This window comes from Schistocerca piceifrons, chromosome 10 (genome assembly GCF_021461385.2).
Source record: "Schistocerca piceifrons isolate TAMUIC-IGC-003096 chromosome 10, iqSchPice1.1, whole genome shotgun sequence".
Taxonomy (NCBI): domain Eukaryota; kingdom Metazoa; phylum Arthropoda; class Insecta; order Orthoptera; family Acrididae; genus Schistocerca; species Schistocerca piceifrons.
The window spans coordinates 45,808,871-45,880,665 of NC_060147.1; the positions used below are offsets into that span (position 1 = coordinate 45,808,871).

The 71,795-nt window shown below is 41.5% G+C and overlaps 2 protein-coding genes and 1 non-coding gene across 3 annotated transcripts in view; all 3 read right to left on the reverse strand.

Annotated features, from left to right (window-relative positions):
* Positions 1-19,228, reverse strand: part of LOC124718678 (zinc finger protein 665-like) — a 66,158-nt gene extending 46,930 nt beyond the window's left edge. Inside the window, exons 1-4 of the mRNA XM_047244303.1 lie at positions 19,069-19,228; positions 11,465-11,548; positions 5,460-5,630; positions 272-439 (exon numbers count right to left, since the gene is read on the reverse strand). Of these exons, the coding sequence (XP_047100259.1) occupies positions 272-439; positions 5,460-5,630; positions 11,465-11,548; positions 19,069-19,228 (583 nt within the window). The remainder of the gene's footprint in view (positions 1-271; positions 440-5,459; positions 5,631-11,464; positions 11,549-19,068) is intronic.
* Trnat-ugu lies at positions 13,614-13,688 on the reverse strand. Its single transcript has one exon. It is a non-coding gene; the product is annotated as a tRNA-Thr (tRNA).
* A 10,733-nt stretch (positions 19,229-29,961) lies between the features above and the next one.
* Positions 29,962-59,416, reverse strand: LOC124719107. The gene is made up of 4 exons (XM_047244799.1): positions 59,332-59,416; positions 48,125-48,392; positions 41,313-41,413; positions 29,962-30,383 (listed from the first exon to the last, which is right to left on the reverse strand). The coding sequence occupies exons 2-4, from the start codon at positions 48,390-48,392 to the stop codon at positions 30,060-30,062; spliced, it is 693 nt and encodes a 230-aa protein (XP_047100755.1). The 5' UTR covers positions 59,332-59,416; the 3' UTR covers positions 29,962-30,059.
* Positions 59,417-71,795: the final 12,379 nt, after the last annotated feature.

Consider the following 71,795-nt stretch of genomic DNA (forward strand, 5'->3'; position numbering starts at 1 on the left):
CTTGAATAAATTACATGTTGAACAACTGAGATGTTTTGGAGCACTTTTTTTTCCATACTAAGAAAATGAACGAAATAAAATAAACTGTGAAGGAGGATTTTCTTACATAGTCAGTACAAACTGTTAATGTTCCCTTATTTAAACTACTGGCAAGTAAAATGTGACAATTTCTCAGACATCAACTGAGATAGCATTAAATTAATGAATCTATAATGGAATAACAGGTTATGCTGCAAATCTTACGATGGGTTGTAAGGCTTTAAATACTCACGATCATGTATAGGCATATGCCTCGTCATGTCCTTCTTGTACGAAAACGTCAGACTGCAGACCGGGCATTCGTACGGGCGGATTCCCTTGTGTCGCCGCAGGTGGACTTTCAGGTTTTCTGACCGGGCAAAACACTTGCCACACATTTCACATGCGTATGGACGCTCATCTGTGTAAAAGGAAAATATGACAGGAATGACCAGTGATAGTTTTAAAATTAGCTTATGTTAACAATCAACAACAAATTCTAAACTACATATTTGAAGTATAAGAAGGAAATAAGAGAAGGCATTTAAGGACATGTCTGTAACCTCAATGAATGAGTTGAAGTTACGAATGGACTCTTACTGCAAATGGCAGGTAAGCAAGCTGGGTGCAAAAATTACATAGTTGTTGAGAGGTATCACTGATTCATGAAAACTGAGATACCCACATGAATACATGTAATGAACTCTATATCGCAAGTTGCAATGGTTATTGCTGAACTAAAGTCTACAATTTATTTTCACGGAAACTATAACAGATATGTAAAGCACATTTTTTTAATATATATAGTGTCTGTATATGTGCAGAGGGATATGTGTGTGTGTGTGTGTGTGTGTGTGTGTGTGTGTGTGTGTGTGTGTGTGCACGCGTGCGCGAGTATATATCTGTCCTTTTTTCCCCCTAAAGTAAGTCTTTCCGCTCCCGGCATTGGAATGACTCCTTACCCTCTCCCTTAAAAGCCACATCCTTTCGTCTTTCCCTCTCCTTCCCTCTTTCCTGATGAAGCAACCGTTGGTTGCGAAAGGTTGAATTTTGTGTGTGTATTTGTGTTTGTTTGTGTGTCTATCAAATGCCAACGCTTTCGATTGGTAAGTTACATCATCTTTGTTTTTAGATATATTTTTCCCACGTGGAATGTTTCCCTCTATTTTTTATATATATAGCTAAAAATAAAGATGATGTAACTTATCAAACGAAAGTGTTGGTATGTTGATAGAGACACTAACAAACACATATGTGTGCTTGTGTCTGTATATGTGCGGATGGATATGTGTGTGTGTGTGTGTGTGTGTGTGTGTGTGTGTGTGTGTGTGTGTGTGTGTGTGTGTGTGTGTGTGTGTGTGGGCGCGTGCGCGAGTGTATACCTCTCCCTTTTTCCCCCTAAGGTAAGTCTTTCTGCTCCCGGGATTGGAATGACTCCTTATCCTCTCCATTAAAAGCCACATCCTTTCGTCTTTCCCTCTCCTTCCCTCTTTGCTGATGAAGCAAACGTGGGTTGCGAAAGCTTGAATTTTGTGTGTGTGTTTGTGTTTGTTAGTGTCTCTATCAACATACCAACGCTTTAATTTGGTAAGTTACATCATCTTTGTTTTTAGCTATATTTTTCCCACCTGGAATGTTTCCCTCTATTTTTTTCTTTATATCACCGTCAGAGCCCACCATGGGCTCCAGTCTATTTTAAGGCTAAACAAGCTATGCCTGGCCTGTTCTTTATGTATATTGCTACAACTCTTCTGAATGTTACTTAAATATGTGTTCAATTTGTTAATGCTTCAGTGGAATAAAGTTGTGTTCAGTCTACTGGTCATGTTGTACTTATACCTAATTACAACACATTAACACAGTTAAATGCAATAAAATTTCAACTACATGCCACCATTTTTCCACATATTCACACCCTTTAACTATGCATTTTCTGCAATGACAAACCGGAGCCTGTGCTCTGCATTGAAAAACACTGAATCACCTGAGACTAACAAGTTATACAGATTTGAAAGTGGCTTCAAACGATTGTGGAAAATTGCTCAAGGAGCTGGAAATCTGAAGGTGCTAAAGTGGATGTCATACGTGATGTCAGACAAATTTGGCAACAAGTTCACCAGTTACAAAACTGTTGTGGGGCCTGCTGGAAGTACAAGTTTTTCTTCTACTCACACCAGGCTCCGGAAATATAGGCTTTAAGCCTTGTCAGTGTCATCTCACAGCATTCCGAATTAGCAATTTCTCGAGTCTCCGTGAGATACTATGAAGTGCACCCCAGCTGTCTCACAAGACTGTAGTCGTCAGTTTGCTCTCTTACGAACTGCCGCTCTGTGCACTGTCAATCAGATTCTGCCTCATCATGGTAACACCGAATCTCATTCACAGTGATAATGATGTTAGTAAAATTGTCACCTTCATCCTCGTATCAGTCCAGCATGTACCAACAATTTTGCACTACGGCAGGATTTTTGCGTCCTGTAAAAATCTGCAGGACCCATCACACACGACCTTTGTGGTAATGATGTAGTCCAATGCCGCAGTCAGGAACGCAATCCTTCCTCAGTCGTAACCTGCCAGTTGTAACTGAAGAGTCGATCAGAACACTGTCCGTTACGAGAGATTCCAGTGTTGAGCAGGGTATTGCCTGCTGTGCACTCTCTTTCCAGCCCTGCTGAAACGCAACTGCTCACAGCCTAACATTACTCACAACTACTGTACCGTCTCTGTACACTTTAGTAAGTGTAACAGGTTTCAATTAGCACAATTTGTTCAGCAGTTAGGATTTCAATTACACATCTCCGTTTTACTGGCATGTAGGTGTTGGACGCTACCGTGGAACGCTCCCCTGCTGCCGCTAAGTGCTGCGGGACTACGAAACCGCCAAAACATTAGTTGGAAGATTCAAAATTAACACTAAACCCACATAATTGTGTTTTAATACTCAAAGTCAACATAAGAAACAGGTGGCACTGGTTTTGGAATGACCCTCACAGCCCATAGGCGATTAGGATCATGTCATTCTAATCAACTTCAGACTTTAGTAGTTCAGAATGGTGTGAAGCTCTACAATTGGCAAATGATACGTCTACATCTATACTCTGCAAGCTGCCTTACAGTGTGTGGCTGAGGGTACTTGTGTACCAGTGTCACATTTCCTGTTCCAGTCACGAATTGTCTACAGGAAAAATGATTATTTGTACGACTCGGTGTAAATTCAAATCTTTCCAATTTTATCTCTGCAGTCTTTTTGTGAGGTCTACATAGCAGGAATTAATATATTGGTCGACTGTTCTATGAACGTATGAACTTTAAAAGCAAACCACATAGTGATGCACAAAGCCTCTCTCATACTGTCTGCCAATGGAGACAGCTGAGTACCACCATGAAGCATTCACATTTAGTCAAAGAGCCTGTGACAAAACACTGCTCTTCTCTGGATCTTCTCTGACTCAAATCACTCATTCCTACCTGATGCATATCCCAGACTGAAAACCAATGTTTAAATATTGGTCAAAAGGAAGCTTCTCAGTCCACCTCATTTGTCAGTATACTGCACTTCCTAAGAATTCCTGTAATGGATGAAGTCCAACACCTACCTTATCCCCAATTACTTTCACGTGACCGTTCCATACGGATACGCCCAGATTTTTGATGGATGTCGCTCCTTCCAGTGATTGTTCTGCATTCCTGTAATTGCATAGTAATTGAGCTTTTTGATAATTTATGTGAACCTGATCCCTCAAACCTCTCTAGTTTCCAAATCTGTCCCAGCACGTCCCAACTCACACCTGTAATATAGAGTCTTAAATTTCCTTTCCAAACCCACTGGCAGTTTAGTTTTGAAAACCCCATTTAATTCACTGAAAACCTTCCAAGTCATTTTGACTCATATGTCTATATGTTTCCAATCATTGTTTTTTCAGTACAGTGGTTATACACTATTTTCGTTTATTATAATTTATTTTCAGGTCTATTTTCAAATTTGCTCTTTTAAGTTCTTCCATCTGTCACTTTATCAGCACTAGAGGCAGACAGTACAATCGCACACATGGTGTCAGCTTTCAGTGTGATAATGTTCTTTACGTTTGTGAGAGCATTGTTGTCTCAAACTTCTTCTCCAAATTTGTCGTAATTCCCTTAAAATCCAAAGCTGCTATAGCAAATTTCAACAAATAACTCACAATTCTACCTTCAACTTAACAAATGGTATATTATTTGCATTGTCACACATGTGTTTTGTGTTCGTGACAACTTTAGGTGTTCCCTATACTGAATAATAGTAAATTTTCAAAGTTCATCTTCTGTCTCAGACAACACAGGTTCACTGTTAATATAACAGCTGTCATGCAATATCAAGATTTCTGGGGCAATCTGGTGTGACGGTAGCCCAATACCGGCCTGCCCGTAATGTGGCAGTAGGCATACTCATCGTCAAGGTTCCGGTGAGCCACACGCGACCGGCACAAGGAAGGATCACTGTGCCGTCCACCAGACATATCGTAATCACTTCACTAGAACAGTAATCTTGCTATTTATGTTAAATCAAAAACATTGAGCAATGGAATGAAGTAAACTTAACCGATCTTTGCAATATTATACATTAGGGTACTATATGTTAATATATGTTAACAATGTTAACTGATATTTTCCAACATCTGTAACACTGCGTACCATCAGATCAGATGGAATAAATAAATAAATAAATGCATATCCTCCAACATTCTGGGCCATCCTGCCTAAGCGATCAGAAACTAGAACCAGTCAGTCATTGGACTGCAATGGCGTTCCACACATAGCTAAACCATATCTGCAATCCGTTTACATTCCAAAATGGTTATTAGTAGCCTGAAAACAGTAGTCTGCAGCTGTGGTCTAATGCATGTGTGACTAGTGACGGTTTAACGAACATGTGCACTCACAGATTATGTTGTTTTACGATGTTTGAATATGTGTGCTCGCACTCTGTAACAACGTCACGAGTGTATTTAGCAGTATTGACAACGACATACAAATGTGTCCGCTTACATTACGTCGACATGGCTTCAAGCCATGATATGAAAGTAACATGGCTACGTAGTTAAAATGTCTTGTATAATCGGCAAAATGACGAGATACATAATGAAACTGTAAAATAATTTTTTTAAACATTCTGTACTTTTTCAGCAGCACTTGATAATGACCTGAGGCCAAAATTGCAATAGGGTAGTAAAAAATTATAACAGTCACTGGGGTGAAGATGATGTCCTTCAAAAAATTTTTTATGACTGTGAATCCCTGCTACAACAAGATATCACAGTACCTCAGTAACTTTCATTTGGGCTCAGTCTGTAGGATACAATACATGTACAGCAGCCAAAATTACTATAAAAAGAAGTGCATTTGTAGTATCTGACTAGAACATTTGACTGTGCTCACTGCGGCAGGCAGACGTTGGTACATACTTGTATGAATGCTGCGGACATGCTTGTTGTAGTTGGCTCTCTCGTTGAAGCTCCGTCCGCACTGGTCACACTTGTACGGCCTCTCACCCGTGTGCAATCTCGAGTGAACCTTCAGGTTCGAAGCTTCGGCAAAATGTTTCCCACACGTAGAGCACTTGAACTTACGATCGTCTGTCGACAGAAACAGTGCCAAAGATATTACACTCACTGGAAATGGAACATAATCTTACACAAACAGTGTACCAGTTTGAAGTATTATCCCGGGAGGAAGATCATCCCATCGACAGCTCAGTTATTAGAGATGGATTGCGAGCTCACATTACGAAAGGATGGGAAAGGAAATTGGCTGTGCCTTTTTCAAAAGGACACAGCAGTTTAAGGAAATTTGGGAAAACTATTCAGGATGGTGGGACATTATTCGAACTGTTGTCCTCTCAAATGTGTGTCCAATGTGCTGACCAATCCAATGCCTCACTCAGTCAATGTATTATGCTGCGAGAAGCTACAAAAGTCATTAGATACATATACAATGTTTTTCTTAACTTTTTGTCAGTTTCGACTGGGCTACAGAGCTTAAGCCTCTGAATTGATCAAGAATAAAAAAAAAAAAACAGGAAGTGGAAAGTTATTTAGAACCTGAACAGAAACCAGACTACAAATTGTAATATAACAGACTGGCTTGCAACACAATTCATGTAACTAGTGCAGTACTCAATGGAAAGTCACGACTACTGCAAAGTCTCTTCATATTTTGCCAGGCATCATTTACATGTACAAACTTACAAATGTTGTTGAACTTAACAGTTTATCGTTTCCATGTGATTGTTTTATGTAGACTTACGACAAAATAGCATTAGATCAGTTTAAATAATGTAATGTAATGTAATGAAAAAGCTAAGTGAACTAAAATACTGAACTTCTGAAGAGGCCATGTAAAAATAATAGCAGTGTAACTATGAAGTAATTTATCGTTATCTACAGCTATAGGGTTATTAGATTAAATTGTGTAAAATTTTGCACAGAAAAGAAATCATTTTATGGAAAACATCTTCCTGTTTATTGTACACTTGAAGCCTTTTTTTACATGTTTCTGAACTTGCAATTTTCCACTACAAGTTTATTAAGGTACATGGTTAAATAATGGAAGGGTAAAATTGCATTGTTACAATTTTACGTATAGAGGAGCAGCTGCACCTGCCAATTAGCCATTGTTTAGTTCCAATTCTGTTGCCGAAAGTTCAAAATCATATTAATACTTGTCAGTACATGGCACTTATGATGATGTTTGGATTGTGGGGCACTCAACTGTGCGGTTATCAGTGCCCATACAAATTCCCAACCTTTGCTCAGTCCAATCTCACCACTTTCATGAATGATGATGAAATGATGAGGACAACACAAACACCCAGTCATCTCGAGGCAGGTGGTACATGGCAATTATTTGTCACTAATATGTGTTGTCTTAGATGTGAGAGTGAAATGCAGTTCTGAGTGTAGCTGTTAACAGGTACTACCTGAAGTATTGAAAAGATCAAAGTCAAAAAGTTGTCACGTTATTTACATGTATGATCCCAGGACATAATAATTCTACATCCAATGATAAGTACATTAAAAATCAGTTATTTTCTTTGTATTATCCAATGAAGTTCCACGTCCTGGAGACATCTGCTGGTTTGCTGTTCCAATTAAATCCCTTGCATATCTCAACCTTATTTTTTGATAATGTCAACCGATGATTTTTATCACATAAGACAGGATTGTAGCCTATCCCCCACATTATTCAAAATGTAAACTGAGCAAGCAGTCCAGGAAAAAATAATTTGGAGAAGAAATTCAAGTTCAGGGATAAGAAATCAAAATGTCAAGGTTTGATGATGAGACTGTAAGACACCAACCACTTCCTGCACCATTTCTCCACCATACCCACCCCTCTACCTCTTGGATCCCTACTCCTGGATCCCACCTCCCTATACACCAACACCCCTCATGCCCTTGCCTTACCAGTATTGAACACCACCTTTCCCAACATCCTTCAGACTCCAAACCCACTACCTCATTCCTCATATACCTTACTAACTTTATGCTAATCCATAACTACTTCTCATTTGAAGGGAAATTATATAAACAAACCCGCAGCACAGCCATGGTCACCTGCATGGCATCCTGCTACGCCAACTTTTTATGAGCCATCGAGAGGAGACCTTCCTAGCCTCCCAAAACACCAAACCCCTAGTCTGGTTCAGGTTCATTGATATCTTCATGATCTGGACCCAGGGCCAAGACACCCTATCTTTGTTCCTTAACCTCAACACCTTCTCCCCCTTCCCCTTTACATTGTCCTCTTCAACCCAGCATACCACCTTCCTAGATGTTGACCACCTCCTCTCTGATAGCTCCATCCACACCTCTGTCCACATTAAACTCACCAACCACCAACAGCACCTGCATTTTGACAGCTTTCATCCCTTTCACACCAAAAAACCCCTCCCATATAGCCTGGCTACCTGGGAATGGCATATCTGCAGTGAAAGAAACACTGCTGCTCAGCATTGCTAAGTCTCTCACCAAAGCCTTCACAGACAGGCACTATCCCCCAGACCTAGTCCGCAAACAGATCTTCCTTGCCATTTCCCCTCACAACCCCAATCCTCCCACCACCCCCCCAATAACCAGCCACAAAGGAGTGTCTCCTTTGTCACCCAGTACTACCCCAGACTGGAACACTGAACTGCATCCTTCACCAGGGCTTTGATTATCTATCGTCGTGCCCTGAAATGAGGGACATCCTACCTGAGATATTTCCCACTCCTCCTAAAGTGGTGTTCCATTGCCCGCCCAACTTCCACCACATCCTATCCATCCCTATGCCACTCCCAATTCCAACCGCTTGCCACAAGGATCAGACCCCTGTGGAAGACCCAGGTACAAAACCTGACCAATCCACCCACACAGCTCTTCCTATTCCAATCCTGTCACAGGTTTATCCAACCCCACCAGGGGCGGACCACGTGTGAAAGCAACCATGTCATTTACCAGCTCTGTTGCAATCATTGCACAGCTTTTTATATTGGTATGACTACCAACCAGCTGTCCACCAGGATGAAAGGCCACCAGCAAACTGTGGCCGAGAGCAAAGTAGACCACCTTGTGTAACAACATGCAGCCGAACATAACACACTTGCTTCACTACCCGAGCCGTCTGGATTCTTCCCTCCACCACCAGACTTTCTGAACTTCGCAGATGGGAGTTACCCTTACAACACGTCCTCCACTCCCACAATTACCCTGGCCTCAACCTACAATAACATACAGCCCCCACACCCTCCACCCAACGGTTTTCACCCCCTATGTCCTACCATCTCCTCCCTGTCCTCATCTCCCATCCTGTTTATTTGCTGCCCTCCGCCAAAACATCGACCCATCTTTCCCTGATCCTCTCCTTTTTTTCTGCCACCTCCCTGCCCCACAACCTCCTGATGCTGCACCGGTTGGAGTCCAGTTGCTGCACACTCCACCAGACAGCGTTTGTCTCTCTCCCCACCCATAAACTACTATCCCATTCCCTTCTCCATCCCTCTGCTTGTGTCCCACATGATGATGTATTCCAGCCTGAGATGCTGGGGTTGGTGGTAGTGTGTGCATGAGGTGTGGTTTTGTGTGTGCATGAGGCATGAGGTGTGCTTCTGTTTGTGTGTTTGTGTGTGTGTTTTTTTAACTTACGGAGCTATGTGTGAGAGTCTTTTAATCATTCCTGTCTGCAACTTTACAGTAAGTAGCAATCTATCTTTTCCTACATTGTAATTCTGTCAGAGACAGAGACAAAGGAATTGGAAGAGCAGTTGAATGGAATAGACAGCATCTTCAAAGAAAGATATAAGATGAACATCAACAAAATTGAAGCAAGAGTAAAAGAAAGTAGTCTGATTAAATCCAGCAATTGCTATCAGAGAAGCAAAATAACTGACAATGTTCAGTGTAGAGAGTATGCAAAATGCAGGCTGGCTACAGCAAGAAAGCATGAGAGTTAAACCGTCGAAATGCGCTACGAATACTGAAGATTAGACGAGTAGATCATATAACTAATAAGAAAGTACTGAACTGAATTGGAGAAAAAGGAAAATTATGGTGCAACTTGGCTAAAAGATGGGATTGGTCCATACGACATGTCCTGAAGGAATGGCCAGTTTGGTGATGGAGGGACATTAACAGCAGCTATCTTTTCTACAACAGCATACTTTCATTACTGCTGGCTATGAGCTTCTTCTTTTTCACACCATATCTTCCAGTCCTGCATGTTCCACATCCACATCTCAAAATAGTTAGTTAAGTTATAATTACTTATTGAATAAAATATGAAAACTAATCTGTTTTTAATTAGGCTAACTTTATTAAACAGTAGAGTTATACATATTAATTTTAAACCACATCCTTACATAATTACGTAGTAACGTAATTTCATGCATTAATCTGTCTTATGAAGGCTATGTCCTGCAGCAGCTTGACAATAGCATACCACCTCACACTTCATTAAAACGCGAGCATGAGTTGCATGGTGCGCAGTGCCTGAGGCGTGACCAAGAGTGGTGACACGAATGGGCAGTTGTGTGAGGGTAAGCATCATTGAGGGTTGTGTCTACATTGCAAATTTTTTGGAGCAGGTATGTACCTACACTGCCTAGGTAGCTTAATTTTATTTAAATTTCATACTTTTTTCATTTTCACGTATTTTTATTTTATTTACTTAGCAGTCACCTGATGCGACAATGCTTAATAAATAAAGGGGCAATAAATATTTTTTTTCCTTTTTAGCAATTTTTTTGTATCTTTTTTATTTTTAATTTAAGTTTTATCTAATGCATTTTAAACTTAATATTTTACTAGTAGACATGATACAATCAACATTTATTTTACTTGTAGACACAATATGATCGATATACTACCCCCACTTTCAGACAAATACTATTAGTAATAAAGTGCTTTTAACACTATAATTCTATTTTACCATTGTTTTGTTTTTGTTGTAGTCTGTACTGTAGAACACCATCCATACCATACCGTATCACAATCCATACCATACTGTATTCATTATTTAAAAATATTTTTACATTTAGAATATTTTGCACGTATCAGTTGTAGCTACTACTAGTAATTAAAATGTATTAAACACTATCCTTGTATTTCACCATTTTTCATTAGCGCATATACTCAGTAACCAATGTGTAGTATTACTGAGCTACCGTAAGTAACATAAGCAATAAGCAGTGACAATCGTTCTAATTCTAAATCAGGTCTGAAGAAAGTGGACTGCCATTGTGCTCTCTTGCAATAGACTGCCTAAGCTATTAAGGTAAAATTATTTGATTTAGTGCTGAATTGTAGACCTCAAAAACAACTACAAAAAAGTGTGCAAGAACAAACTTCTATTCAGACCTTTTTGAGTTCAACAATTTGGTATTGTGTAACTTGGTATAGCTCTTATGTATTATGTAGTGTATATCAAGAGAGCATGCCGGTGGAAAACATTTCAATTTTGTAGAACATAGCTAAGAACAATCCTGATTAAACCAGCTTTCAAATAAAAAATACCGTATTAAAATCAGACCTTCAATTTGGGAACAACGATGCCTCAAACAGATTCAAAAGTTAAACTTATAAGACCACCTTTTCGCATCAGGGATTAAAAAAAGAAATTATTTTTGGCACAACCTAGTTAGAAGAAAGGTCTGGTTAATAGGACACCTCCTGAAGCATGAAGAAATCGTCAGTTAAGTATTGGAGGGAAATGTGTGAAGTGAAAATTGTCAAGAGAGACCAAGTGAAGACACTGAAGTGGATGTAGGTTTCAGATATGAAGAACCTGGCACAGGACACAGTAGTATGAAGAGGTGTGTCAAACAGCAACAACAAGAACAACAACAACAACAACAACATGCACTGTATGCAGAAGATCAGACTCAGCAGCAGCCAGCTGTGACAGGGAGCATACGTTACCGAACTTCCCTTACCTGTGTGTACGATTGTATGCCGTGTAAGCTTTGTCTTCTGCTTGAATCCTTTCCCGCAGACGTCACACTTGAACGGCAAGTCTCCTGCAAGAAAATGATGCTGGGCGTCACTGAACTGTGACAAAAAAACAACACTTGAAGGATAATGTAAAGAATGAAACACACTAATGATAAAACAAGAATATAAAGGACGTACTTCACAAAAGCACAAACAGCAACTTCCTTTAGCATATCACAATGGGAAGCTGATAAACAGAAGCATACAAAGAGTATTTTTCCTTTTTCTACATTCTACTTGTGAATCTCATTAAGGAGTTTTATTGAGCATTATCCTCTAATTTTTTGCTCATTGTTCTACCTTTCAGACTGTACTTTCATCGGTATTTCCACTGATAAAAACAAGTTTTTGAGCATCACTGAGCGGTATGTTATCTCTCGCCACTTTCTGTGGTCCCAACTGCAAATTTTGTTGACAGATGTTACGACTGATAACTACTGCATGTTACAAGCCAACCAAGACTCACTATGAGGTCCTCTTTGCCTCTGTTCGTCACCGTGTCGTGAGCATTCACATTTCGCAATTTGCCGGAATGATCGAAGTGTCTTTTACATTTCAGGTAGAACATTGTATTTTGGTTGGAAATACAGGTTTAATTGGAATAAAGTTTGTTTCTCAGGAAGTGCCAACTTGTATGTTCCTTCTACGGAGGGATTTCTGACACCTGTCACACACAAAGTTCTCCGAGTCCTCGGTGGAAGTTGCACCTTAAGGAAACAGCATAAACAGGACCGGGAAATGACTGACGGAAATGCGTGCATTCTGCCTCTCATTCTTACTGGCTGAAGGGCCCAAATGTTAAATAATTTTTGGAGCAGTACAGAGCCTGTGAAATCAAGAGTCAGTTGACAGCCATTGCAGGTAGGTGCTGGTTTTCTGAAATTGGAAGTTAGTGACGCAGGGTGGCCAACCAAGTTTTTCCTTGCACTGTGGAAAGCTAAGAAAATCCAAAATGGTGTTCCTGTGCACAGGTGTCAAGCCAGTCCTGTTTTATTAGGCAAGTTTTGCTGCCGAGTGAGTGTTCGGACACTCGATAGATGGTGACCTAATATTTGTCTGTGGAGCCAGTAGCTAGCCAGACAATTGTGCTTTCTCTTGCACTCCTTTTAAAGGTACACTATCATTTTGATCCTGCAACAACTACGAATTAAGATACAAAGGAATTAATGGTATTAGCTGCCAGCGGCTCAGTGGTCAAACCATCTGCCTAGTAAGCAGATCTGGGTTCGAATAATGCTCCAGCACAAATTTTCGACTATCCCCATTGATTTAATCAATGCCCACTGGCAGCTAAATTTGTGTCTTTTCTAATTATTTATGGAAAACAGAAGGAATACCAGGTGTTTATGCCCCATCAACAGTGAGGTCACTAGAGAGAGAGCACAAGCTCGGAGAGGGAAGTTGCTGGTCGTGCACTTTCGAGGGAACTGTCCTGACACTCACCTTATGAGACTTAGGGAAATCATGGAAAACCTAAATCTGGATGGCCGGATAGAGATTGGAAACCCCATTCTCCTGAATACATGTTCAGGATCTTACCTCTGTGCCACCTCACTCAGTATATTTACTTGTGTATTTTTGCCATTTTTTATTGCAAATAACATCACATGCATAATATGGCTACTGAGTTTAATGTATTAGGTGTTGCAGTGCAGAAAACATGGCGGTGAAGTAGGATTCTATCTTGACTTTGTATGGGAAAACCAAGGTTCCATAACCTACTAATTGTGTAACAACTGTCGTCTTATCTCCATATATAATTGAAGCATCTAAACAGCACGAACTGTCACCATTAGCATCTCATTGACTTACAGACAAATAATTAAGCCATTTATAAAAAGTATCCTAGCTTTCAGAACTATTAGTTTCTTTGAGGAAGAAAGAGGAACAGTTTGGGAAAGGTTAGAGAGAAAAAGGACATATCACTCAGACTCCAGGATGAGGCACACTGCCTGTCATAAGGACGAGGAGAGACAGAGAGAAGAGGAGGTCAAAGATAGTACATCACTAATCACTATAATTACAATGAAATGAACATCCTTAGCTGCTTACAGGCATTGACATATGTCAACGGGGACAGGTGAAAATGTGTGCCCCGACCGGGACTCGAACCCGGGATCTCCTGCTTACATGGCAGACGCTCTATCCATCTGAGCCACCGAGGGCACAGAGGATAGCGCGACTGCAGGGATTTATCTCTGGCACGCCTCCCGCGAAACCCACATTCTCAACGTATTGTCCCGCACTACATTCGTAGTGCCTCCGCCCATTATACTCATTACTTGCGGCGTGTTTCCGATTCCCGTAAGAGTTCGGGCACTGTTTGTGCATTCGCACAGAAGAAGAAGATGGTCAAGTGGCCGGTGAGCCTTAACCATATATATACTAAGATGGTATCTGTTCTTTCAGACATATCCAAAAGAACAGATACCATCTTAGTATATACATAACTAATCACTGTGCCAGCTGCAGTCTTGAGTCAATTTCAACAGGCTAAGAAGTAAAGATAGGTTAAGAGAAGAGTTCAGAATATGGATTCAAAGTAAAATGAAGAAGGATGAAAGTAATGAGTTGCAGCACACACGAGAATAGCGGTAAACTCAAAATCAGAATTTTGAGTCACGAGGTTGGCGAAGTGAAGGAATTCTGCTACCTCAGAGGAAAAAATAATGTACCATCAACAAAGTGAGGAGTGCATAAAAGCAGACTAGGACAGCTAAAAATGCTACCACTGGCTGCTTAGGCATGTGTGGCTCTTTGCATTAATTGAAGATGACTACAGCAGAATGAAATGCTGAACAATAGATTGTATGAGAAAAAGAGAAGTTTGTGAACAACCTGCATAAGCAGAAACATTTCACGAACAATAAGAGTTGTAGCTAAGAGCTAGGAGGGAAAAAAAGAGAGAGAGAAAACGATAAAGCAACAGGGTGATGGATAGTAGAAATTACGAAAAAGATAGATTTTTTATTACATTTTTATTTTAAATACATTCTTCGTCGATTTTTGGTTTTTTTTGTTAACTCCCCTCCCCCCCTCCCTTTTTTATTTTTCTCCCAATTGCTTTTTCTTCTACTTCTTGACTGCACTATTCATTTCAGTTCTCTATCTTTTAATGCGCATTTAGTTCTTGCTCAGAATAGGGCCAACCTGTGTACTCTCTACAACCACCTACTCATTCTGATAGCCGCTCCCCCCCCCCCCCCCCCCCCCCAATCTTCATGTCCGTCCCATCCCACACTCAATAACAGGTGGGTCCTTCTCATCCTGGTGTTCGAATGACCTGCTCTTTCTTTTCAATCTTGTCCAACATCTCTCTCTTTCCTCATCAGGGATGGTACTAACAATTCTAAAGGCTATTATACTTTATAATACTGTCCCCACACCACACATACGGCTAGTCCTGTCCACTATTGTGCTCATGAGGACCAGTTCCCAGTTGCAGCGGCACGATTTTTTGTTCAGCCTGGAAATGAAGAGCCAATCTTTCCCCAATCCCTCTTAATGGGTGGTGGTTGGAGTCGACTAGGTCAATTTCGATGGTGAGTAGTTTTCCTACAATGGAAGGCATTTTATGATGACCATTGCAGAGAAACAGAGTCCTGACAACATTAGTGGGGAAAGAGCCAATGGAAATCCCTGAATTCCTTTGGTAAGGAGAGGACTGGAGTAGGTGGTAATGGGAGGATGTATAGGGCAGATCTTGCATCTAGGTGTATTAAAGGGATATGAGCCGTGAGGCAAGGGGTTGGGAGCAGGGTTGTCCAGGGATGGACGAGGATATTTATAGGTTCGGTGGGCAGCAGAATACCCCTGTATGAGCTGTGAGGCAAGGAGCTGAGAGCAGGAGTGTGCAAGGATGGACAAGGATATTGTGTATGTGTCATGGGTGGCAGAAAACCACTGTGGGAGGGGTAGGAAGGATAGTGGGTAGGACATTTCTCATTTCAAGGTACAACGAGCTGTAGTTGGAACCATGATAGAGAATGTTATTCAGTCACTCCAATCCTGTGTGGTACTGAAAAGCGAGGGGAAGACTCCACTACAGCCAGATGGTGGTACTTTGGGAGGTGGTGGATGACTGGAAAGATAAGGCACAGGAGATCTGTTTTTTTTACAGTCTATGAAGGTCTCAGTGAGACCCTCCATGTATTCTGAGAGAGACTGCTCGCACTACAGATGTGATGGTCATGTGTGGCTAGACTGTACGGATGGGACTTCTTGGTGTGGAATGGGGTGCAGCAGTCAAAGTGTAGGTATTGCTGGTGGTTAGTATGTTCAATATGGACAGAGGTACTGATGCATTCATCTTTGAGGTGGAGGACAACATTGAGGAAGGTGGGTTGTCTGGTTGAGTAGCACCAAGCGAAGAGAATGGAGGAGAAGGTGTTCAGGTTTTGGAGGAATGTGGATAGGGTCTCCTACCCTCGATTCAGATCATGAAGATGTCATCAATGAATCTGAACTGTGAGTTTAGGAAGAATTTGTATAGACGGCCCACGAATACGTTAGCATAGGACGGTGCCATGCTAGTGCCTATAGCTGTACCCCAGATTTCTTTGTATGTAATGCCTTCAAAGGAGAAACAATATGGGTAAGGATATAGTTGGTCATGGTGATTAGGAAGGATGTGGTTGGGAAAGGTAGTGTTCAGATTCGTGATCTGGATCGTGGATGAGGACACCCTATCCACATTCCTCCCGAAACACCTTCTCCCCCATTTGTTTCACCTGGTCCTAATCAAACCCTACAAGCTGCCTTCCTTGACGTTGACCTCCACCTCACAGGTCTCTCTTTCCATATCAAACCTATCAACCACCAGCAATACCTACACTTCGACAGCTGCCATCGATTCCATACAAAGAAGTCTCTTCCGTACAGCCCAGCCACCCATGACTGTCACACCTGTAGTTGCAAGCAGTCCCCTCTCCTAATATACTGAGGGTCTCACTGAGGCCTTCACAGACCGCAATTACCCAACCTCGTACAAAAACAGGTCTCCCGTGCCTTATCTTTCCAGTCACCCAACATCTCCCTAAGTCTCACTGTCTGGCCACAGAGAAGCATTCCCCTCATGACTCAGTACCACCCAGGATTGGAGCAACTGAATAACATTCTCCACCAGGGTTCTCCGTCAGAGTTTAGACTACCTCTCATTGTGCCCTGAAATGAGAATTGCCCAACCACTGTCCTTCCCACCCCTTCCACAGTGGTCTTCCACCGCCCACCAAACCTACACAATATCCTCATTCATTCTTACAAAACCCCCGCTCCCAATCCCTTACCTCTTGGCTCATACCCCTGCAATAGACCTAGTTGCAAGATCTGTCCCGTACATCCTCCCATCACCACCTACTCCAGTCCGGTCACAAATATCACCTACCCCATCAATTGCAGGGCAACCCGTGAAATCAGTTATGTGGTCCACAAGCTAAGCTGCAACCACTGTGCTGCATTCTATGTGGGAATGACAACCAACAAGCAGTCGGTCCGTACGAATGGCCACCGACAAACTGTGGCCGAGAAACAAGTGGACCACCCTGTTGCTGAGCACGCTGCCAAACATGGCATCGTTCATCTCAATGACTGCTTCACAGCCTGTGCCATATGGATCCATCCCATCAACACCAGCTTTTCTGAATTGCACAGATGTGAACTTTTCTTACAATATATCCAATGTTCCTGTAACCCTCCTGCCCTCAAACTTTCGTTAGTCATTGTCCTCTCCCATCCAGCCCCTTCTCTGTTCCCATTCCAGCACTACACAGCCCTCATTCCACCATCACGCCCGCTCTTTTCACTTCTCTCCTTTCCCGCTATCCCACCCCTTCCCTGTCCTCCTTCTGATCCCCCGACTGCACCTAACTGCCCTACCCTCTCTCCACCTCGTCCCTGCATCCTGCATGACCCCTGCCTCCCCCCCCCCCCCCCCAGCAGCACTTCAATGTAGGCCACCCCTAACCTACTATACCTGCCCGTCTCCACTCCCTCCTCCTACTTACCCCCACCAGCTAGTTGTCTCTCCCATCATGCACTGCTGTATGCACCCTCACTTCAGCTACCAGAGATTGTGATTATGTGCATGTCAGTGGCATTTGCATTTGGATGTGTGTGTGTGTGTGTGTGTGTGTGTGTGTGTGTGTGTGTGTGTGTGTGTGTGTGTGTTTTGATCAGAAGCTCACTTTCCCCAGAAGCTCACTTTCCGATAGTCTTTCTGTTGTGCCTATCTGCAACTCAACATCTCCGGTATATGGTGAATAGCAAATATTCTTTTTATAATATTGTTATTTTTACAAAAATATATAGCCTATATCTGTCGTAACATTTGTTAGAGTATCATATACAAATTTGTAGTAAATCGGCAAAGAACTTGTTGAGATTTCCAGTAACAACATTTCCCATTTATATATTACTTACGTATTGATATATGGTAGCTATGTATACAAATGGCAGACTAAATATTTGTTATGAAAACATGTAACAGCAGAACTGTCAACTGAACACAATTTTTTTTATTTTCTTTTTCGTAACAAAAATGCCATTACCAACCACCATTAAGAACACAACACAAAAAAATCAACCAAATCAGTCACGTCATTCTCAAGTGATGATCTACCAGAATTGATTTTAATTTTTGACTTCTCCGATGGAATTTCCAAGACTTTTTATTCACATAAACCTTATCCAGACAATTACTAACACAAAAACGACAAAAATCTACCATATCTGTCAAAGCATTCTTAACTGATGATATTTCATACATGTGGCAATTTTTAATTTTCAACCTTTTGGTTGGATTTTCCAAAACTTTTCTTTTATAGAAACCTTGTAATTACAAGAATAACTAACATGCACACTAACACACACACACACACAAAAAAAAGAAGGTTAGGCTGTTCTCAGGTGATGATCTATCATACATGCTGGAACTGATTTTTATTTGTACAGATAAGACAAACAGTTCACAGGAGATATGATGTCATAGATATTTAAATACGTGAGAACCTTGCATCTGGTTAAAATGGTGTGCAGTAGCACTTGACCAATAAGCTTTACACTGTAATTTGTTACTTCTTTACAACTAACTATATTCGCAACACACTTTGCAGACACTATCTGCAGATACCGCTGAATGTATCTGTACAATTATATCACTGTACAACACACGGTTCAGGACATATGGCATCATAAACATTCAAGTGCATGAAAAACTTCCTTTTGTTTAAAATGTAGAACAAATTACCCAGGCTATATTCATCCAGTGGCTGATAATGAGAGCACTTAGTAACTTCCAACAAACTTCAACCCCTCCTCACAGAAGATTTTAAGACCATGAATGTACTTCTGTTTCAGTATTGGGAAGAATGAAGCACTGCAAAAAATTCTAACAGTCTGCCATGACCCATACAGCAACAGCAGTCATAAGAAATCCCGTTAATGGCATCTCTCACAAAAAACAACTAAAATCCAGCCGAGGCCATTCAGCAGTAAATGCGGTTAAGGTGTCGGTTCCCGTTACCGTCGCAGTCGCTCGCTCCCACCTCACCTGTGTGGTCCCTCATGTGGTACTCGTAGTGGGACTTGCTGACGAAGCCCTTCTTGCACAGCTCGCAGGTCAGCGGCTTGTTCTCGACCCCACAGTAGTAGTGGTACCTGACGGTCGACCGCGATTTGAATTTGTGGCCACAGATCGTGCAGCAGTACATCACCGATGGGCCTTGGAGAAATGAGAGAAACAGGAGACGTGAGCGGACAGTACAGCTCAGCACTGACACCAGTGCATATTCTACAGTTACAAATGCACCACCAAATAGTCAGGCACCTAAACTAACTCCTTCCCTTTAAACAACAAATTACTTGTGCCTTCCACAGTTGCAAACTTGTGCACGTACATTTACTTATTTACATTTTCTTTGCACGGAGCCGTCAAAATGATGGCTTTTGGAAGTCCTAGAATTAACAGTATGGTAATAAATAAGTCTTACAAAATACATAACATACTACACTACTGGCCATTAAAATTGCTACACCAAGAAGAAATGCAGATCATAAACGGGTATTCATTGGACAAATATACTATACTAGAACTGAAATGTGATTACATTTTCATGCAATTTGGGTGCATAGATCCCGAGAAATCACTACCCAGAACAACCACCTCTGGCCGTAATAAAGGCCTTGATACGCCTGGGCATTGAGTCAAACAGAGCTTGGATGGCGTGTACAGGTACAGCTGCCCATGCAGCTTCAACACGATACCACAGTTCATCAAGAATAGTGACTGGCGTATTGTGACGAGCCAGTTACTCAGCCACCACTGACCAGACATTTTCAACTGGTGAGAGATTTGCAGAAAGTGCTGGCCAGGGCAGCAGTCGAACATTTTCTGTATCCAGAAAGGCCCGTACAGGACCTGCAACTTGCAGTCTTGCACTATCCTGCTGAAATGTACGGTTTCACAGGGATCAAATGAAGGGTACAGCCACGGGTCGTAACGCATCTGAAATGTAACGTCCACTGTTCAAAGTGCCGTCAATGCAAACAAGAGGTGACCGAGACGTGTAACCAATGGCACCCCACACCATCATGCTGGGTGATACGCCAGTATGGTGATGACGAATACACGCTTCTAATATGTGTTCACCGCGAAGCCGCCAAACACGGATGTGACCATCGTGATGCTGTAAACAGAACCTGGATTCATCCAAAAAAATGACGTGCCACCTGCGCACCCAGGTTCGTCATTGAGTACACCATCACAGGCACTCCTGTCTGTGATGCATCGTCAAGGGTAACCACAGCCATGATCTCCGAGCTGATAGTCCATGCTGCTGCAAATGTCTTCGAACTGTTCCTGCAGAAGGTTGTTGTCTTGCAAACATCCCCATCTGTTGATTCAGGGATCGAGACGTGGCTGCACGATCTGTTACAGCCATGTGGATAAGATGCCTAGCATCTCGACTGCTAGTGATACAAGGCCGTTGGGATCCAGCACGGCATTCCGTATTACCCTCCTGAACCCACCGATTCCATATTCTGGTAACAATCATCGGATCTCAACCAACACGAGAAGCAATGTCGCGATATGATAAACCGCAAATGCGATAGGCTACAATTCGACCTTTATCAAAGTCGCAAACGTGATAGTACGCATTTCTCCTCCTTACACGAGGCATCACAACAATGTTTCACCAGGCAACGCCGATCAACTGCTGTTTGTGTATGAGAAATCGGTTGGAAACTTTCCTCATGTCAGGACGTTGTAGGTGTCGCCACCGGCGCCAACTTTGTGTGAATGCTCTGAAAAGCTAATCATTTGCATATCACAGCATCTTCTTCCTGTTGGTTAAATTTTGCATCTGTAGCACGTCATCTTTGTGGTGTAGCAATTTTAATGGCCAGTAGGGTACAATTTTTGCATCTTATATCTATTTTGTACAATTATTACTTTACAGCTAATACGCTGCTTGTTTACAACACAAGTAGTGCCTCAAAATTCATTTAGTGGATATAAACATTTTTGTATCAGAAAAGATTTTAATTTTGTGTTAAAATCATTCTCATTACACGCTCTTACAGAGTTTGGTAGTTTGTTAAACCAAATCAAACCATCAATGTTTTGATTTCAGTCGATAATTTTTAATTTTTTTCTTTGTTCATTTGCTCCAGTGTTGTGATCCTGCGTGAGGTGCTACACTAAATATCCAAGAATATCCTGGTACTGATCAAACCAGTAGCAGTACGACATTCTGCCGCAACATCTACATCTACATCGATATTCCGCAAATCACATTTAAGTGCCTGGCAGAGGGTTCATCGAACCACCTTTACAATTCTCTATTATTCCAATCTTGTATAGCACGTGTAAAGAACAAACACCTATATCTTTCCATAAAGTTGGCGATTGGAATTTCGTGAGAAGATTCCATCGCAACGAAAAACCCCTTTCTTTTAATGATGTCTGGCCCAAATCCTGTACCATATCAGTGACACTGTCTCTCAGATTTTGTGATAATACAAAACATGTTGCCCTTCTTTGACCTTTTTTGATGTACTTCGTCAGTCCTATCTGGTAAGGATCCCACAACGCGCAGCAGTATTCTAAAAGAGGATGGACAAGCGTAGTGTAGGCAGTCTCCTTAGCAGATCTGTTACATTTTCTAAGTGTCCTGCCAATAAAACACACTCTTTGGTTAGCCTTCTCCACAACATTTTCTGTGTTGCTTCCAATTTAATACCTAAGTATTTAGTTGAATTTACAGCTTTTAAATTATACTGATTTATCATGTAACCGAAGTTTAACAAATTCCTTTTAGTACTCATGTGGATGAGCTCACACTTTTCATTATTTAGGGTCAACTGCCAATTTTCACACCATTCCGATATCTTTTCTAAATCATTTTGCAATTTGTTTTGATCTTCTGATGACTTTATTAGTCAATAAACGACTGTGTCATCTGCAAACAACCTAAGACGGCTGCTCAGATTGTCTCCCAAATTGTTTACATAGATAAGGAACAGCAAAGGGCCTATAACACTACCTTGGGGAATGCCAGAAATTATTTCTGTTTTACTCGATGACTTTCCATCAATAACTACGAACTGTGACCTCTCTGACAGGAAATCACAAATCCAGTCACATATTATGCAATTTCACTGCAAGCGCTTGTGCGGTACAGTGTCAAAAGCATTCCAGAAACCCAGAAATATGGAATCGATCTGAAATCCCATGTCAATAGCACTCAACACTTCATGTAAATAAAGAGCTAGTTGTGTTTCACAGGAATGATGTTTTCTAAGCCCATGTTGACTGTGTGTCAATAGACTGTTTTCTTTGAGGTAATTCATAATGTTTGAACACAATATATGTTCCAAAATCCTGCTGCGTATCAACGTTAATGATATGGGCCTGTAATTTAGTGGATTACTCCTACTACCTTTCTTGAGGAGCTGATGCATCAGCATACTCCAAAAGGAACCTAACTGGTATACAGTCTGGACCAGAAGACTTGCTTTTATTAAGTTATTTAAGTTGCTTCACTACTACGAGGATATTTACTTCTACGCTACTCATGTTGGTAGCTGTTCTCAATTTGAATTCTGGAATATTTACTTCGTCTTCTTTTGTCTCGAGGTACACGTCTCAGCAGCTGCGGCAGAAAGTTGCGTCATCTTTGGTACATGCAGATGTCAGCTGTAGTGGTGCATGTCAGGATGTGTTTCAGTGTTTCTGCAAATTGTAAAATGGATATTGTGAAGGAGCAATGGATTTGCATCAACTTCTGTTTCAAGTTGAATAAAACTGTAGCTAAAGCACATCATGCTGACAGATGCATTTGGTGACAGTGCACTGAGCAAGCAAGAACATTTGAGTGGCTCAAGCACTTCAAGGGAGGACAAAATCTGTGGAAGACGACAAACAGGCTGATTGACCGTCAACATGCACAACACCAGAAATGATTGTGAAAGTGTGTGATGTGATTGACGAAGACCAAAGGTGGACAGTTCACAATGTTTGTAACAGACTTGGGCTGTCGTACAGTACATATCGACAAATTCTAGCTGACAAACTGAACACGAGACAAATTACAGTGAAGAGTTATAACAGGTGATGAATCTTGGGTCTATACTTATTATCCTGAAATGAAGCAGGCATCATCACAGGGAAAAACACCGTCTTCTCGGAGGCCGAAAAAAGCTCGACAAGCTGACAGCAACGTGAAGTCGATGTCAACCTTTTTTTCAATATTCGAGGAATAGCGCACATGGAGTTTGTTCCACCTGGTCAGACCACCAGTGGGCAGTTTTACTGGGAGGTTTCGATGCGACAGACGGGAAAACCTATGGCGCAAACGGCCAGAGTTGTGGAAAAAGAAAGACTGGTCGATCCACCATGACAATGCACCTGTGCATACCTCTCGTTGTGAAGAAATTCCTGGCCAAAAACAACACGGAATCAGTCTCCTACCCCCCCCCCCCCCCCTGCCCCTGCTCACCAGAACTAGCCCCAGGCAACTTCTGGCTGTACCCAAAGATGAAAATAGTGTTGAAAGGGTGACGTTTTGACTCAATTGAAGACATCAAATCAGAATTGCAACAGGTCCTGAACACCCTTCACCCTACAAAAAATGCTGCAATTGACAGCGCGACCGCTACGGTCACAGATTTGAATCCTGCCTCGGGCATGGATGTGTGTGATGCCCTTAGGTTAGGTTAGGTTTAAGTACTTCTAAGTTCTAGGGGACTGATGACCTCAGATGTTAAGTCCCACAGAGCTTAGAGCCATTTTTTGAATGCTGCAGTTGTGCATACATGTGCAAGGTGACTACTTGGAAGGTCACAGGGGATATTAGAATGTAACTACAGTTTTCTAATTTTTATGTCGAAATTCTTGGATACTTTGGATAGCACCTTGTAAATTACTGCCCTTGATAACTTAAGTTGGCTGACGCTTATAAAAGTAATATCAGTACGTATAAAAATACAGTGTGAAGCAATTATGCTGCATAAATACATAACAATATGATTCTCTATGACATATGTTGTTATTTCTTGTAACCGTAAAATTCTTTTCAAATATCAGGAAAATTCTTGCAGAATGTTAGATCAGTCACTGAAAAGCAGAAGTGCTGAGTTGTTGATCGGCAGACACAAAGAAAGATAATGTGCTAGCTCTTGAAGTAACCCCTTTTCGAGCTAGAGTCTTGAGTAAAAAAAAAAAAAAAAAAAAAAAAAAAAAAACCACACACACAAACACATACATTTGTGTCAGCTGGGGTGGGTAGAGAGGAGGAGAGGGATTAAGGGTGGATGGGTAGCAGCAGCTGGTTTCCCAGATAGGAATGGAGGGAAGGGTGGCAGGTACAGAGCTACCCACTGTCCCTACATGTCCACCTGACAGTTTCCAGTTCCTCTGTCCTGTCAGCCCCCACAGACTCCCATTACCTTCTGCTTCTCGCCAGTTCTGACAACCGTGTCTCATGTGCCTAGCCTGGCTGGCAAAATGGCTGCCATCCTCTGAGCCACTAGCCACCCACTAGTCACCATGTGCAGATGGATGAACAGTGTCTATGGTGCATTTCGGCACGTGGACTTGGTCGAGGTGGGGGTTGCATCTGGTGGGGTGGGTAAAGAGAGGGAGAGGTTGGAGGCAGGGAGAGGGATTGGGTGTGGGTGGCTAGTGGCTCAGAGGAAGGCAGCTGTTTTACCAGCCAGGCTTAGGCAAGTGACACATGGTTGTCAGAGCTGGTGAGGAGCAGAAGGTAATGGGAGTCACGAGGGGCTGACAGGACAGAGGAACTGGAAACTGTCAGGTGGACATGTAGGGACAGTGGGTAGCTCTGTACCTGCCACCCTTCCCTCTATTCCTATCTGGGAAACCAGCTGCTGCTACCCATCCACCCTTAATCCCCCTCCTCCTCTCTACCCACCACAGCTGACACAACCCCCACCACAACCCAGACCATATGCTGAAATACACTGGCACAGTTCGTCCATCTGCCCCATGTACAGGGTATAGGTGTGTGTGTGTGTGTGTGTGTGTGTGTGTGTGTGTGTGTGTGGACATGTTGGGACAGTGGGTAGCTCTGTACCTGCCACCCTTCCCTCCATTCCTATCTGGGAAACCAGCTGTGTGCGTGTGTGAGTGTGTATTTTACTCAAGACTCTAGCTCGAAAAGGGGTTACTTCAAGAAATAGCACATCATCTTTCAATGTGTACAGGGAGACCAAGAGACGAATACACTAAGCAGATTCAGAAGGATGTAGGTTGCAGTAAGTACCGAGAGATGAAGAAGCTTGCACAGGATAGAGTAGCATGGAGAGCTGCATCAAACCAGTCTCAGGACTGAGGACAACAACAACAACAACAACAACAACAATAGGTGTGACAAACTATTACATGTGGTTTGTATATTCGTGGGCTGTCTTTTGTATTTTGACAGTCTTTACTAATGTTTTCTCCTGCTCATTCCTATATACTGCACCCTGTTATGTAGCTGTGGCTTGGACACATGTTTCAATGCAGTGAAACATGTGTTCAAACCTGGCAGAGGTCCAGTGTGTCTAGCATACATGCAAGTCGAGTGCAGGCACTCAACTGGCCTCCTCCTAACCAATACAGGGCCATCACTGGCACAGAGGCAGAACCAGCTTTCATCAGAAAACACAACAGACCTCCACCCTACCATCCAATGGGCTCTCGCTTGGCACCACCAAAGTCACAAATGGCAGTGGTTTGGTTCTAGTGAAATGCATGCTACAGGGCGTCTGGCTCAGAGCCGTCCTCGGAGTAACCAATTTGTAACAGTTGTTTGTGTCACAGTGGTGCCAGCTGCTGCTCAGGTTGCTGCTGGAGATGCAGTATGATGCGCCAGAGCCGTACGGTGAACACGACCGTCCTCCCACTCGATAGTGCCACATTGCTGTCCGGAGCCCGGTCTTCTTGCAGCCGTACATTCTTGTAACCACTGCTGCCAGCAATCATGTACAATGGCTGCATTCTTGCCAAGTCTTTCTGCAGTACCGCAGAAGGAACATCCAGCTTCTTTGGCTCTATTGTACATGACATCATTGAAACTCAGTGAAGTGTTAATAATGGCATCTTTGTCGTCTTACAGGTGTTCTTGACTAACATCAACTCACAATGTGCAATCGCAGAGGTAACTAATGCTCACGGCTGTTACAATGTGCATTTAAAGCAAACCTGATTTGCATCCTCATATTTGCGATACTAGCACCACTCTTATGCAACTGGTGTGAAATTTGAATAGGCATCATCTTTCAATTGTAGAAACATGCCTACCAACTTTCAGTTATGCTGTAAAATTCTTCCCGGTATTGCAGTTACTTTTCCATCAGTGAACTTCTGGACTGAAGGAGACCTCTGACTGAGTAGCAGAAGTTGCTGCCCTCCAATGCTAAATTTGTGATCCCTTGATGCCTCAGAACATGTCCTACCAACCGGTCCCTTCCTCTTGTCAAGTTGTGCCACAAACTCCTCTTCTCCCCAATTCTATTCAATACCTCCTCATTAGTTATGTGATCTACCCATCTAATCTTCAGCATTCTTCTGTAGCACCACATTTCGAAAGCTTCTATTCTCTTCTTATCCAAACTATTTATTGTCCATGTTTCACTTCCATACATGGCTACACTCCGTACAAATACTATCAGAAACGACTTCCTGACACTTAAATCTATATTCGATGTTAACAAATTTCTCTTCTTCAGAAATGCTTTCCTTGCCATTGCCAGTCTACATTTTATATTCTCTCTACTTTGATCATCATCAGTTATTTTGCTCCCCAAATAGCAAAACTCCTTTACTACTTTATGTGTCTCATTTCCTAATCTAATTCCTTCAGCGCTTTTGTTGATGTTCATCCTTTATCCTCCTTTCAAGACACTGTCCATTCCGTTCAACTGCTCTTCCAAGTCCTTTGCTGTCTCTGACAGAATTACAATGTCATTGGCAAACCTCAACGTTTTTGTTTCTTCTCCATGGATTTTAATTCCTACTCCAAATTTTTCTTTTGTTTCCTTTACTACTTGCTCAATATACAGATTTAATAACATCAGGGACAGGCTACAAACCTTTCTCACTCCCTTCCCAACCGCTGCTTTCCTTTCATGTCCCTCGACTCATATAACTGCCATCTGGTTTCTGTACAAATTGTAAATAGCCTTTCGCTCCCTGTATTTTACCCCTGCCACCTTTAGAATTTGAAAGAGAGTATTCCAGTCAACATTGTCAAAAGCTTTCTAGTCTACAAATGCTAGAAATGTAGGTTTGCCTTTCCTTAATCTATTTTCTAAGATAAGTCATAGCGTCAGTATTGCCTCACGTGTTTCAACATTTCAGCGGAATCCAAACTGATCTTCACCAAGGTTGGCTTCTACCAGTTTTTCCATTCGTCTGTAAAGAATTCGCGTTAGTATTTTGCAGCTGTGACATTAAACTGATAGTTCGGTAATTTTCACCTGAGGGTATTTCGCCTGTCTCATACATCTTTCTCACCAGATGGTAGAGTTTTGTCAGGACTGGCTCTCCCAAGGCCGTCAGTAGTTCCAATGGAATGTTGTCTACTCCCGGGGCCTTGTTTCAACTCAGGTCTTTCAGTGCTCTGTCAAACTCTTCATGCAGTATCGTATCTACCATTTCATCTTCATCTACATCCTCTTCCATTTCCATAATATTGTCCTCATGTACATCACCCTAGTATAGACCCTCTATATACTCCTTCCACCTTTCTGCTTTCCCTTCTTTGCTTAGAACTGAGTTTCCATCTGAGCTCTTGATATTCATACAAGTGGCTCTCTTTCCTCCAAAGGTCTCTCTAATTTTCCTGTAGGCAGTATCTATCTTACCCCTAGTGATATGCATCTCTACATCCTTACATTTGTCCTCTAGCCATCCCTGCTTAGCCATTTTGCACTTCCTGTCGATCTCATTTTTGAGACATTTGTATTCCCTTTTGCCTGCTTCATTTACTGCGTTTTTATATTTTCTCCTTTCATCAATTAAATTCAATATTTCTTCTGTTACCAAAGGATTTCTACTAGCCCTCGTCATGTTTCCTACTTGATCCTGTGTTGCCTTTATTACTTCATTCCTCAGAGCTACCCATTCTTCTTCTACTGTATTTCTTTCCCCCATTCCTGTCAATTGTTCCCTTATGCTCTCCCTGAAACTTTGTACAACGTCTGGTTCTTTCAGTTTATCCAGTTCCCACTCCTTAAATTCCCACCTTTTTGCAGTTTCTTCAGTTTTAATCTACAGTTCATAGCCAATAGATTGTGGTCAGAGTCCACATCTGCCCCTGGAAATGTCCTACAATTTAAAACCTGGTTCCTAAATCTCTGTCTTACCATTACGTAATCTATCTGATACCTTCTAGTATCTCCAGGATTCTTCCATGTATACAACCTTCTTTTATGATTCTTGAACCAAGTGTTAGTTACGGTTAACTTATGCTGTGTGCAAAATTCTACCAGACGGCTTCCTCTTTCATTTCTCTCCCCCAATCCATATTCACCCACTATGTTTCCTTCTCTCCCTTTTCCTACTCTCGAATTCCAGTCACTCATGACTATTAAATTTTTGTCTCCCTTCACTAACTGAATAATTTCTTTTACCTCATCATACATTTCATCAATTTCTTCTTCATCTGCAGAGTTAGTTGGCATATAAACTTGTACTACTGTAGTAGGCATGGGCTTTGTGTCTATCTTGGCCACAATAATGCGTTCACTATGCTGTTTGTAGTAGCTTACCCGCACTCCTATTTTTTTGTTCATTATTAAACCTACTCCTGCATTACCCCTATTTGATTTTGTATTTATAACCCTGTATTCACCTGACCAGAAGTCTTGTTCCTCCTGCCACCAAACTTCACTAATTCCCACTATATCTAACTTTAACCTATCCATTTCCCTTTTCAAATTTTCTAACCTACCTGCCCGATTAAGGGATCTGACATTCCACGCTCCGATCCGTAGAACGCCAGTTTTCTTTCTCCTGATAACGACGTCCTCTTGTGTAGTCCCCACCCAGAGATCCGAATGGGGGACTATTTTACCTCTGGAATATTTTACCCAAGATGACGCCATCATCATTTAACCATACAGTAAAGCTGCATGCCCTCGGGAAAAATTACAGCTGTAGTTTCCCCTTGCTTTCAGCCGTTCGCAGTACCAGCACAGCAAGGCCATTTTGGTTAGTGTTGCAAGGCCAGATCAGTCAATCATCCAGACTGTTGCCCCTGCAACACCTAAGCTTCACAAAACTTTTATCGATGTCCACAGACCCAGCTCAACTAGACAAAAATTCGTTTGATACATAACATGAACTTGTCGCAGCTAAGGTCTAGGAAAATACTGCAGTGGTAATGACGAAAACGAGTATATGACACGAATTTTACCAGGATATACATTTCAAGGATTGGATAACAAAGAAAAAGAAATTTAGTGCAAACAATATTCTAACATACTTCATGTTTGCAGATGCGTGGGTCGTAATTTAGACCTGTGGCTGATTTTAATTGGCAGTCACAGAACACACACAATGTAAAATAAAAGATAAAAGTGCACATACAATTTGAAGGACAACAAAATATGATGTATCATATTCCTTCACCTAAAAATAACCTGTATGTATGTATTTCAAGAAAATGATAAAAAAGAGGACAAGGACTACAGAGGGTGCCACAGTAATTTGCATACTTGCAAAAAGGTAGACTCATCATTAATTCATTATCATTTTTCTGCAAGCATGGGAACTAAGCTCAAAATTCCAACTCCTACAGGAAAGTACTGGCAGCCTGTTGTGTCCTTGCAATTTCAGTTGTAATGAATTTTCTTTTGGATTAAAAAATATAATAAATAAAAATTATAGTAGTTCGATCTTTGTAAGACACAAGGACTCAGTTCCGCAGTATGCACAGCATGATGCCATACCTTAATTTTATTAAAAATTTTCTTGCCCAACTCATTATCTCATTTTCAGTCCTGTTACTGTATCCTGTTGGTATACCAGACTTATCTGAAGGCAATGTGAGCATCATGGAACAACCAAATAAGTGATGTCTCTCTGTGCAACTGACCAGGCAACTTAATAACACTGTGTGTCGGTGGTGGCGGCCTCTTCGCAGCTGGTCTGCCGCCCTCCGGCAGTGGATCGGGGTCATCTACGGCCTCGGCGTCAGCACCATCTTCCCACGTGAGCTCTCGCACATTATTAGCATTTGTTACGTTCAGTTCATCCAGTACCTTCTTGCCTGAGTTTTGTTGAGGCAAGTCTTTCTTTTTATTGTTGCTAGCAGTCACACTGCTAGGCGAGGTTTTCACTGTGCTGTCCCCTGGCTGTGAAAATAAAGAAAAAGTACCTAAAATTATTATTCTTTATTAGTTTCCTCATTTCCATATTGTTAGGAACACAACAATTTTATTTCTGGAGGACAAAATTGTTTCTTAACTGGCCAAAAATGTAATGTCTCTTTCTTACTCATTAGTTCACTATTTTAGTGTAGACCATAGATAGATACAGGCCACACACACCCCTGTCTCTGCCATGTTAAAGTTTAAAGCCAGCAACATCCAAGTCATATATATGATATGTATTGCAATGCCTCTGTTATTCTGATGATTAAAATGCATGCTTGTCCAAAGGAAAAACCACTGCAGGGACTACAGCTGTTGAGAAATGCATTATATGAATTCGCAGTTGTGAATAAGGACAACCATGAGCTGTAGAATGGAATGATGATGATGAAAATTTGTGCCGGACCAGGACTCGAACCCGGATTTCCAGTTCTCGTTTCTTCTAAGACAGATGGAACTGAGAAGAAAAATTGCTCATGATAGTTAAATCAAAAAATGCTAGGTGTTTTAAGCACTTAAAAAATCTGCCAGTGCACTATGATGCTAATAAAAAACCCTGGATGCCCTCCAAACACTTTGATGTTGAAATAAGGTGTTGGAATTAGGAGCTTAGAAGTCAGAAAAGGAAGATACTGGTTTTTGTTGACAACTGTCCAGATCTTGGAGAACATTAAGATTGTTTTACTTCCTGCAAATACAACAAGCATATGCAACCCATGGACCAAGGAGTAATTAGATGCCTGAAATGCCATTACTGTAAGCTCATTTTACTGAAACAGTGCATTGAGAAAAAGCAGGACTATTCTATTACACTGATGGATGCAATCAGATGCATTACCAAAGCTTGGAGCTGGGTCACGGCCTAAAACATCAAGAACTATTTCCGCCATGTGGGAATCACAAAAAAAATGTTCAAATGTGATGCTGGTGATTAGCCACTACCTGCATCATCTATTCTCGATCAGTGCGATTCTGAAATGTATGCAACAATAGATGATGACCTTGTTACAACCAAAGTGCACACTGAAGACCAAATTGTAAACGAAGTCAAGAATCAGGGTCACAGTGACCATGAAGTGAGCAAGGGAGATGAAGAAGAAGAAAGAAAAAAGTGCCTATTCCTACTGTGAGTGACTCTTTAGAAGCCACTAGAATTGTGAACATGTTCTATGAAGCTAGGGGAGCCAGCAGTGAAACTGCAAATTAAATACTGAAAATAGAATGTCATTTAGAAAGTGTGTATTGGGCATATAGACAGCAGAGTAAAATGACTGACTACTTCACTCCTAAGTAAAATAGTTTTGGGAGTACTTAGCACAGTACTGCATATACACTACTGGCCATTAAAATTGCTACACCAAGAAGAAATGCAGATGATAAAAGGGTATTCATTGGACAAATATATTATACTAGAACTGACATGTGATTACATTTTCATGCAATTTGGGTGCATAGATCCTGAGGAATCACTACCCAGAACAACCACCTCTGGCCATAATAACGACCTTGATAAGCCTGGGCATTGAGTCAAACAGAGCTCGGATGGCGTGTACAGGTACAGCTGCCCATGCAGCTTCAACACGATACCACAGTTCATCAAGAGTAGTGACTGGCGTATTGTGACGAGCCAGTTGCTCGGCCACCACTGACCAGACGTTTTCAATTGGTGAGAGATCTGGAGAATGTATCCAGAAAGGCCCGTTCAGGACCTGCAACATGCAGTCGTGCATTATCCTGCTTAAATGTAGGGTTTTGCAGGGATCGAATGAATGGTAGAGCTACGGGTCATAATACATCTGAAATTTAACGTCTACTGTTGAAAGTGCCATCAATGCGAACAAGATGTGACCGAGACGTGTAACCAGTGGCACCCCTTACCATCACGCTGGGTGATACGCCAGTATGGCAATGACGAATACACGCTTCCAATGTGCGTTCACCACGCTGTCGCCAAACATGGATGTGACCATCATGATGCTGTAAACAGAACCTGGATTCATCCAAAAAAATGACGTTGTGCCATTCGTGCACCCAGGTTCGTCGTTGAGTACACCATCGCATGCACTCTTGTCTGTGATGCAGCGTCAAGGGTAACCACAGCCACGGTCTCCAAGCTGATAGTCCCTGCTGCTGCAAACGTCATCGAACTGTTCGTGCAGATGGTTGTTGTCTTGCAAACGTCCCCATCTGTTGACTCAGGGATCAAGACGTGGCTGAACAATCCGTTACAGCCATGCGGGTAAGATGCCTGCCATCTCGACTGCTAGTGATATGAGGCCATTGGGATACAGAACAGCATTCCGTTTTACCCTCCTGAACCCACCAATTCCATATTCTGCTAACAGTCATTGGATCTCGACTAACACGAGCAGCAATGTCGCGATACGATAAACCGCAATCACGATAGGCTACAATTCGAACTTTAACAAAGTCGGAAACATGATCGTACGCATTTCTCCACCTTACACAAGGCATCACAACAACGTTTCACCAGGCAAAGCTGGTCAACTGTTGTTTGTGTATGAGAAATCGGTGGGAAACTTTCCTCACGTCAGCATGTTGTAGGTGTCGCCACCGGCGCCAACCTTGTGTGAATGCTCTGAAAAGCTAACCATTTGCATTTCACAGCATCTTCTTCCAGTCAGTTAAATTTCACGTCTGAAGCAAGTCATCTTTGTGGTGTAGCAATTTTAATGGCCAGTACTGTACTATATTCATGTAAGTTTAAGAGTGAATACTGTACGTGAAATAAATTAATTTCCAACACAACAGACTGAAAATACAAATCTCGGTTACAACGGCAATCATTTACAAAATAATTTTCAAGATCCTTTGAATGTTTTTATAGCCAGGTTCTGCTGTATTACTTCTTTTCAGATATTATTCCACGCAACCTAACACTACAGAAGATTCCATCACTGTAATAAGAACCTGTTCTGAAAATATTACAAGATGGACTCAACATCAATCCACAAGTCATCTGCAAATGGACACCACCATACTGACAGAGATGTCAGTTTTAATATAATGACGTCACACGCGGTCTACGGGACTTATGGTTTAATTGTTTTACCTGAGAACTGCACATCAGAAAGTAGCTGTAACAGCTCCATTGAAAACTCGCCTCCACAATGTAGCACACTGTTAGTTCTATAGACTTTTTATTTACTCAGTTTTGTGTATTTGACAAGCCAATGTCGTACCTTTGTTTTATAAGTAGAAAGTGCTTCTGTTACATTTCACGCATAGCAATATCATTTGCAGAAGATCGGAAGACAGCAGCTAGACTCTGTCGAAACAAGTCACTGGGGAAATAAAATAAAAGTATTACAAGACATGATCTTGGCTGAAAAATTATCTTGTTTACCAAGTATCAGTTCACTCTCAGCAAAATGTGTGGCTTATATACAACTGAGGACTTGTGACATTGCCACTATATACACAAGTGTTGGGCATGACGATTATTATTTACCAATACACTGGCCAGTCACTTAGCAGAGAATATTGATCTGTGTGTGTGTGTGTGTGTGTGTGTGTGTGTGTGTGTGTGTGTGTGTGGGCGCGCGCGCGCGCGCGCGCGAGCGCGCACATTTCTGTACATACATATATATCTATGTACACTACTGGCCATTAAAATTGCTACACCAGGAAGAAATACAGATGACAAAGGGGTATTCATTGGACAAATATATTTTGCTAGAAGTGACATGTGATTACATTTTCACGCAATTTAGGTGCATAGATCCTGAGAAATCAGTACCCAGAACAACCACCTCTGGCCATAATAACGGCCTTGATAAGCCTGGGCATTGAGTCAAACAGAGCTCGGATGGCATGTACAGGTACAGCTGCCCATGCAGCTTCAACACGATACCACAGTTCATCAAGAGTAGTGACTGGAGTATTGTGACGAGCCAGTTGCTCAGCCACCATTGAACAGATGTTTTCAATTGGTGAGAGATCTGGAGAATGTGCTGGCCAGGGCAGCAGTCTAACATTTTCTGTATCCACAAGAAACAGGATCTGCAACATGCGGCTGTGCATTATCCTGCTGAAATGTAGGGTTTCGCAGGGATCAAATGAATGGTAGAGCCATGGGTCGTAACACATCTGAAATTTAACGTCCACTGTTGAAAGTGCCGTCAATGCGAACAACAGGTGACCGAGACGTGTAACCAGTGGCACCCCTTACCATCACGCTGGGTGATACGCCAGTATGGCGATAATGAATACACACTTCCAATGTGTGTTCACCGTGATGTCGCCAACCACGGATGCGACCATCATGATGCAGTAAACAGAACCTGGATCCATCCGAAAAAATGATGTTTTGCCATTTGTGCACCCAGGTTCATCACTGAGTACACCATCGCAGGCGCTCCTGTCTGCGATGCAGCGTCATGAGTAACCGCAGCCGTGCTCTCCAAGCTGATAGTGCATGCTGCTGCAAACGTTGTCAAACTGTTCATGCAGATGGTTGTTGTCTTGCGAACATCCCCATCTGTTGACTCAGGGATTGAGACGTGGCTGCATGATCCGTTACAGCCATGCGGATAAGATGCCTGTCATCTCGACTGCTAGTGATACGAAGCTGTTGGGATCTGGCACGGCATTCTGTATTACCCTCCTGAACCCATCGATTCCATATTCTGCTAACAGTCATTGGATCTCGACCAACGCGAGCATCAATGTCGCGATATGATAAACCGCAATCACGATAGGCTTCAATCCGACCTTTACCAAAGTTCTAAACGTGATGGTACCCATTTCTCCTCCTTAGACGAGGCATTACAACAACATTTCACCAGGCAACGCCGGTCAACTGCTGTTTGTGTATGAGAAATTGGTTGGAATCTTTCCTCATGTCAGCACGTTGTAGGTGTTGTCACCGGCACCAACCTTGTGGGAATGCTCTGAAAAGCTAGTCATTTGCCTATAACAGCATCTTCTTCCTGTCAGTTAAATTTCGCGTCTGTAGCATGTCATCTTCATAGTGTAGCAATTTACATAAGTATACACATAAGTACATATATGTATGCACATATGTATGAATATGTAAGAGGGATGTTCTGAAAGTAAATTTTGCCATTGTTTTCCATATGGAAACTTCATTGCCAAAACCAAATATGCCATGGCACCATGAACTACACACTTTCACTATTTTTTGACACATTTGCCACTGACAGTGACACATTTGGCATAGCGTGCAATCAGTTTGTATAAACCACTACTCTGGTAAAACTCGGTGCCCTGCAATGCGGGGAACTGTTGCAAAGCCTGCTCCGCATCAGCAGTAGTTTGTGTGTGATGTCCCAAGTGTGCCCAGGTGGAAGCCCAACGGGGCAAGATAAGGCCCGTGTGACGGGTGACCCAATTTCTCCCATCTGAAGCATGGCATCAAATGATCAAGGCTGGTTCCCATTCTTGCTCTCTTTTGATCTGCAGTCAGATTTCTCAGTATCCACCTTGCACACACTTTTTGATAATCCAACATATCATGGGGCAAGTCTTAGGCCTGAGCACGATACGCAGTATGAATGCAATGTCTGACACTGTCGTGCGTGTATCCACTAATACCCTGTCCTACACTCTAGCAATGTATTTTTCATTTGTGGATGTGTAGGAACACCCACTTCCATCTCTATCTTCCAACCTACACCTTCCTTCACTGAACATGCAACGCCAGTGACTAACCATCTGACGAGACACGATCTCTTTAGCATACACGGTCAGCAGACATTCATGGATGATGGACACACTAGCGCCACATGCCCATTGTAACAGGATAACAGCACACACTACTTCTGGCGACCATGTTTTCAGTACACATCTGTCTGCCATGATGATGTGTACTTGAGTAACCTCGGGTATCCCCATATACCCAAATCTCTCTTCTTCAGTGCTCTGCACACGCATCATTGCTCCTTCACTGATGTCCCTTCCATTGCTGAACCAGCAAAGGGTGCGGATTCATATCACATTTGTTTGTTTCACATTGTGTACCAATTTATCTTACAAAAACCATGACATAACTGACTTTCAGAACATCCCTCGTGTACGTGTACATGTGTGGTGTGTGTGTGTGTGTGTGTGTGTGTGTGTGTGTGTGAATATATCTGATTCAGGAGGAATGTCACAATTTGTGGGGTGATTCTACATGTGAAAATAAACTAAAAAAATCCTTTGAGCATGTGCCCAGTTTTTAACCATTATGGAACTGGAGTGGGTTGAAGACTAGGATGGGATAATGGTGGGACAGATGACTGATCCACCCTATAAGAGATGTTAAAAAGGTCCCCTGCCCATCATAGAGTGCTAGTCAATGCATTGGAGAATGTATTGTGTTGCACATTGAACACCATATTGATGGGTTTTATGGCAGGCAACAGCAGTAGTGATGTGAGTGCCAACTTCTTCATGTGTATCCACTTTCACAGTGTACAAAGTCCCCTTTAACCAGTCCTGTAAACAGAAGTCCAATGGGGTTAGGTCGGGTCATCTGGCAGGGCAGTTAATGGGTCCATCATGGCCAACCCACTGTTGAGGATCTGTGTTATCCAGATACTGGGATACTTGCTGCTACAGTGAATAGGTGATCCATTATGTTGCAAATACATTTTCCACTGTTGCTCTACTACTGTTATTTCTTCCAAAAGTTCAGGTAGGTCTTCAATAAGGAAATGTGGATTGCTGCACCTGTCACACGATCTGGCAACAACACAGTCCCTACCACCAGGTCATCAGTCACATCACAGCAGACTTTCACTGAGAATTAAACTTTGATTCTTGTTTTCCTAGTGTCATATCGGTTCTCCATCGCCCATGAATGAGAACTGTGGGTTTTCATGGTACCATTGCGTGTAAATGAAGTCTTATTGGTAAATAAAGTGTATTGCATGACATCCGTGTGTACAGCCAACCAATCACAAAATTTTCGTCGGTTTACTGAGTGACCTGGATAAAGATGTTCCACAGGCTGCAAACTGCTTTGGTACAAACCCTCAGAATGTAATATACACTACATTATTCGCATTTGTGGGCTATCGAACTATTGGCTAATGTGTCATGTTCTGGTGGTGGGACTCTGTTGTGCCATTTCAGTAACGTCTCCCCTTTCCTCAACTGACTGGACAGCCTCATGTTCTGATGTTACTTGCACACTGGGGAGTGTTCCAGGTTTATGTAACATTTGAAAAACCCTAGGAAATACCCTGGCACAGGTGGTTTGTCAATCAGGGAAATGTCTCCAGTATTCCGTCCCAGCCAAATAGGCACGGCCATTACGGTACCCACATACAGACAACATGTGTGCGTATTCAGCACAGGTGAACATATGCAGCATGTTGGTATTCGTGGGCACAATGAACTTGCCCAATTAAACAAGATTCAAGCACGATAGGCACACTGCCTCATGTGCTGACTGATCTGAGCCACGACTGCACACTGCGTATTCTTGGCAGGTGTTTGGACTCTGCTACTCACTCCAACTGCCATCTAGTGGCAGCTTCAGACTGGCCAGGTCAGACTGTCCAGTATAGTCTGCTCCCTGTCGGAAGAATTTGCAACCTATGTGCGGAAGTGGACCTCCCAGGTCCTTTGTGTGCACAGGTAGGATTAGCCGTTGTAACGGCCGAGCAGGTAGCTGCGAGACCCCGTAGCGGACGGGCGTGTATGTCTTCCAGCTAAGCCAGGAGCCGCAGTTGGCGCGCTGCCTGTGCAAGTTGTAACGTTTAATGTAATAAACAATTATAACAGACAACTTGTTCCGTCTAGTTATTGTGAGTGGAAACAAGGGGAGGACAGTAAGTTCTCTCGTACTATACATTCACACTCCAATGTGCCACCACGGGAAGAAGAGCCCGCGTGCACAGCAGGGGTTCCCTTGGTTTGACATCACAGAGCTGCCATCTGTTGGAGAACCCCCACAACATCCTGTACGATGAATCAGTCATCTGTAACACCGTTATTCTGTCCACCACAGCACCTACGTGGCATTTCAGTTAGTAATATTAACATCTGTCTTCATAAATCATTTATGGATGTGTGTACTCTTCAACCCCCTCCAGTTCCGTAATGATTGAAAATCAGAAACATCTTCATAGGACTTCTTTGGTTTTTCTTTTTTACATGTAGAATCACCTAACACCTGTGTGTGTGTGTGTGTGTGTGTGTGTGTGTGTGTGTGTGTGTGTGTAGGAAGGGGCCCATTACAGTACTGATTAGCAGTGGCACCTTGATTTCTAATGTATGAAACCCTCAATGTTGGACTCATACTCACTCCGTCTGCGACCTCTATGACACACCTCGCTTATGTCCAACAGTGGAGTTCTTGCAGTCACTTCACTGCAGTATTGTAGGATCTCAAAGTTTGGTGAGCAGAGACAGAAGCAAATGTTTCATTCGACCAACAGTTTTGGATTTCGGCTGACTTCTGCTGACTAAAGAATGGAATGTGGCTCTTCCGAGTTTACCTTCATACAACGCGCTGTGTAATTAAAAAATATTCAAGAATAAGCCTTCTGTGACATTGTTAGTTGCTCTGCCTACAGACACATAATCTCGGTTCATCTAAGTTGAAAGAAGTGAAACCAGGCTGCGAAATTTATCTATCCTGGCAACAAAATACAAGACAGAAACTAAACTTGATTTGAATGACGCAATCAGCACTATGCTTCACACAGTGCAATAAAAATTATAATAAAAGCACAATTCCTGCAAGTGGATATTTTCTTGACTCTTAATTGTGACCCAGTTTCTCTTATTTCTAATTAATAATTTCTGTACTACTAATATTTTATAAGGAGTGAATAAGATTTGTTCTTCATTGCACACCACACTACAACCAATGTACCACAGATGTCATCAACAATATTACATAGATTTTATTTTATTTTTAATTTTTTAGGAAAGTTTATATAATTTGTAATTTATTATAACAATGATACACTTAACTTGTTGTAGTGTGGTATTTTTCGTCATTAGAGTTCATTTAAGTAATATTTTACAGTAATACTTCATTTTTACTAAACTTTTTTTACAAGATTGTAGAAGTTGCTACACCTATCAAGAAAAAATTGCAGAAACATAGTTTTACATTAAAGAGGGCGGGAGGGGACAGGTTTGGTAAAATTGCCAGTGATGCAGGATCACCTCATTATGGCTCTGGTTACCTTAAACAAGAAACAGTAGACTTAAGTACATTAAGTTTAATGTTACCAATGTTAGGCCTAGATATACAATATTGTCAGTTTTAAGAACTACAAACTGTTACCTATTAGTTAACAAAAACTGATTAATTCTTAGGCAATATCACTAATAACAAAATTCCATAACTTAGTTTACAATCTAGAATTGTCAGGGAATCTAGAGTTGCAAGATGGTTAATAGGGCTTTATTGCTGGTACTATGATTAAGTACTAAATCTAATATCAGTGGAGTATGGGTTGAAGATGATGACTCTCTCATGTTTCACTGCAGCAACAGAGCAAACTGGAAGTACGAGGTGCATTCAAGTTCTAAGGCCTCCGATTTTTTTTCTCCGGACTGGAAAGAGATAGAAACATGCGCATTGTTTTAAAATGAGGCCGCGTTCATTGTCAATATGTCCCAGAGATGGCAGCACTGTACGGCAGATGGAATTTTACTGCCAGCAGCGAGAATGAGAACTGTTTTAAATACTTAAAATGGCAACATTTTCCTTACTTGAACAGTGTGCAATCATTCGTTTTCTGAATTTGCGTGGTGTGAAAACAATTGAAATTCATCGACAGTTGAAGGAGACATGTGGTGATGGAGTTATGGATGTGTCGAAAGTGCGTTCGTGTGTGCGACAGTTTAATGAAGGCAGAACATTGCGTGACAACAAACCGAAAAAACCTCGGGCTCGCACAAGCCGGTCTGACGACACGATCGAGAAAGTGGAGAGAATTGTTTTGGGGGATCGCCGAATGACTGTTGAACAGATCGCCTCCAGAGTTGGCATTTCTGTGGGTTCTGTGCACACAATCCTGCATGATGACCTGAAAATGCGAAAAGTGTCATCCAGGTGGGTGCCACGAATGCTGACGGACGACCACACGGCTGCCCGTGTGGCATGTTGCCAAGCAATGTTGACGGGCAACGACAGCACAAATGGGACTTTCTTTTCCTCGGTTGTGACAATGGATGAGATGTGGATGCCATTTTTCAATCCAGAAACTAAGCACCAGTCAGCTCAATGGAAGCACACAGATTCACCGCCACCAGAAAAATTTCGGGTAACTGCCAGTGCTGAAAAAATGATGGTGTCCACGTTCTGGGACAGCGAGGGTGTAATCCTTACCCATTGTGTTCCAAAGGGCTCTACGGTAACAGGTGCATCCTACGAAAATGTTCTGAAGAACAAATTCCTTCCTGCACTGCAACAAAAACATCCGGGAAGGGCTGCGCGTGTGCTGTTTCACCAAGACAACGCACCCGCACATCAAGCTAACGTTACGCAACAGTTTCTTCGTGATAACAACTTTGAAGTGATTCCTCATGCTCCCTACTCACCTGACCTGGCTCCTAGTGACTTTTGGCTTTTTCCAACAACGAAAGACACTCTCCGTGGCCGCACATTCAACAGCCGTGCTGCTATTGCCTCAGCGATTTTCCAGTGGTCAAAATAGACACCTAAAGAAGCCTTCGCCGCTGACATGGAATCATGGCGTCAGCGTTGTGAAAAATGTGTACGTCTGCAGGGCGATTACGTCGAGAAGTAACACCAGTTTCATCGATTTCGGGTGAGTAGTTAATTAGAAAAAAAATCGGAGGCCTTAGAACTTGAATGCACCTCGTAATTAAACGTGTTCCACCCACCCTTTGCAACATTTCAAGTCCACTGGCTGCACAGTCACAAATAAAAAGCAGCAGCACTTGACAAGCCTTTACCTGTGTGCTGCTAGCCGGTGTCTCGGGTACAGGGGACTGCCCAGAGGTTGTTCCGGTGGTATTGGCCTCACTGTTGCATGTCGCTAAAGCCGCAGGCCCACCTGTATGGAAAACTTGTTTTAGTATAATCTCCACTATGGTGAAACAGGACCAGCACACATAACAACAACTAACCAAACTGTGCATTAGAAAACTGGTGAAACAAACTGTATACAGAGCAGTAGTATAAAGTGAATAATGTAAACTGAGAGCCAATATCATTTCTACATCTACATCCGTACTCTGCAAACCACCGTGAAGTGCTTCGCAGAGGTTACGTCCTATTGTACCAGTTATGGGGTTTCTTACTGTTCCATTCACATACAGAATATGGGAAGAATGATTGTCTGGCAGTCAGTCTACCAACTTCTGTAAGAGTTCGGGCAATCTGAGTGCATCCGCACTGAAGAAGATCGTTGGCCAGTAAGCCTTATCTGTACAGATACCATTGGTGATCTTGAAGCCCTCAAAGAATGAAATTACAATGAATTCATACAGATAAGCCTTACCAGCCAATGATCTTCTTCAGTGCAGATGCACTCACATTGCTCAAACTCTTATGGGAATAGGTAGATTGACTGCTGCGAGTAATGAGTATAGTGAGCAGGGCACTACAAATGTAGTGTGTGGACAGAAAGTTGGAAAGTGTGGGTCTCATGGGGAGTATGCCAGAGATAAGTCCCTGTAGTCGCACTATCCTCTGTGTCCTCGGTGGCTCAGTCGGATAAAGCATCTCCCATGCAAGCAGGAGGTCCCTGGTTCGAGTCCTGGTCGGGGCACACATTTTTCAACTGTCCCCCTAGATATTTATCAATGCCTGCAAGCAGCTAAAGATCTGATTTCATTGTAATTTCAGTCTTTGAGAGCTGAAAGGTCACCAATGGTATCTGCACAGATACCACCTTCATATCAATGTTATCAGGTGGTGTGGTTGTCTTTCCCCTGCCTCCTGGCTTCTTCTTCAATGGAGAACCTGTCTCACAAAAGTTCTTAACCTGTAGCAAAATGGTATCGTGGATCAGAATTGCACCATTATGTGGAACATCGAATTGGAGGCAGAAATTCCTGAGTGGTGGTCACAGATTTTGCATTTCTAAAGAATGTCTCTACGAGAAATGTACGATGTTGTACAATCCATCTCTCTGTTTTAACTAAACTGCTGCTGTAAGGAAAACAATGAGCCCAATCATGTCCCGCCACTTTGCTGATTCACTCACAACTACTCAAGTCAAAAATGTCAGTTAAGTCTGACTCACGCTGTGCTATGGCACCTTCCGTGATATGACTGCAAAAGTATTTCGAAAGATCTATGTGAAAGTACGTTTTTGCACAGTGGAAACATTGGTTTCATATCTCCATAAAAGTCTGACAAGAAAGACTTCCTTAGAAACTGTTTACACATTCATATATTTCATTTTGTGCTTGGCATAGAGAGTTGAAATGTGGTCTTCCCAAGACTATTATATTGGGCAGATAGGGCACAATTTCTGTGTGTGTTTCAGGGAGTACACTTACATTACTAATTTGAATGTTTCAGGATGTCATCTTACAGGTAATAACAACGTATTAATCTATTGACGAAAGAATGAAATATTACATTAATCACCGAAGGGCATCACACAAATGCCCTAGAAGAAATTGAATGTTTTTTACACCACAAAACAGACGAAACTCTGGTTAGACAAGAGAAAAAGTGGCTTCAGCAGAAATTTTTTCTTTCCCCATTTGATGTTCATTTGCTCTCTCTCTGGTCCTTTGCATGTTAATTAAATAGCACCTTATCATATTATTCTTTTTTGTAAAAAATTTATCAATGACAGATTTTACTTATCCTTTCCAAGTTACAAGCAATACTTGTATTTGAAACATTCTATTTCATTTTACAGATTCAGATTTTGATTCCTTGTCTGTCTCATTTCAAATTGTAAGCATATTTGTTATTTCCTTAGAAACTGTTTACACGTTCATATATTTCATTTTGTGCTTGGCATAGTGATCTGCAACTGTGGTGTCATAAGTGTGGCTCCAGTTTTTGTTTTGTTTTGTTTTGCTTGGGGCGAGGTACAGCACTTCTTTGGTGTCATTAACAAAACTGCAATAGCTGAATGATGTTTTTTAGTGTAGTGAAATGCAGGCACAGCTTGTGCGAGGATCATTCAATAAGTAATGGCCTACATTTGTTTTCCTCAGCACATATTTATTGTTAAGAGTCAGAGTTTGATGACAACATACATCAACATGTGTTGTCCATGTCCTATTTTTCTACGTAATCTCCATCACATTCTATGGCTGTACGTCAATGTTATGGAAGACCATGTATTCCCTGTTGGTAAAAGCTCTTGTCCTGTAGACATAGCCATGTTTTCACTGCACGACCGATACTCTCATCATCTTCAAAGTGTGTTCCCCATAGAGAATCTATAAGTTCCAACCATTCAGATGAAATGGCTTTTCTCTTAATCTTTTGGCCCGCTGTGAGCATTTGTGGAACCCATCATGAACACCTCTTTGAATATCCGGGAGTCTCGGTCACTGAGGACACACTTCCAATGCTGACAGACAACCGTAGAGCCAATTGTCAAGCTGTGATACACCGTTCGGCACGAATAGTGGCATCCGCACGATTCAGCATGTTTGGAGCAGTGGCTTTGACAGGACGTCCCGAGTGTGGCTGATCGTGGAGCTCTGTTTCTGCATTTCCTGAGGCTGTAACTTTCTTTACCCATCACCCAACTGTACTCCTATCAACTGCAGCATCGTCGTACACTGCACACAAATGTTTATGATTGTTCACCACGGTTTCTTTTTCTGCACACAAGCATTCGATAAAAGCACACTGTTTGTAATGTGAGTCATATGTAGATGCCATTTTGACACTGTACTACGGCTCTGTCACCTGCCAGAATGGTTCGAAACATCATCAGCACACAGAACAAAATTCAAATGTGAAGAACCAACAAGGGCATTTGTCTATGTATATTAATGGCTTTTTTTTAAAAAAAAGTTGGGCATTACTTATTGAACGGCCCTCATAACTACAGGCCCTGAGGCACAGCAGCCCCAAATTATATATTACAATAAATTTATCAATAATTGATTTCAGAATTTAAATGATCAGGATGCAATTCGAGTAATTATCACATGAATTTACATATTGAGAGTTAATTTTTTTGGGACTGCTTATACTGACTGATGCTTTTCCAACAGGTAGTAGTTAAGGCTGTGCCTTGAAATTCCGGTTAAGCTCTACATGCCAGAGATCTGGGGGTGTGACTGCTGCAAAATACAGATCTTATGGGCCTCCCAAAGGTTCAGCCATTTCGGCCTATCTGTCCTATGTCACAACTACATGGCATATACACCATGAGCAGAACTTGGAAGTTGCCATATTACATTTTATTTAAGCCCTTATTTGGTGAGTTTTGTAAACAGTTATGTACTATAACTTACATACTATGAATAAATGCCATTTCAAATCACAAGCTCATTGAGCATCTCTTGGAAACACATTGTGTTTTGTACAATTTGTTGTAAAAAATTGACAAAAAATGTCGTATTGGTATTTAAAGGATTTTTGTTGTTTTGACATTGTAACTTGCATGTCATCATTCCATTCTACAGCTGATGGTTCTCATTATGCACAATTGTGAATACATTTAATGTCTTTCATAATGGCCATAGTCACCGAAGTGTCTGTTTCTTTGGATAAACATGCACGTCCAAAGGAACTTTGCATTGTAATCAGAATAACACAGGCACCGCAAACTGTATATATTCACTATATCTACAGTTCTTAACTTTATAACAGCTCTCAGAGCCAGAGCGTACATGATGTATATGCCTCAGGTTATCCCGGAAAAAGCCCAATATTTTTTCATGCAAGGAAAACATGGAAATTTTTTAGAATTCAGCAGATTTTTCATTGTTTCCGTTAAATTTTTGTAATTTTGACTGGTAAGAACTGATTCTTCAACAAAGAATTTTACTTTAGCCCACTACTGTGGAATAATACTGCAACAATAAAACAAAAACAAGATAATAACACTAAAATGGAACTTCAGTTTCAGAGAAAATGTGCCATCTGCAACATCAAAAAACAGTGCATACACAAGCATCTACCAACAGCAAAATCTTTCAAAGGCTTTAGGATGAAGACTATGCAATACTCTGAAATAACAAATTGCTTTCCACAAGCATTATGTCACAACTGTTTACATATCTACAGGGTTGAATGAAAATATTGTGAATGATTGTTTGAGAAGTATTGCTTTCAAAGCAAACTCTTTTACACAGGATGAATCATTCACACGTGAGAACGTGCATTGAATTTCTTAAATCACGGAGTGTTTGACTGACATTTATAACTTAACACTCAGAAATTGCCACTTAGAAAAATATTTTTCCATTATTTAAAATTTTACTGGCACATTTGTGTTTTATATACCCCACAGAGTATCATACGTTAAAAAAGAGCTAGCTTCGAGGTTAATTCTTCATATTTATTTTAGTTCTTTTATAGATTGCAAATTATGCAATAACAATGGCAAAAAGTATAATTAAGCTTCAAAAAAAGTGTGAAATGAGCGCTAGAGCAATTTCACACATAACTGGCTTTTCTATGGAAAAGTCGAAGTGCTCAACAGAACACGAATTCAGCGAGGTAACACACAAAATGTTCAGTGGTGCAGCAGTGAAATCTATCATCGTGCCTGTCATAAATATTCAGCTGTTACAGTTTAAGATTTGTTCTTAGGATCTCACCACACACTTGGAGAAAAGCAGCAAAAAATGTTTGATGACCAATATTAAATGTGAAAGCTTAGCTTTTCTTGTAGCTATACTGAATGTATATTAATTTAAACCATTAACTTTCCCGATTTCTGTTCATGCTACTTAACAGTGATACTGCTATCGGCTGGCAAGATCATATGACATGAGCTGCAATTGGCTGACAAAAGCGCATAATAATCTCGATTCCAGTACTTTAGAAGCTGGAGTGTTCTACTTGGTGGAATTCTCACTTATACTTTTTTAATACAAAAATATGCAGCGTACATGTTGACACACATCAATGATCTTTCCAAAATAAGCTGTTTTTTGCTGGGTTTTGTTTCCTTAAGTGCTGGGAAGTTCTACACTGGTGTATAAAACCCATACCATTGAAAGGACTGATAAGTTTTACAGCTGTTTTGGAAAGTCTCTTTTGTTGCAGCACTTAAATCTATACCTGATGTTAAAAATTTCTCTTCTTTAGATACGGTTTCCTTACGATAGCCAGCCTACATTTTATATCCTCTCTACTACGACCATCATCAGTTATTTTGCTCCCAAAATAGCAAAACTCATCTACTATTTTAAGTGTCTCATTTCCTAATCAAATTCCATCAGGACACCTGATTTGATTTGACTACAATCCATTACCCTCATTTGCTTTCGTTGACGTTCATCTTATATCCTCTTTTCAACACACTGTCCATTCTGTTCGACTGTTTTTCCAGGTCGTTTTCTGTCTCTTGACAGAATTACAATGTCATTGGCAAAACCAAGGTTTTTATTTCTTCTCCCTAAACTTTAATTCCTACTCCAGATTTTTCTTTTGTTTCCTTTAATGCTTGCTCAATATACACAGTGAACAACATCCGGAATAGGCTACAATCCCGTCTCACTACCTTCTCAACCATTGCTTCCGTTTCGTGCCCCTTCACTCTTCTTACTGCCATCTGGTTTCTGCACAAATTTTAAATAGCCTTTCACTCCATGTATTTGACTCCTGCCATCTTCATGATTTTAAAGAGAGTATTCCAGTCAGCAATATCAAAAGCTTTCTCTAACTCCACAAATGCTAGAAATGTAGGTTTGCCATTCCTTAATCTATCTTCTGAGATAAGTCATAGGGTCAATAATGCCTCATGTGTTCCAACATTTCTACGGAATCCAAACTGGTCTTCCGAGAATCATACAATGTAGGTTTTCACAGCCGGTGTTGTCTTCAGTTGAAACTTCCGGGCTGAGAGGCCGTGGTCTATATATAAAATTTCCACCTAACGTTTCGTCTCCATCTGCGGGAGACATCTTCTGAAGTCATTCGGCTACTGCCACAGAGGCTAATGGGATGTTCGTGCCAGAATGGTTGTCAAGCACGAACTTGCTTGTTCTAGCATGAACATCCCATTATCATGCGCGCATGTATAGAGAAGCAATAGAGATTCACAAACACCATAACAATTTTAATAGAAAAAAGGAAGTTTTAAAGTTAGACAAAATACGGATGTCGACGTTGCGCCAGCAGAATGACAATCGATTACTCTTAATCGAGAATGATGACGCCTTCCAAAGATAGGCATACTGTCAGCATCACGTGACGAATGATGGTGCGCTCTATAAATGCAAGAGTACCTGGAGCCTCAGTGGCAGTAGCCGGATGACCTCAGAAGATGTCTCCCGCAGATGGAGACAAAATGTTAGGTGGAAATTTTATATATTGACCACGGCCTCTCCGCCCAGAAGTTTCAACTGATCTTCCCAGAGATCAGGTTCTACCAGTTTTTCCATTTGTCTGTAAACACGAAAAACTTTTAATTCTTCACCTCGAGTATAGGGTATTTTCACCCTGGAAAAACTGTATTTTTAAGTGGGTAAAAACAGGGAATTTTGTTTTCTTGCCCTCATACACACCCTGGTGTAGGTGATTAGCTTCTATAACTTTACACAATGTGATATCTTGCCGCTACATGCTAGTGGAAGGAGAGAGAGAGACCAAAGAGTACCCTCACCTGCTGTTTCCTTTGCAGATGTCGCTGGGCTTGGCTCGGCTGGGGGCGAGCCGCCCGCGCTGCCGCCAGCTTCGGCCCGCAGGTTGCAGGTGCCGCACTCGTTGCCCTCGACGATGACGCAACAGCGGCACTTGCGGTGGCCGCAGGAGTCGCGGACGAACAGGGAGCCCACCCTCCAGAAGTCGCCGCACTGCGGGCACGCCACGGGCTGCGCCCGTCCGGACGGGGCTGCCGACGGGCCCGGCGCAGCCACCGCCGCTGCCGCCATCTGCAGAGGAGACTGACCATTATCAGCTTACTCGGCAATTGGGAATCGTATACGGGTGATCGCTCTTGGTACAACAACCGAGTTAGAAAACTGCTGCAGAAGCAAAGGGAACTTCACAGCAAACATAAACATAGCCAACGCCTTGCAGACAAACAAAAACTACGCGAAGCGGAATGTAATGTGAGGAGGGCCATGCGAGAGGCGTTCAATGAATTCGAAAGTAAAGTTCTATGTACTGACTTGGCAGAAAGTCCTAAGAAATTTTGGTCTTATGTCAAAGCAGTAGGTGGATCAAAACAAAATGTTCAGACACTCTGTGACCAAAATGGTACTGAAACAGAGGATAACAGACTAAAGGCCGAAATACTAAATGTCTTTTTCCAAAGCTGTTTCACAGAGGAAGACTGCACTGTAGTTCCTTCTCTAGATTGGCGCACAGATGACAAAATGGTAGATATTGAAATAGATGACAGAGGGATAGAGAAACAATTAAAATTGCTCAAAAGAGGAAAGGCCGCTGGACCTGATGGGATACCAGTTCGATTTTACACAGAGTACGCGAAGGAACTTGCCCCCCTTCTTGCAGCGGTGTACCGTATGTCTCTAGAAGAGCGTAGCGTTCCATAGGGTTGGAAAAGGGCACAGGTCATCCCTGTTTTCAAGAAGGGAGGTTGAACAGATGTGCAGAACTATAGACCTATATCTCTAACGTCGATCAGTTGTAGAATTTTGGAACACGTATTATGTTCGAGTATAATGACTTTTCCGGAAACTAGGAATCTACTCTGTAGGAATCGTCATGGGTTTTGAAAAAGACGATCGTGTGAAACCCAGCTCATGCTATTCGTCCACGAGACTCAGGGGGCCATAGACACAGGTTCCCAGGTAGATGCCGTGTTTCTTGACTTCCGCAAGGCGTTCGATACAGTTCCCCACAGTCGTTTAATGAACAAAGTAAGAGCATATGGACTATCAGAGCAACTGAGTGATTGGATTGAAGAGTTCCTAGATAACAGAACGCAGCATGTCATTCTCAATGGAGAGAAGTCTTCCGAAGTAAGAGTGATTTCAGGTGTGCCACAGGGGAGTGTCGTAGGACCGTTGCTATTCACAATATACATAAATGACCTTGTGGATGACATCGGAAGTTCACTGAGGCTTTTTGTGGATGATGCTGTGGTATATTGAGAGGTTGTAACAATGGAAAATTGTACTGAAATGCAGGAGGATCTGCAGTGAATTGACGCATGGTGCAGGGAATGGCAATTGAATCACAATGTAGACAAGTGTAATGTGCTGCGAATACATAGAAAGAAAGATCCTTTATCATTTAGCTACAATATAGCAGATCAGCAACTGGAAGCAGTTAATTCCATAAATTATCTGGGAGTACGCATTAGGAGTGATTTAAAATTGAATGATCATATAAAGTTGATCATCGGTAAAGGAAGTGCAGTCCGAAAACAAAGGAAGTAGGTTACAGTACACTTGTTCGCCCACTGCTTGAATACTGCTCAGCAGTGTGGGATCCGTACCAGATAGGGTTGATAGAACAGATAGAGAAGATCCAACGGAGAGCAGCGCGCTTCATTACAGGATCATTTAGTAATCGCGAAAGCGTTACGGAGATGATAGATAAACTCCAGTGGGAGACTATGCAGGAGAGACACTCAGTAGCTCAGTACGGGGTTTTGTTGAAGTTTCGAGAACATACCTTCACCGAGGAGTCAAGCAGTGTATTGCTCCCTCCTATGTATATCTCGTCAAAAGACCATGAGGATAAAATCAGAGAGATTAGAACCCACACAGAGGCATACCATCAATCCTTCTTTCCACGAACAATACGAGACTGGAATAGAAGGGAGAACCGATAGAGATACTCAAGGTACTCTCCGCCACACACCGTCAGGTGGCTTGCGGAGTATGGATGTAGATGTAGATAAATCTGTACCTGAAGGCTGGAAAGTTGCACAAGTCACACCGATATGTGAGAAAGGAAATAGGAGTAATCCACTGACCTACAGACTCGTGTCGCTAATGTCGATTTGCAGTAGGATTTTGGAATGTATACCATTTTCAAACATTACCAGCTATCTAAAAGAAATCAGTTTATTGATAAAAAGCCGACATGCAACTAGCTCTTTATTCGCACTAAGTAATGAGTACTGCCAGCAGCAATCTCAAACTGATTCCATATTTCTATATTTCCAGAAGGTTGTCACACTGTTCCTCTTGAGAAACTTCTAATCAGATTGTGTGCCTACAGAATATCGCCTTACTTGTGGCTCCGGATTCATGATTTCCTGTTATAAAGGTTACAGTATGTAGTAATCGATATAAAGTCATCGAGTAAAACAGGATTGACATCTGGAGTTTCAAAAGGAAGTGTTATAGACCCTCTGTGGTTCCTCATCCATGAGGGTGGTTTGAAAACTTCTCGGAATGGAATAGAAAGAAAGTACCTACATCACTAAAACTTTTTTTTATTTTTCAATGTAGTCTCCTTGTAGATTAATGCACTTGGTCCAACAATGTTCCGGTGCCTTCATCCCATCTTGAAAATGAGTTTCCTCCAGGCCTGCAAAATAGTTGTCAACTCTGGCTATCAGTTCTTCATTTGAAGTGAATCTTCAACCACCAAGAAAAATTTTCAGATGGAAGTCTGACAGAGCCATATCAGGTGAATAAGGCAGGTGTGGCAACAATTCATGCCTTAGTTTGTGTAATTTTTCCATGGCAATGGCACATGTGTGCGGGCACGCATTGTCTTGTCGTAGCTCCCATCTTGCAGATAATTTTTTCATTTCTAATTCTTCAAGTGATTACTCTTGGAATATACTACAACCTCCTACGTATCGCTCACATAGGGATTGTGAGGATAAGATTAGATTAATTACCGCATGCACAGAAACACTTAAACAATGATCCTTTCTGATCCTGATATGTGAATGGAATGGGGAAAAAATGGTAACAGCTGGTACGGTGGGACATACCCTTTTCCATGCACTTAAGAATGGTTTGCAGAGTATCGATACAGATGTCAATAATTCACAATTGACACACAAATTAGTTGTTTGTTGTACCAATATGATCATTGAAGTAATAATATCGTATTTAACTCATTAGCAAGTTAAATGGCAGTGTGATTAGTCATAAATGAAAATAACCAATTTTTGAAAATATATTGTAATAGGGTAGATAAAAAAATCTTCTCATCAAGTGGCAGCAGGAGAAAAAAAATATAAAGGTTAAGGAAATGTGCAAGCTTTTGAAGCCAGTGGCTGCTACTTCTAGCAAAAGGGGGAAGGGGAAGGAAGAGGGGTGAAGGGAAAGGACTGGCAAGGTTTAGGAAATGAGGAAAGTTCAGAAAAGTCGTCCAGAACATTGGGTCAGGGGAGACTTACTTGATGGGATGAGAAGGAAAGATTGTTGGAGACTGCACCAGACAAGATTTGAAAACCTGAGAGCTTAAAGGTGGAAGGTAGGTAATAAGCAAAACAAGAGATTACTGACAAATATCATACAGGCCTTAACAAGAGCAAAGTGCATTGTATGTGGCGGTGGTGGTAGTGGTAGTGGAGGGGAGAGGGGAATGGAGGAGGGAGGAATAGACAAGTCAGAAAACAGAATACATACAGTACTAAATGGGAGTGTGGAAGTGAAAAAATGGAACAGCTGCTGAGAAGAAATGCTGAGACAGAAGAAATTAAAAAACATTAACACTATTCAAAAACAAATTTCCTGTTCCTTAACTCTCCAGTCTCCGCCACCTCACAAAGTTCCACCGTCCAGCCACAGAGGAGCATTCCTCTCGTATCTCAGTACCATCGAGTACTGGAGCAACTTAATTACATTCTCCACCAGGATTTCGACTACTTCTTGTCGTGCCTGAAGTGAGAAATGTCCTGCCCACTATCCTTCCCACCCCTCCGACAGTAGTATTCTGCCGTCCATCAAAGCTACACAATATACTCATCCATCCGCAAACAACCCCTGCTCCCAACCCCTTACCTCATGGCTCACACTCCTGCAATAGACCTAGATGCAGGACTTGTCCCATACATCCTCCCACAATCACCTACTCCAGTTCGGCCACAAACACACCTATCCCATCAAAGGCAGGGCTACCTGTGAAACCTCAGGTCTACAAGCTAAGCTGCAACCACTGTGGGCATGACAATCAACAAGCAGTCTGTCCACATTAATGGCCACCTACAAACTGTGGCCAAGAAACAAGTGGACAACCTTGTTGCTGAGCATGCTGCCAAACATGATTTCCTTCATTTCAATGACTGCTTCACAACCTGTGCCATATGGATCCTTCCCACCAACACCAACTTTTCTGAAATGCTCAGGTGGGAACTTTCCCAACAATATATCCTACGTTCCCATGACCACCCTGGCCCCAACCTTTGTTAGTCACAGGCCTCTCCCATCCAGCCCCTTCTCTGTTCCCATTCCAGCACTACACAGCCCTCATTCCTCCATCGCACACAGTCTTTTTACTTCTCTCCTTTCCTGCTTTCCTCCATCTCTCCACTGCCCTCAGTCTAACATCACGATTGCACATAGCTGCCCTAACCTCTTTCCACCTCATCCCTGTGTGCTCCCCAACAGCACATCACTGTCCGCTACCCCCATCCTACTGTCCCTCCCCCTCCTCACCCCCACCAAGTCGCCCCTCCCATCATGCACTGGTGGTGCTGCTCGCAGTGTGGCCTCAGCTGCCTGAGACTGCAGTCATGTGTGTGTGAGTTGAGTTTGCGTGAGTGGGTATGTGTGTGTTTGTCATCTAATTTTGACGAAGGCCTTAGTGGCCAAAAGCTTTATTTGTGACAGTCTTTTTGTTGTGTCTGTCTGTGGCTCACCATCTCCGCTATATGGTGACTGGCAACTTTGCTTTCCACAAAATTATTAATTAACATAAATTAGGGCCAGGTGGGTGGTAAAAATGGAAATGTCGTGTGGCTAGGGCCTCCCGTCGGGTAGACCGTTCGCCTGGTGCAGGTCTTTCGATTTGACGCCACTTCGGCGACCTGCGCGTCGATGGGGATGAAATGATGATGATTAGGACAACACAACACCCAGTCCCTGAGCGGAGAAAATGTCCGACCCAGCCGGGAATCGAACCCGGGCCCTTAGCATTGACAGTCTGTCACGCTGACCACTCAGCTACCGGGGCGGTGGTGAGAACTAAGGACATGTGATGCCAGTTCCCACCAGTTGAGATTTGAGAAACTGCTGTGTCGGGGAAGAATGTTTACATAACAGGCAGTACATGATGTGTCATTTCACAGGTGGCCCTCCCTTTGATAGTGTATGTTTTGACAGCTACAAGGCTGGTATGGGTGGTGGTAGGAGCATGCATAGGGCAAGCCTTGCAGTGGGGACAGTCACAGGGGTAGGAGCCATAGGATAGGGAGATGGGTGCAGAAGGAGCATAGGGTCTGACAAGTATATTGCAGAAACTGAGAGGGCAACAAACAGCTGTTCTAGGTGTGGTGGGCAAAATCTCAGACAGGATGGCTCTCATTTCACAGCACAGTTTTAAGAAGACACATCTTTGTTGAAGTAGCTGGTTAATATTTTCCGAGACCACGATAACGCTGAGTGAGGATAGGTGTGCACCTATGTTGTCATTTGGAGGGGTCAGCAGTACCAGGATTGGATGTGATGGTCTGGGAACTCTGCTTTTGAATTAGGCTGGTGGTGTAATTACATCCAGTGAAGGCGGCATGAGAATGTTTGTGAGCTGCTGTATCTTTTATTTTCTGACCTGTCTATCCACCCCACCACCACCACCACCACCACCACCACCATCACCACCACCTCTACCACACACAACACACTTAGCTCTCTGCTGTTGACAACTCCTGAATGCTATCAGTAACTGCTTGTCCTACTTATTACCCTATCTTCCACCTTTAAACTCTCAGGTTTTCAAATCTTGTCTGGTGCTGTCCCCACCAATCATTCTTCCCTTCTCATCCTATCGAGTAAGTCTACCCTGATCCAGGATCTGGGCGACTTTTCCAACCGCCCCCCCCCCCCCTTTCCCTAAATCTTGCCAGTCCTTTCGCTTTACCCCTCTTCCTTCCCCTTCAACCCATCTGCCAGAAGAAGGGATCACTGGCTCTGAAAGATTGCACATTTCCTTACCTTCGTATACGATTTCTCCTGCCGCCACTTGGTGAGTAGACTCTTTTTATCAATCCTATTACATTATGCGATCAATTAGAAATATTGTGTAAAAATACCCATAGCTAGCACATATCAATAACAATTAGTTCACGGTGAAATGGCTAAGTTGTTACTTATAGTTACATTTCTCATGAATTTTGTTCTTTTGAAATTGTTAAGAATGACAAAAAAACTGTTGACTAAAGCAAAAGAACAGTTAAATATAATTATGTCAGAAATTAGCCTCATGGTGGAATGATACATGTTAATGTTCAATGTTTAACATTCTGAATGTTCTGTAAGTATTTGAAGCAGCACTGTAATATTTCCGCTTAAAGTTATTGTAATACAGCATTTTACACTGAACAGATTGACATTCATTTTATATATTGTGCATGGGCTTCCCTTAACAAAATAACAGCTAATTAGGGAGAAAATTTGGAGTTAAGATTGGTGTCCCTGATTAGAGTGTTGCTGAAGCTTGGAACTCTCTCTGTAAGCTCACTAATACACAGCATGAACAGCAAAATAATGGATCAACAGCCCACACACCAGACTTGTAATCCTGCAGTTCAGCCATACTGTGTGCAACATTCCAGTTTTGTGATTGCCTATTATTAGTCACATAGCTACTTCATTTTTGCAGCAAGAAACTGCTCTCAAGAATGAGTTTATGAAAATAGCAGTTAATCCCTATCTTCTTGTACATGAGGACATTCCTGCATTTGATGAAAGCAGATGGGTCGACAGAAGTGTCCGATCTCACGTGTCGGCTTTGACCCATGACGTAAGGGTGTTGTCATGTGTGACGTCATGTCGGCGCGGAGTTTGCTTTGTGAGTGTGGTGTGTTTGCAGATGTCATCATGTTGTGGTTTGTTGTGCTCTCTGGTGGTATGTTCAGGGTTTTCGTTTGTGTGGTTTAATGGGCTCAGTTTCCTTTTGCTCATTATCCATAATTGTTCGAGTGTCGGCTGTGTTTGTAGTGGAATTCGTTTCATTGAGTTAACGATTTTGTGTGAAGGTTAATTTAGTGTTGTTCGCTGTACGTTGTGTGGTAATTTTAGTAAAATTAATCGGATGTTGTTTTTGTTCAGGAATGGATATGACGGATAAAATTAACAGTGCGCAGGTCAAGGGAACTGTTCGATCCCAATGTGTGGCTGTGTATGTTGATATTGGTATTGGGAGATGTTTTTGAGCTATATAGGCCAAGAAAAGTGTTTGATCCTAATTTATGGGATCGGGAGCTGCTGTTGAGCTATATAGGTCAAGGGAAGTGTCTGATTCCAGATGATATTGTGTTTAGTGGTATTTGGGGAGTTTTGTGATGTCGGTTCTTTTCGTCGTTTTGTGTGGTTTTGTATGGGGTTGAGTGTCTAAATTTGTTCATATTTAGTTTGCCCCCACCCAAAAACACCCCATTTCCCGCACTCGTCCCGATAGTGTCATTAGTCTTTTTGTGGGAAGTGTGTATGTTTGTTTTTCGATGTATTTTCATCCTCATAATGTGTACGTAATGACTTTATATGCGCCATATTGGAATCGTGGTTTATGGTCGTTTCCGCCATTTTTGTGACGTCATGGGTCAAAGCAGACGGGCGGGATCGGATGCTTCTGCATTTCCAAGCAGATTTCACTCCTGTTATCTGCTTCTACAAGACACAACATTTTTGATGGATGACAGTAACAATAACAGACTTATGGGCTGAAATATGGAAGAACAGCACTATCTGAGAACAGCTCGAGATGCACTGCATCTCATCCTGGCCATCATGTTTTGGAGAGCACTGCAAGACCTGGTCTGTGCAAAACAGAATTAGGACAAACAGTGGAAGATGTACTGACAAAATGTATGATTGTGGTGCAGAATGACAAACTCTTCAGCATATCAATATGTGTACCCAAAATGATCACACCCTGGCAAACCACATGAGTTACCGATGGCACCAAAGACATAAATTATATACACTCAACAACTGGAGATATGTCTGTGGTCTTCTTCACTTTGTAAATACTGTAGATTTAATTAATTTGTAATTAGGACATTTTCTGTGTAGTAAATGTGTATATACAGGATGTCCCACGAGGAATGATGGACTCTAAAATGCACACCTTTAGAGCTATGAGCACTACTGCATCTTCGATAAGGCAAAACAAATCTCTTCTACTGCCAGCTCTTTGCTTTCCATATTTTGGGAGAAGGTAGTATGGACCAAAACAAGGAGAGATTGTCTATAAACATCGGCTCTAAAATGCGTACCTTACGAGCTTTGAGCACTCCTTTAATAGAAGAGAGATTCATGGAGGTATGTTCCCTCTTTGCAACTAAATGAAAGGCAGTTTGTTTTATGCCACATGCATATTGCTTCTTTTATTTATGAAGCATCTTCAGTGGCCTGTAATAAAAATGCATTATGTAATAGTTACAAGTATGTTACTATCTTAATTTTTCTAATGTAATTATCCTCTTAGTCAGGTTAGGAATACAAGAGAACAACATGAGAAAATGTAACATAGTAACATACGTGAAACTACTCATCCTCCTCCCCCTCCTCATCATCATCATGAACAATATCCAACCCCAGGCTGGACCTGTTTGGAACATAAGCCACACCATTTAGTCCACTTTTCCCACCATTTTCTGTGTTCACTCTATCCAATCATCACTTCATTTTTCAACACACTCCTCCACACTTTTCAGCCATCAATCCCTCAGTGTTCCTCTTGGTCATTCCCTTTGTGTCCCCCCCGGTAGCTGACTGGTCAGCGTGACGGATTGTCAATCCTCTGGGCCCGGGTTCGATTCCCGGCTGGGTCGGGGAATATTCTCTGCCCAGGGACTAGGCGCAAACGAAAAAATGGCTGACACCGAAATAAGTGTCCAAGGAATAGAAAAGCGACTGGAATCAAACAGAGGAAAGTCCACTGGACCTGACGGGATAGCAATTCGATTCTACACAGAGCACGTGAAAGAACTTGCCCCCCTTCTAACAGCCATGTACTGCAAGTCTCTAGAGGAACGGAAGGTTCCAAATGACTGGAAAAGAGCACAGGTAGTCCCAGTCTTCAAGAAGGGTCGTCGAGCAGATGCACAAAACTATAGACCCATATCTCTGACGTCGATCTGTTGTAAAATTTTAGAACATGTTTTTTGCTCACGCATCATGCCGTTTCTGGAAACCCAGAATCTATTCTGTAGGAATCAACATGGTTTCCGGAAACAACGATCGTGTGAGACCCAACTTGCTTTATTTGTTCATAAGACCCAGAAAATATTAGATACAGGCTCCCAGGTAGATGCTATTTTCCTCGACTTCCGGAAGGCGTTTGATACAGTTCCGCACTGTCGCCTGATAAACAGAGTAAGAGCCTACGGAATATCAGACCAGCTGTGTGGCTGGATTGAAGAGTTTTTAGCAAACAGAACACAGCATGTTGTTCTCAATGGAGAGACGTATACAGACGTTAAAGTAACCTCTGGCATGCCACAGGGGAGTGTTATGGGACCATTGCTTTTCACAATATACATAAATAACCTAGTAGATAGTGTTGGAAGTTCCATGCAGCTTTTCGCGGATGATGCTGTAGTATACAGAGAGGTTGCAGCATTAGAAAATTGTAGTGAAATGCAGGAAGATCTGAAGCGGATAGGCACTTGGTGCAGGGAGTGGCAACTGACCCTTAACATAGACAAATGTAATGTACTGCGAATACATAGAAAGAAGGATCCTTTAATGTATGATTATACGATAGCAGAACAAACACTGGTAGCAGTTACTTCTGTAAAATATATGAGAGTATGCATGCGGAAAGATCTGAAATGGAATCATTTGAAGGTGAGTAGGTGATATTAAAAGACATGCAGGAGCAATATAAAGATGGAAGAGACTCTGCTGAGAGTGAGTGTGTGTGTGTGTGTGTGTGTGTGTGTGTGTGTGTGTGTTTGTTTACTGATTTTTTTTAGCTTCCAATGTAACTGGTTTTTAATCTGAATCTGAAAATACTACTACTGCCCATCAGACTTTTTAATCTCAAGGATAAACTAAATATTTTAGCAGCTGTCTCGGTTATTGCTATCTATCTATCTTTGCATCATCTTGAAAGGTTTACAAATTATTGTCCCCTTAAGAACTGCATTTCATCAGTGAATAAAATTAATGCGATGTTGTCGTTTATATTCCCAACCATTTCAATGTATGCCAAGACAGAAGGCTTGGCTGAACCCTATAATGACAAATCGCATTCAGGCTGTTTATACATCGACACCACTGCAGGCCTGCACTCCTCCATCATTCGCAGTTTTTAGATGTCGTAGCTTGGTTCTATATTGATAGACTCTCCGTCATAACACTGTGACAGGCAGACGCAACTTGAAGTAGTGAATCATCATGAGACATTAGGGTGTTCCGACGAAATGAAGCAGTATGCACCACAGTATCTTCCAGTAAGTGTTAAGGAGGTTTCTGCGGAAAACGTCGTAGTTCAAGATTTGAGTTATTTGTATCTTTGAGGGCCACGAATCAGAAAGAACATTTGAAACACATTTTTGATTCTGCGCTACGTTCGTGGCGCAGTTATCTGGTAGTATCAATAACGACGCCGCAAAGGCAATGATGTATGCGGGCTGCTTCAATGCATGAAGAAAAACTTCAAGATAAACTTTCACCTGCCAAAACCCGAAACCATCACAACCATACGGTACAAAATCGTGTAAGTAAAAAATGCCCTGTGACAAGATATAAATGAGTTCAGGTTTACCTCGAAAATGTTATGACAAGACTGTCACCTTCGTACTACGTAAATATCTACATTTTAACTTCTAGGACAGCGTCACTCGGACAATAACAAACGAACTTGCAGAGCACTATCGATACGAAATGAGAAAAATCGATTTTTGTCGTTCACAAAAATTATTCGATGGGTAAGAGTCGATAGTTGCACTAATTGTCAAATGCAGACTTCGATGAATCAAAACAGTGTACGGGAGAAAAATTGCCCTACTGTACAGGTCCCGGTAGTCCGCTTGTCAATGTATGGTGCGATTATTGTTCTGTAACATTTGTGTATGGAGCCAAGGAAAAATAACTGTCCATATGCCCTCGTGCACAGATTAACTTCTTTATACATTCCCGAACATCTGGTTCAAATGGCTCTGAGCTCTATAGGACTTAGCATCTGAGATCATCAGGACATCATACACATCCATGCCCGAGGCAGGATTCGAACCTGCGACCTTAGCGGTTGCGCGGTTCCAGACTGAAGCGCCTAGAACCTATCGGCCACAACGGCCGGCCCCGAACGTCTATTTTACGCTTTCGCAAATAAAATAAAACATTAGTAAGGTGAAATGGAATACTAACAAATGTGTTAAAAGTAATCTCCAAAATAACTGCGCAGGCACCATACACAATAGTCAATGGTTCAAATGGCTCTGAGCACTATGGGACTTAACAGCTGTGGTCATCAGTCCCCTAGAACTTAGAACTACTTAAACCTAACTAACCTAAAGACATCACACACATCCATGCCCGAGGCAGGATTCGAACCTGCAACCGTAGCAGTCGCGTGGTTCCGGACTGCGCGCCTAGAACCGCGAGACCACCGCGGCCGGCACACAATAGTCACTTACTTGACGAAGGTATTATGTCCAGATATTCTGGAGTACACAGTAGTTAAACCACCATTCAAAAAAAAGAGACAAAATAACATGGAAAACTACGGCTACGCTCTGTTCGTCCATCACTTTCAAAAGTATTTGAAAATGTTGTCACGACACAATTCAAATTTCCGTACAAAAATTAAATGCAATTTAACAAACACAGTTACTGTTTCCAAAGGCAAAAACAAGGCATCTGCTATCAACAAATTTGTAGATAAAATTAGCTCCTCTATAACCAACTACTCCGAGCGCAGGAATTTTTTTGTGACCTTTCAAAGATCTTTCATAGTGTGACCCACTAGTTGTTAGTCTCTAAACTGCAAACAATGGACGTATGAGCATTTTGTTATGATAGCGTTGGGCCTACCTAACCACTTGAAGACTAAGAGTGGTTGTAACACCAGAGAAAGTGTCACTTTTTATTTTTGTATATAAGATTCATTAATACAGTTTCCATAAATGTGCAACCCCAATGTCGCATGTGGCTGGTTTGGTTTGGAGCAGAGTGGATAGTCTAAACCAGAGGCTTAGAAGATTCTGCAACAACAATGGATGCAAATTTCCTGAGTCCTGACCTTAACTATAGTATGGGGAGTTGTCGGATCCCCCTCCCCTCCCCCTTTTAAAGGTTCAGGCATGATATCAGGAACTGGCTGCTAGGGTAGCGCAGTATGTGTGGCATCCACATGAGGCTTTCTTAGATTTCAGGAATGCCCCCTTGGAAACAGTGATGAATTTCCTGCTCAAATCATAGATGGCACAGCCATTTTACTCTCAGAAAATGTCTGTCCTCACAGATCAGAACTAGGAAAGGTTAATATGATATTAATAAACTGCAGAAACGCCCCTGATGAGAACCCAGAATTAGTGTTGCTTATTAAAGGTAATGATACACAGAAAGAATTATGAATAGAAAGTTGGTTGAAACTGGAAGTGAACAGTGATCAAATCCTGAATTCAGATTGGAACATTTATCATAAGCATAGGTCAGATGTCAACGGTAGTGGTATGTTCTTTGTGGTAATGAATTTTATTATATCTAGAGAGGATCCACAGGCTCTGAATGTGAAATAATCTGGGTAGATCCATCATGCTAATTGGATGCTTTTATAGATTGTCTGCATCAGTAGCTGTAGTGGCAAATTGTTTCAGACAGAAATTGCAGTATTTCAGGAGTAAGTCTCATGATCACACTGTTGTAACAAGGGGAGACTTCAGTTTGCCATCTATAGAATGGAGAGTCACCCAATCAAAACTAGTACCAGCGAGAAAGATACATCTGACTTCATTCTGAATATCGTGTCTGAAATACATTGAGCAGATAGTTACAAAACTGACTAATGAGGGTAACAACTTAGACATCTCAACAATAAAAAGAACTGAACTTTTGAAATGAGTTAATGAAGAGGTGGGTATCAGCGTTCATAAACCTGCGAAGGCGGCTATGACTGTGGGTATTACAAGGAATGTTAAGAAAGGTAGGAAAATATTTTGCTTCACAAGAGTGACAGGATACAAACTGCAGAATGTCTGAGTAGTCAGCATCAAATATTCAGTGCTGAGGACGAAGATGTGTAGCACAAATGGAAAAAAAAAAAATTCGAAAGCATCATTCAATATGCCTTAGTCAAGTATGTTGCAAGCAAGGTCTTAACAAATCGGAAAGACCACAGTGTTTTAATAGCCATGTTAGAAAGCTGTTCTTTAGACAAAGAGAGCTTCATCTCAGATTCAAGAGAAGGCAAACCCTAGCTGACAAACAAAGCTGAATTAAATGGAAATGAGCAAAAGAAGAGCAATGAGAGAAGTGTTCGATGACTTTGGAAGAAAAATTTTGTGAACTTATCCAACAAGTCCTGGAAAGTTTTGGTCTTGTGTAAAATCAGTAGGTGGATCATAATCATCTCCTCAGTCACTGGCACAGAAATAGGAGATGACTAAATGAAGGCTGAAATACTGAATTGGGTCTCCAAGAACTGCTTCATGCAGAAGATCACAACACAGTCACTCCTTTCAATCATTATATGAACACCAAAATGCCAGAAATTAAGATAAGTAATCATGGAACAGAAAAGCAACTACAATTGCATAGTTGTTGAAAGGCATAACAATGAGATACTTGTAAGATTCTACAGAGATTATGTGAGAGATTTTGTTCCCCTTCTAACAGCTGTTTATGATATGTCACTGGAACAGTGAAGGATACCTAGTGCCTGAAAAAAGTGCAGGTCACCACAGTTTTTGAGAATGGTTGTAGGACAGTTGTACATAATTACAGGACTAAATATCTGATGTAAGTCTGTTGTAGAACTGAGGAACAAGTTTTATGCTTACATATTATGACACTTTTGGAGAATGATAATGTCCTCTAAAAAAAAATCAACACAGATTCCACAAAACAGAGATCTTGAGAAACTCAGCTCACTCTGTTCCTCTGTGAGCTCCAAGGCATTTTAAACATAGGTGCTCAGACTGGTGCCGTGTTCCTTTACATCAGTGAGGCATTTAACACAGTTAACTGCTGTTTAGTGGGGAAAAAAAAATTGTGCACACTGAGTATTGGACCAGAGTGTAACTGGACTCAAGACTTCCTTGCATACGGAACTCAACAAGTTTCTCTTAACATAAAGAAATTGACAGATGTAAAGGCAATTTCACATGTACCACACAAAGCATGACAGGACTGTTCTGTTTACAGTATATATAGATTGTCTAGTACAAAATGTCAGAGGCTCCATATGGCTGAAACTTCTCTCCATAAGGTTGTTTGCAGATGATGATGATATCTAAAGCAGCGCTAGAAGACTGTAGTCACTTGAAAGAAGGCATGAGAGGATCAATAGAGCAGGGATTGGCTGTTAATCTTGAATGTAACTACACTGAAGCACCAAAGAAACTAGTATAGGCATCCAAATTCAAATACAGAGGTATGTAAACAGGCAGAATATAGTGCTGTGGTCAGCAAGGCCTATATAAGACAACTAGTGTCTGGTACAGCTGTTAAATCAGTTACTGCTGCTACAATGGCAGGTTATCAAGATTTAAGTGAGTTTGAACGTGATCTTATAGTCGACACATGAGCGATGGGACACAGCATCTCCAAGGTAGCGATGAATGGGGATTTTTCCATGCAACCATTTCGCAAGTGTACCATGAATATCAGGAATACAGTAAAACATCAACTCTCCAACATCACTGCAGCTGGAAAAAGATCCTGCTAGAATGGGACCAGTGATGACTGAAGGGAATCGTCGAACGTGACAGAAGTGCAACCCTTCTGAAAATTGCTGCAGATTTCAATGCTGGGCCATCAACAAGTGTCAGTGTGTGAACCATTCAATGAAACATCATGGGCTTTTGGAGCCGAAGGCCCACTCGTTTACCATTGTTGACTGCACAACACAAAGCTTTATGCCTTGTCTGGGCCCATCAACACCGGCATTGGACTGTTGATGACTGGAAACTTATTGCCTAGTCAGATGAATCTCGTTTCAAATTGTATCTAGCAGATGGATGTGTATAGGTATGGAAACAACCTCATTAATCCATGGACCCTGCATGTCAGCAGGGGACTATTCAAGCTGGTGGAGACACTCTAATGGTGTGAGGTATGTGCAGTTGGAGTGGTATGGGACCCCCGATATATCTAAATATGACTCTGATAAGTGACACGTATGTAAGCACCGTGTCTGATCACCTGCATCCATTGATGTCCATTGTGCATTCCAGCAGACTTGGGCAATTGCAAGAGGACAATGCAACACCCCACATGTACAGAATTGCTACAGACTGGCTCCAGGAACACTCTTCTGAGTTTAAACACTTCCACTGGTCACCAAACCGCCCAGACATGAACATTATTGAGCATATCTGGGATGCCTCACAACATGCTGTTCAGAAGAGATCTCCACCTCCTCGTATTCTTATGGATTTATGGACAGCCCTGCAGGATTCATGGTGTCAATGCCCTCCAGCACTCCTTCAGATTTTAGTTGAGTCCGTGCCACATTGTGTTGCGGTGTGTGTGTTCTCCCCATAAACAGGGAGCAACTTCCTGTGAATTGATGTGGCAGAGTCATCGCTGGTCTTGAAGAAGAACTCCATTGCCCACCATTGTCACAACCTGTCATCTACTTCACGGTCAATTATGGCTCACCTATAAATAAAAGAAAATACCTTTATATACCAGCTTACAACTAAATGTTCCAAGTATGTTCACAAAAAAATTCATTCTCCTCCTGCAAAAAATAAAACAATTAGAGACAACTGTGCAAAACCTTTTGAATGCCTTTTGTACAAGATACTTACTGATTATAAGAAATAGGAAAAAAATCAGAAAAACATTGACTCTTGGAAAAAGGTATTTACTCTTTGACTTTTGATCTTAAATCATACTTGTGAAAATGCTTTTACTGCTTGAAAAAGGCTATGTGATACCATTGAAAGCAATGAATACAATGCTTATACAATCTTCACTGTGTTTAACCCATACTTCCACATTATCTGTTGCATAATGTAGGCATTGTATAACGTACAGCTGTGCCAATGCGCCATGCATTGGGAAAGCTTGGCAGGGGGAAAGGGTGGAGCACACACCATGAGCTGTGCTTACCCAAACAGGCAGACACGTGAGTGCAGCTGATGTTATTGCACATGCAGTAGCTTACTTAATCACCAAAACAGAGCTACTGGGCGGTTTCATCTCAAATCGTATGGCTCAAGAGTGAATGTGCCACATCACTATTTCAAAGTTTACTGAAAACAAAGTATGTTGAAGTACCACATGATACCTCTCCAAAATTACAATATTATGATTTTCTTATGATTTGTTAAAATGCTACAGTCCTCTCTAAATGAGAGTATTTGTGAAAATGTCATAACAAAAGGGAAAAATGAAAAATTGTAATAAAGAAACCAAAAGTAATAGAAATCTGAATTTATTTTCAATAAATACTTTGTTAGCATGATTACTATACACACACTTCTGAGTTCTCTTTTTCTTGTTTTTAATACACTATGAAAATTTGTAACTTTTTGCAAACTTCAAAATTATGTTTTGAAAATATGAATAGTCACAGGATTTTAACTGTCTTGAGAAATGATAAAGTGGAAAGGCTGCTAGCTGTCAGCTATGACATTAATACAAGAAATTCTTAAACTGTCGAAATATTTGTACATGAAGATGAAAGGGTCTGAATTTCTTGGTTATTTAGAAATTATTTTCTCCAAAACCATCATCCTAACTGTTCTAAAAATGTCATGGTATGTTAATTGGTCATTATACTTAGGGAATGTACAATCAAATTTTTTAGGTAGACATAGCTCACTGGTATTTCTGATCAAAATAATTACTTTACAATTCATAACTTCATTCGAAAGCATTTTATAACAGAAATGAGTTATAGAATTTTTATACCCATTTTATTGTTGTCTGTCATGATTTTACATTTTCATGACTTTCCATGAATTAAAATTGCCTGCAATGTAACAATTAACAATGACCTGTTGAAAAGAGTTCTTTTTTTTATGTGCTTGTCACATTTGTTTTTTCATGTGCTTCTCATTGTTTCCACTCTTCAGTGAAGGTCTTCATGAGACCCTTGCACACATTCTTCCTCATTGTTTTCATTTCTCTTGTCAATAATCTAGGCACCCAACGTGCACAGATTTTTCTGTACCCTAGTGACTACCAATGATACCACACTCACTGACAAGGATGATCCAACAAAAGCAATACTTGAGAAATGGGAACTGCACACTGATCTTTTGATGAGAGCCATTTGAACTCATTAGCAGGGCCCTGAGGAGTCATACTATCTGTACCACCCATCACTGATTGTCATACAGACAAGAAATGAGGTGGCTCACTACAAAGTCTTCTAACGTATACCATGGCCTCAATGGTCATCACTTCAGCATCAGGACACATTGCATACTACTGCAACCAACATATATCTTGAGGCTCTTGACATATACACAAAAACATCAGGTCGATCTTTGTGTGTTTCTTTCCTATGATACTGCTTATAACAAAACAAACAAGTTTCAAATTAATGCAGTAAATACGTGTGCATACTTCCTTCACTGGCTGGCATTTTACCCATTTTGGTCGTAAGGAGTAGACCAATTTTTAAAGTCTGGTTCCCCTTTTTCATTGGAGATATGCTTCTCTAATTGATCTTGTCCTATATCATTTTACTTTTTTAGCTTTTTCACCATTTTCATTAACAGAGCCTGGTTAGGACGTTGTGGGTCAGTGGAAGTGTCAGATTCCACTTGTCTGCTTTGATCCATTATGTAATGGTGTTGTGGTGTGTGACATCATTAAGTGTGGAGTTTTTGAGTTGGTTGTGTTTGTAGCTGTCATGGTGTTATATTCGATGGTGCCTCTGGTGGTGGAAGTAGACATGCTGAGTTTAATATATGGTATTGGGTTCGTTTGAGTTTTGGTTGTCATCGTGTACACATTGTTTTGAGTCCAGAGAGTTGCTACAGTAATGTAGGTTGTGGAAGTGTCTTCAGTGAGTGATTAAGTTGGTTTTTTTTTGTGTTTGGCGTTTAGGTTATGTCTGATTAGTTTGGTATTTGTTGTGCGGAAAGAAGTATGTTTTTTTTTAATTGCTTTATCTTTAAGTGTGAATTAGACAGTGAAGTTCACAAGTGTATCATTTATGTTCTGAGATGAATGATGATATGATGTCTGTCATACAGTTTCTGCAGATGTTCTGTCTTATTGCTGAATATGTTAGGTGTCACGTCTGTGACAACAACATGAGGTTGTATTCTAGTAATTGTGTAGCAGATATTTATGGCAGGTCAGTTGTGTTGTAATTGGTATTGTGAAGATGGGGTATTTGGGTTTTTGAGTTGTTGGAGTTTTGGTTCCACTTTTCGAAGTTGCAGGTGTTTTTTTTTTTTTTTTTTGTATCGATAGCTGCAGTTGAGCTGTAAAGGTCAAGGGATATGTCAGATTCCACTTTTTGACATTGTAGAAGTTAGTTTTTCAGTATCAGTAGCTGCAGTTGAGCTCTACAGGTCAAGGAAAATGTTCAATTCCTGTGGTTTTGTTGGTGTAGCAAAATGCTGTAATTTAACTTTTTTTGGTTTTATTTGTTTGGGGATGGTGCAGTATTTTTTTTATTGTTGTATGTTTAGTTTTTCCCTGCTCTATACGACCAATTTTCCGCAGTTGTCCCACTAGTTTAATTTTATTTTTGGAGTGTCATTTTTTTGTGTGCATTTGTTGGTGTGTATATGTAGTGACGTCATTGTCATCATTTTGTATACACTGGAAGTAGCCATTTCTGCCATGTTGAGGTAGTCAAGGGTCAAGGCAGATGGATGGAATTGGACACTTCTCTAATGCTGACTTTGCCTGCTGCAAATCATCACTTAAGTAATATTCCAGAGCAACAGTAAGTGCGTCATCTTGCAACAGATGCCCACACTAAGAACCTGAGCATGTCCAAATACCTTTCTCATTCTTCATTTTATAAGGTTTTGAAATCAAATACTGTAGGAAGTGGGTATGTATTTCTGTATTTGCTCCTTAAAGTAGCCAGCTGGTTCCAGTGTCTGTCACTGTACCTTCTCAGTATAGGTGGGTGCGGAGATAGCAGTATTTAGGTTTTGAAATCACACATTGCATTTTGTGCACATGTCACTATCTTCAGGTTCTGCACCAAGTGCATCTATATTATATGTTTCACAAAGTTTTGAAGATGTTGCTTGTGTAAAACTTATTTCAATTTCTTCCACTTTTCTTTTTACATACTGTTTTCCTCTTGTGCTTCTTACCTTTCCTGGATGTTTACTGAATGAGGTGGCGCAGTTTTTAGCACTCGGGAGGACAATGGCTCAACCTCGCATCTGACCATCATGATTTAAGTTTTCTGTGATTTCCCTAAATCGTTTCAGGCAAATGCTGCGATGGTTCCTTTAAAAGAGCACAGCCGATTTTCTTCCCCATGCTTCCCTTATCTGTTGGGAACAATGGCCTCATTGTTTGGTCACCTCCTCCCCAAAATCGACCAACATGGACGCTTAAAAGGGGATGTAGTAGAGGTTACAGCAGAAATGATAACATTCAATGCATCAACAACTTCACGCCCAGCAATATAAACATCTGCACTGTCTTCTTCAGTTTCGTATTTGGGTGACGGTGATCATTCAGGTGGGTGGTCACTAAATTTCTTCTTGTAGTGGATGTAGCAATACCTGCACAATGGATGTGATGCTAATACTGTTACTTGAGGAGCAAGATATTTCTGCAATACATCTGACAGATCGACAACAATTACGAAGTGTTTTTCACTTTTCTTAAACACTACCTTCTCGTGTATTTTTTTGATAGTCCACACACCTCACCCTTTCACTAGAGTACTTCATCACTGACATGGTATCTAACAAAAAATTCAGACCAAACACAAAACTTGATGCAGAATGGTTTATGTGAAAGTTCTCTCTCATTTGTTATAAACAGAAGAGTGCCGGAAACAGTATTGCCAACATACACATTTTACACTAGAAATTCAGTGATGCAAAATATGCAGAATGTCGAAACTTTACACAGAAAAATATTGCCCACTGTTTTTGCACTGAGTACTAACATATTAACCAAACAATATTTTGTGCAATTCTCAAAAGTTTTCAGGTGGAGATTTCTGAGTAAATAATTTGTAAAAACTCATATAAATGCATTTTCTTCATTTTTTAGTAATAAATATTTAGGGGAAAGTGGGGAAAAACGGGGAGGTGGGGTAAGACGGAGAAGGGCTATAAGCTGCAGTTAGAGTGCTGCCATCTGTGGATAGCTACGTCAACATCATCAATACACTGGTTCCAGTGTGTTGACATTGCTGAACCTTAGTTTCGCGGCAGTTTCTGTGAGCTTTGCAAGCTACGTACAACTGTTATACTGATTTGCAATGTTTTACACCTTTTGAGGTCCTAAAACATGTGTTTCGTGAACATTTGTCCAGAATGTATATATAGCACTGAGTAGTACGTCTTATTAACAGTAAACTGCTGTGTCAGTAGTCAATGTTCACTAAATAGTGTTCATGTAGGCATAACATAACCTCACAGCATGGTAGGGGGCAGGACGGGGTGGGGCAAGATGGAGAGCTTCCCCGTCTTGCCCCTACTATTTGTCCAACCATTACGTTCTTATCGTCTCATGTGTTTACCTCGCTGCGGGTTTTGAACACGTACACTATACGTTGAATACAACTGTAAATAGAATGGTATTCTTTATTCCAACATTTCCTAATTAATTACAAAAGATGCCTTAGGCTATATGGTGAATAAAAATACACAAAACGTGCAAAGTCAGTATCCTTGCTAAGCTTCAATGACTGACTATTGGAAATATGGTATTTACTATATAATATAGATTACCAGGAATGATCTGACTCAATAGTACGTTCGACATGTTTTATTTCAGATGGTTCACAAGTATCGGCGACAAACGTCTAGGCAAGATTGGTCATTGGAGTCAATGGAAGGCGCTGTAAATGCTGTTATAGAAGGTCATATGGGTTCTTTCAGGGCTGCTCGACAGTTCAACGTGACACAGACAATGATTGAACAACATGTGGCAAAGAAATGTGCTAATCCTTACTATATAGCTGTGAAAAGGTTAGGACCAATCACTAGTGTGTTTACCCCAGAACAAGAGGCAGAACTTACAGACTACTTAACACAGATGGAAGGACAGTATTTTGGCCTAACACTTACAGAACTTTGTGAACTTGCTTTTCAGCTAGCTGAACGAAACAACATCAAACATCCATTTAATATTGCAGCCAAATCTGCTGGAAGAGATTGGTTAAATGGGTTTCTTGCACCAAATCCTACCTTAACAATACAAAAACCAGAGGCCACATCAATCGCACGAGCAATGGGGTTTAATCGAGTTGCTGTAGATCGGTTTTTTGATCTGTTAGAAAGTCAATTAGACACATTCAAGTTTACAGGAGACAGATTTTTCAATTGCAATGAGACTGGTTTAACAGTCATTCCAAAAGGTCACACAAAGGTGGTTGCTTTGAAAGGGTGCAGACTGTAACTGCAGAAATCTGTGTTTCAGCATTGGGGTGCTACGTACCACCTATGTTACTTTATCCTCGAAAACGAATGCAACAAGCATTTGAGACTGGCCTGCCCCCTGGTGCCTGGGCAGAAGTCCAAGAAACTGGTTGGATGATGAAAGAACTATTATTGACTTGGTTTAAGAAGTTTATTGCATTTACTCGAGTGTCAAAGGAAAGACCAATACTTCTCACCAAGAATTTAGAACTGATAGACGTGACCAGCGAAAATGAGATTGTCTTGCTGTGTTTGCCACCACACTGCTCACACCGTCTTCAACCATTGGACGTGGCATTTATGAAACCTCTTAGTAAATTTTACGAAGATGAAGTAAGGTCGTGGCTTCGCACCCATCCTGGAAAAGTTGTTACACTGCATCAGATCACAAGTTTATTCGGCAAAGCCTTAATTCATTCAGCTACAATGTCCACAGCAGTGAACGGGTTTCGGAAAACAGGTGTTTGGCCTGTAAACAGAAATGTGTTTCAATAAAGTGATTACCTTCCCTGTTCAACTACAGACATTCATCAAGCTCACACATCTGAAGTTACAGAAACAGAAGACCAAATACCAGAGATGTTGTCAAGACGTAAAACACCTGAAAAATTAACAACTGAAGATCAAGCCTCTGTTTTGTCTAGCTTTCAGGTTACCAGCCCTGAAATGGTTTTAGCTATTCCAAAGGTGGATAAAAAAAACCAAAAGGAAACCATCTAACAGGCATGTAAAACTCGTTGTTTTAACCGAATCTCCTTATAGGAGTTAACTATCTGAAGAAATCAAACAAAAAGGAATCCCCAAACGTGCTGCATGTAAACAAAAACTCTTCTCAAAGACGTTTAATAAACCTTGGATACCACCAAAAGTACATAATGACAACAAAAAAGTGACAAACGTTACTGACGTCTTAATCACCCCTTCATGCTCAAGGGATAATAAACTGAGGTCGAATGACAACGAGGAAGAGAGTGAAGAATGTTTCTACTGCTATGACTTCTCTGAAGAAGGCTGGATACGGTATATTAGCTGCGGACGCTGGACCCACGACACTTGTGCAGGGATAGAAAGTGATGGTGACGAGGCTATCCACACTTGTGTACTATGCGAAAGTAAGAGGCCTAAATAAAACGTAATACCTGATTCTACAATTCAGAGAACCATGTTTCGAAAACTTATCATCACATGATTTTGTTATTCCAGTCCTTATTTAAGCTTTACAGATGAATTCATGCTAGTTCCCCATCTTACCCCGCATATGGGGCAAGACGGGGAATTGGTAGTTTGTGTTTCAAATCGAGATATTTCTCACTAAATGTAACAAGTTTGCAGGTTTCTTTGCATGCTATTGTAATTCAATGGTTAAGTAAACAAATGATAATCAAACTACTTCAATTTGTTTATTTATGTCCCTTTTGTAAGGGTTTAAAGTTAGCTTCCCCATCTTGCCCTGCCTTCCCCTACATAATACAAA

Coding starts and splice junctions, on each gene's coding strand:
- LOC124719107 (XM_047244799.1), bottom strand. CDS start 48,392: ATGGCGGCAGCGGCGGTGGCTGCGCCGGGCCCGTCGGCAGCCCCGTCC. Junction 41,414..48,124: donor ATCTGCAAAGGAAACAGCAG/GTGAGGGTACTC, acceptor TTTTCCATACAG/GTGGGCCTGCGGCTTTAGCG. Junction 30,384..41,312: donor CACCGGCTAGCAGCACACAG/GTAAAGGCTTGT, acceptor TTATTTTCACAG/CCAGGGGACAGCACAGTGAA.